The 72,089-nt window shown below is 33.5% G+C and overlaps 4 protein-coding genes and 1 pseudogene across 4 annotated transcripts; 3 read left to right on the forward strand and 2 right to left on the reverse strand.

Moving 5' to 3' along the window:
* Nucleotides 1-6,277: 6,277 nt before the first annotated feature.
* On the reverse strand, nucleotides 6,278-7,489 carry LOC145958026 (uncharacterized; annotated as a pseudogene).
* Nucleotides 7,490-27,051: 19,562 nt separating this feature from the next.
* LOC145958027 (uncharacterized) lies at nucleotides 27,052-29,049 on the reverse strand. Its single transcript, XM_083074479.1, has 3 exons — nucleotides 28,582-29,049; nucleotides 27,337-28,437; nucleotides 27,052-27,282 (listed from the first exon to the last, which is right to left on the reverse strand). Exons 1-3 carry the CDS (start codon nucleotides 29,047-29,049, stop codon nucleotides 27,052-27,054), a joined length of 1,800 nt encoding a protein of 599 aa, XP_082930605.1.
* Nucleotides 29,050-32,249: 3,200 nt separating this feature from the next.
* LOC109807025 (putative serine/threonine-protein kinase PIX13) lies at nucleotides 32,250-37,126 on the forward strand. Its single transcript, XM_083075273.1, has 5 exons — nucleotides 32,250-32,852; nucleotides 34,821-34,956; nucleotides 35,048-35,190; nucleotides 35,888-36,011; nucleotides 36,468-37,126. The coding sequence occupies exons 1-5, from the start codon at nucleotides 32,445-32,447 to the stop codon at nucleotides 36,854-36,856; spliced, it is 1,200 nt and encodes a 399-aa protein (XP_082931399.1). The 5' UTR covers nucleotides 32,250-32,444; the 3' UTR covers nucleotides 36,857-37,126.
* Nucleotides 37,127-50,989: 13,863 nt separating this feature from the next.
* LOC145958028 (uncharacterized) lies at nucleotides 50,990-52,057 on the forward strand. The gene is made up of 2 exons (XM_083074480.1): nucleotides 50,990-51,578; nucleotides 51,660-52,057. Exons 1-2 carry the CDS (start codon nucleotides 50,990-50,992, stop codon nucleotides 52,055-52,057), a joined length of 987 nt encoding a protein of 328 aa, XP_082930606.1.
* Nucleotides 52,058-54,284: 2,227 nt separating this feature from the next.
* Nucleotides 54,285-65,000, forward strand: LOC109808372 (serine/threonine-protein kinase PBL35). Its single transcript, XM_083075272.1, has 10 exons — nucleotides 54,285-54,466; nucleotides 54,583-54,833; nucleotides 55,169-55,304; nucleotides 55,395-55,537; nucleotides 55,927-56,050; nucleotides 62,287-62,804; nucleotides 63,123-63,261; nucleotides 63,352-63,494; nucleotides 63,848-63,971; nucleotides 64,405-65,000. Exons 1-10 carry the CDS (start codon nucleotides 54,400-54,402, stop codon nucleotides 64,716-64,718), a joined length of 1,959 nt encoding a protein of 652 aa, XP_082931398.1. The 5' UTR covers nucleotides 54,285-54,399; the 3' UTR covers nucleotides 64,719-65,000.
* Nucleotides 65,001-72,089: the final 7,089 nt, after the last annotated feature.

Below are 72,089 nucleotides of genomic sequence, written 5' to 3' on the forward strand. Positions count from 1 at the left end.
TAAGGAATCCAAAGACTTTGTGCAGAGTGTCATTGCCTTGGTCCTTGAGCGTTAGAAATTTAATGCTTTGTGCAGTGTCATCATTTGCTTTGTCCCAGAGCATCAGGAATCCAATGACTTTGTGCAGTGTCATCAATTGCTTTGTCCCAGAGCGACAGGAATCCAATGACTTTGTGCAGCGTCATCAATTGCTTTATCTTAGAGCGTCAGAAAAATTAATGCTTTGTGCAGAGTGTTATTGCCTTGGTCCTAGAGCGTTAGAAAAATTATTTATTTTGTGTAGAGTGTTATTGCCTTGGTTCCAGAGCGTCAAAAAAATCAATGCTTTGTGCATAGTGTCATTGCTTTGTCCCAGAGCGTCAGAAAAATTAATGACTTTGTGCAGTGTCATCAATTGTCTTGGTCCCAGAGCGTCAGAAATCCAATGACTTTGTGTAGTGTCATCAATTGTTTTGTCCTAGAGCGTTAGTTTAATTATTTTATTAATTAAAAATATTAAATTTTTTTTATGTTAATTAAATATAATTTAAATATTTAAATTAATAAAAACATTAATATTTGTATATTTGACCAAAATTAAAATTATTAAATTCATAGAAAATATTAACTTATCTATATTTATTGAATAAGTTTAAAATATTTAAATTATAAAATATATTAAACAACCTAATGAGAAAAAGAAAATAAAAATATAAACATATTTAAAAAAATAAAAACAAAAAAAAATATTTTTTTATAAAATATATTAATGTATAAAATTTAATTTTCCAATTTGAAATAAATTAGTTTATTAATCTATAAAGTTTAATTTTTTACTTTTAACTAAATTAATTATTAATATATATAACTAAAATAGTTTAATTATTTTATTAATTAAAAATATTAAAAATTTTATGTTGATTAAATATAATTTAAATATTTAAATTAATAAAAACATTAATATTTAATTTTTCAATTTTAAATCAATTAGTTTATTAATCTATATATATATATAACCAAAAAAAATTAATTAATTTATTAAATTTTAATTATAAATTTATTAAAATAATTTTTAAAATCAAAAAATTTAACAAAAATTAAAAAACAAAAAAACAAAATAAAATAAAAAAGCCTGTTAAGAAATCGATTTCTTAACGACCGATTTCTCATATAGGTTGTATATATAAAATAAGAAGAGAGGGGAGAAATCGGTTTCCCCCTAACCGATTCTTCACCTTAAATAGTAAGTGAATTAGTTTGATAAATAAAATGGGGGTGAAGTTATTTAGGAAAATAAAATAAAAAAATGATATATTAAAAAATAAAGTCGGCATATACACAATTCACTTTCTTTTTAGAAGAATAAAATACACTTAAATGTGACTTCTTAACTTACTCTATCTATAAAAAATAAAAAAATAAGTGAGTGTAAATTAGCAAATTCATATATATACATATAGGAGTGTGAAAAAAATCAAAATGAACCGATTTGATCAGTGTACTAAATTTTTTTGGTAAAAAAAAAAAAAACAACTTCTATTTAACACTGAACCCATAATTGTCAAGTTAGCCCTTTTAAATTTACTACACATTGTAGACTTCGTTAGTACCTAACATGACAATCTAAAGTACCTTTCATGTCTTTCTCTTTCAGTTTCATTCACTTTTAGTATGCGTCATTTTTAGAAATTGGAATTAAGGCTTGACTTGGAGACCATTAAAATATAGCAGCCAACTTGGAACATATCTAATTAGAAAATATGGTAATAGCAGCAACTAATTGGTGTTGTACTTTATGAAAGCATTTCCTAATAGAGGACCCTCATCCCCTCCTCTCTTGGTATTAGGCCATGTGCAAAATTGACATTTAAAATTTGAATTTAATCGCAATATATTGGTAGTGGAAAATTTAATCATAGATTATCATATAATTGAAAAATTGTTAACTTTCCTAATAGTTACTATTAAAGAGTTATTAAAAATAATTTTTAATTGATTAAAAGTGTAAATATCAAAATTTAACTCTTACAATCTTCCATTCCATTAGAGTCCTCTCAATCATCTATTTTGAATAATCCAATTCCTTGTGTCCCTTGATCTTAGATGACAGGTATCTATAAGTGCGATTGTATCCCTTTTTGTACTTTTCATTAAAGTCAAAAAAGGCTTACCGTTTCATAATAATTTCATAGTTGAAGATCAAGTAATATAATGTTAGTGCTGCATTTGATGTCTTACTCCACACTAGCTTTGTCAATTAAAATTCCTCGGTCCTCACTATTGAGGTCAAATTTTAGTCTAACACTGCCTTGGTTTCGCCACTTCAAACATAAAAATAGATAAAAGGACAAAATACGGTATTTCTCTTCCACAAGTTGACAATCATGTAGCTCTTGAACAATCCTAGAAAGTTCCTCCTATAAACTTTTGCTAAATTGTGTCTCGTGTATTAACATCGTTGCTTCTTGTTTTGGTTTGAAGTTGTACTGCATGTCTTATGAGAATGCTACTCTATCTATTAATTTATATATACAGTTGGAATATAATGATAGGAGCATATTTGTTAGTTTTTGTACAATGTCTTTTTCATTATATATATATATATATATTATATAAAACTTTTTTGCTGTGGAAAGATTCCTGTTTGAGCTAGTCTTGAGTGGATGATGCTTTTGGAATTACTTGGGTATCTCCTCTTGTGGTGATTACTATCGGGAAATATGTGATAATGTAAAATGTTATAAGTATTAAATTAACGACTTATTATTGATCAACTAAAATTCATGAATCATGGGTGGTTCATGAGTGCACCAATAAAATAAAATGTAATTTTCATGTTGTTCATCAATGAAAAAGTAAAATATATCTTTAGATATATGAATAATTAAATTGAATTACGTACTCATATTTATTTAGTAATAAAAATTTTATTAATATTTTAAATTTATTTTCTAATGATAAATGATTATTTTGTCCAAATTTTTTTTGATCGTATCCTCCCTGTCACTTATTTTGTTCTATAATACCCTATTTTCTAAAATAATAATATTATTATATTTTTATATTTTAGTCAGAATTATTTTTATTTTTATAGGCGGGAAGATATTTATATTATTATTTATTTATATATTTTAATGGGAAGAAGGAAAATGGGTTGAGTTAACTTGGGCCAATGGAATTTTAAGAAAGGGGTTAGACATAGTTAACCCTATCTGTCTCATTTTGCGTTCTGAAGAGTTAGAAGAGAAAAGAAAGAGAAGAAGGATGCTCTAAAGAGAAATGTTAAGAACCATCTCAAATTGTGTCAGATTATTCTTATTGACACAACAAGGTACGAGGAGGGAAATGAGTGATTCATATGTGGGATTACAAGAGAGTATGGGTAGTTGGAGAAATCCCTCTAAAAATTTTCTATTTCTTTTCTGAAGTTGAAATTGACAATTTAATTAAGTTTTATATTGATTTATAAATGTGGTTGCATACACTGTTTGGTAAAATTGATGATATAGATAATAATTGAGTTCATTGGGATATGCTCTATAAGTTAGGGTTTTTGTAGATTGATGAACACCTTTAATTATATGAATTAATGAGTAATTAGGAGATTTTACTTATGGATGTACCTAAGTATTTTTGTAATATCTTTCTATGTGATTCATCAAATCAATTTCTATTTGTTGGGTTAGAAAGTAGACACTTGGGGCTATAATTTAGACTCTAGAATCATGTAAAAATGTTAAGAATTGATTGAGTTATGCAAGTTATAAGTTCAGTCTCCATTTTAGTGCGTGAAATATTAAGTTTTGTGTTGTCAACCATGCGAGGTGACCTTAACGACATTTTTAGGCTTCTTGTTTTCACAAAAATTGTCACCTTGGATGTTATCTTTCCACTGGCATTGGAATCTCTCAAAAAGAATGTGTATAACTCAAGTTATGGTCAAAATAGTGATTAGAGGTCAAGTTGTCAAGATTTACGGTGTTCGACATGAGTATTCTATTTTAATTTGCGTTTTTGACGTTTTGGGACCCTTTTTTGGCATGTTTGTGATACTTTATGATTTCTTAGTGATGCTTTATAATACTTATGATATGATTGAATGATTTGGATGTGGGATTGTGAAATATAGTATTCTATTATTGAATTTTGATGATGGTTGTGAATTGTAAGATGACCAGTAATGACTATTATATGAATATATATAAATGATGTGTATTTGGCTAAGTATATTTGAGTATGAATGGTTTATATTTGGATGAGTGATGTGTAAATGTAATTATATGTAAAAATTACTTAATAATTCTGCCTTAACATGAATGAAGATGAGGAATGAGTTTGGTGGCATTAACATGAGCATTGAGGCATGTGCATATGCATTACCCTGACATTGTGTGGTGATTAATAATGTAGTCATGTGTGGCAGTGCTTGAGAAGATTGATAAAGTTCGCCCACTGTGTGGCGCTTTGAGTCAATGTTTCTTAGGAGGTTGCATTACATAAGCATTGGTGTGAACTTGAGCATGGTGCATAGTTGTATTGCAATGTGGTGATGAGGATAATAGTGGATGGATTTGAAAATTGATAATAAAGTTGTGATTGGATATTATTATTGATTATATGTGGGTTGACTTTGTATTGGGTAGGAATTCTTTCTTGTATCTTACATATGAACACTTGCTTTTCTCACCTGTATGTTTTGTTGTTATTTTAGGTAATGATGATCTTGATGTGGGTGGTACTCAAGGTGCCGAGAGTTGAAGTTATGAGTTGGTCTGATAGTTTGACATTCGGGCAATGGAATTAGATTAAGACTTTATATATTATTTGAATATACCTTTTCTTTTTGATTTATCAACTATTGTAAAGTCTATACTTTATAACTTCATATCAAATTGGTTGAATGTTAGAGATAGTTTTCATGTGAGCTTATTTTAGCTACAGTTTTAATTGAAATTTTCGCAAATATTTATTGTTTGTTAGGGGTAGAATGAGTGTCACATGTTCGATTCGTCGCGCCGTGTAGCAATAGTGAGGTTTCCAAATTTTAACATTGACAAGGTCTTCACATGCCTCAGGTTGGTTCTACTATGAAGCTTAAAGTTCGATGATGACAACAATGACAATAATAAAGGCGCCTCAGAGGGTTCTAAGAAGCTAGCGTTGTTCACGAAGATGCGGACATAGTCGAACGCGAATAATGGCCGTGATTTCTCTGTGCCTTAGTATTGCGCGTCAATCTAGAGCTCAAAGCTCGACAACGAAGACACCTCAGATGGTTTAAAGAAGCTCGCATTGTTTGAAAAGATGACGTTGGTACAATGAGATGTGTACAATGGTAATGGGTTCTCTGTGTTGCAATACTACGCAAAGATGATATTCCTATAATGGACTACTTGAACCCTGAACCTTTAGCCGCAAACTCCTAACACTTCTTCCTAATGACGCTGACTCTGACAATGACAATAGACCTTGACTCTAACAATGACTGCAATACTGATGTTGACGATCGCATAACATTCCTCCTCATCGTTGGTCTCGACTTGGAGCACTATGTGAAGCTACTAGAAAAGGTCGGTGCGAATTCGCACCACCATGATTAGAGCGATGACCTCATGACATTGCACATGATCATGGGTATGTGTGGCAAATGTGCTTTTAGATCTTGACTCAAATTTATTATATGACCTCAAATCGGAGCACTCTATGCATAGACTGATACAAATCTGCACCACCACGATCGGAGCGACAACCTTTCATTCATTATGACTAATGCGAGGAAGATTTCAAGTTACAAAAAATGGTTTTTTTAGTAATTTTAAATAATTTAAATAAAATAAAAAATAAAAAATATTATTGTTCACTTGTATATCGGTGGACAATATGTTAAAATTTTTCACTATTGTCAACGCCTTTTAAAGTATATATGACCCTTTAATAACCCACATTATTGTAGTTAACATAATTTTCCTTTGCAAAAGCAATCTCTCCTTTCTATATTTATCCGAAAAAGGAAGAAAAGAAAAACTTTTTTTGGATGAGTACAACTATTGTGATTTATCTATATGGGTGGTTTATGGTGGACCAAAATATGTTACCATTAGATTAATCTAATCTTCACAAGGCTTAAATATGTTCAAATCACCTCCAATTAGGTCGGTTTTCAGATTACTAACTATTAATTTTTTTCTTTTAAATACCTGATTAATTTCTTTTTTCAATTTAGTACCTGACATTAGTCTCCCTCTGTTAAGTGAGGACGTGGCTGACAGACTGCTATGTCATTATCCAACAGTGTCTGCCATATCATCTAAATGTCCACCTCACTCTCCATGTCATTAGATAAAATTGTTATACAAGTTCCAACTCTCGTATAAAAATCTACCACCAAAATATATTGCACCAAGAGCTAATATCACTGAAATGCCAATCACAAAACCAATAATGATGTATATGATATGTGAGCTCTTTCAATGACTTGTCGCAACCAAACTTGGAGAACATGGAGGGAGAATGCCCCCCACAAAGACCTGCATTGCCGATAAGATCACTAGGATTTATAGTCATCAACATCCCATTTGAGGGTACTACACCCTCAAGTTTGTTATAAGATAGGTTCAACATTTCTGAAGCTGGGGAGCTGCCAAAGTTTTTAGGTATCTTACTAGTCAAGTAATTGTTGGATAGATCAACAACAAACAAAATGGGCATGTGTGTGATTGATATTAGGATTCCACCCGTCAAGTGGTTATTTTGAAGGTTAAGGTTAACTAATTTTTCACAAGAAGCAATACTTTCAGGAATTGTGCCATATACAAGGGTGTTCGAAAGATCTAGCATAGAGAGAGATGGATAGTCTTGGAACTCATATGGGATATTTCCTTTCAGGGTTCTTCTTCTTCACTCACGAGAGCCCTCTTCTTCTTCTTTTAGGGTTGTTTTAATTTGTTCTTATCCAAAGATGTTTCCTAAACCTTTAACCATGAAACAAAATTTATTTTAACAAATTAAAATCTGACATGGATAGTGAGGTGGACATTTAGATGATATATCAAACACTGTTGGGTGATGATGTGGCAGTTCGTTAGCGACATCATCACTTAATAGAGGAAGACTAACGTCAGATATTAAATTGAAAAAAAAAGATTAGTCAGGTATTTAAAATAAAAAAAAATTTAATCGGTAGTAATCTAAAAACTGACCTAATTAGAGGTAGTTTGAACATATTTAAGCTTTTTCACAATTATACCATGCACCTTCCACATTGGATTATATCTTCTTAACTCCTTCCACAACCACCTTCCACAATTGACCACCACCATGACAACCATGTAGACCATTGTGATAGTGAAAAATAGCCCAACATGCTTTCGTATTTGATCACTTCACACCTTAGCCAGTTTAATCTTCCACCATGATGGACTGTCCACCACACAATGGCACCAGAATTGCCTCCAACTATGGTGCCATTTTCCCTTTTCAGCTTTTGTTGCTCTTCTTCATCTATTCTCATTCTTTGTGTTTTTCTTATTTGTATGGGTTGACTAATTTTATGGTTACTACTGACATCGACGAGATTGTATGGGATATTTCCTTTCAGGGTTCTTTTTCTTCACTCACGAGAGCCCTCTTCTTCTTCTTTTAGGGTTGTTTCAATTTTTTCTTATCCAAAGATGTTTCCTAAACCTTTAATCGTGAAACAAAATTTATTTTAAAAAATTAAAATCTGACATGGATAGTGAGGTGGACATTTAGATGATATAACAAACACTGTTGGGTGATGATGTGACAGTTCGTTAGCGACGTCATCACTTAATAGAGGATGACTAACTTCAGATATTAAATTAAAAAAAAAGATTAGTCAGGTATTTAAAAAAAAAAATTAATCTGTAGTAATCTAAAAACTGACCTAATTGGAGGTAGTTTGAACATATTTAAGCCTTTTCACAATTATACCATGCACTTTCCACATTGGATTATATATTCTTAACTCCTTCCACAACCACCTTCCACAGTCGACCACCACCATGGCAACCATGTAGACCATCGTGATAGTGACAAATAGCCCAACATGCTTTCGCATTTGATCACTTCACACCTTAGCTAGTTTAATCTTCCACCATGATGGACTATCCACCACACAATGGCACCAGAATTGCCTCCAACTATGGCATCATTTTCCCTTTTCAGCTTTTGTTGCTCTTCTTCATCTATTCTCCTTCTTTGTGTTTTTCTTATTTGTATGGGTTGACTAATTTTATGGTTGCTATTGACATCGATGAGATTGTATGGGATATTTCCTTTCAGGGTTCTTCTTCTTCACTCACGAGAGCCTTCTTCTTCTTCTTTTAGGGTTGTTTCAATTTGTTCTTATCCAAAGATGTTTCCTAAACCTTTAACCGTGAAACAAAATTTATTTTAAAAAATTAAAATCTGACATGGATAGTGAGGTGGACATTTACATGATATAACAAACATTGTTGGGTGATGATGTGCCAGTTCGTTAGCGACGTCATCACTTAATAGAGGAGGACTAACGTCAGATATTAAATTGAAAAAAAAAGATTAGTCAGGTATTTAAAACAAAAAAAAATTTATCGGTAGTAATCTAAAAACTGACCTAATTGGAGGTAGTTTGAACATATTTAAGCCTTTTCACAATTATACCATGCACTTTCCACATTGGATTATATATTCTTAACTCCTTCCACAACCACCTTCCACAGTCGACCACCACCATGGCAACCATGTAGACCATCATGATAGTGACAAATAGCCCAGCATGCTTTCGCATTTGATCAATTCACACCTTTGCTAGTTTAATCTTCCACCATGATGGACTATCCACCACACAATGGCACCAGAATTGCCTCCAACTATGGCGCCATTTTCCCTTTTTAGCTTTTGTTGCTCTTCTTCATCTATTATCATTCTTTGTGTTTTTCTTATTTGTATGGGTTGACTAATTTTATGGTTGCTATTGACATCGACGAGATTGTTAAAGGAGAAGTTGCACAATTGTAGAATTGGGTGTGCAAGAACATGTGAATGTGGATTTGGGCTTCTCCATGCATCGCGTGTTGAAGAACATAATTGTCGTAGAGAATAGTGACAATGATGAGGAGGCAGAGGCAATTCTAATTGACCTGTTCTTGATCGTTAATTGTAGTTGTTATGGTTTTCAATTGGGTCGCTTGAAACAAATGTTAGAGGGTGTTGTGATAGTAGTGGTGGCTATGGGAGGCATTATGAAGACATCACTCAAAACTATTGAATGTTGTGATGGTTGTGGGAAGAACTGTGGTTGTCGCCACTATCATGGCAGTTGTCAACTCTGGGAGGTCGTGGCTACGGGAGGAATTGAGAAGATATAATTCAGTGCATAGAGTGCATGATATAATTGTGAGGATTAGATTAATTCAATGGTAAAAATATTTGGTCACCATAGACCACCTTTGATGTTTTATTAAGGGTACATTTTAAGTGCACCTTTATACTTACAAGTTATAAATACAATAATTATATTCATATATTTACTTTTTTTTCACCTCGTGTTTTTCCCATTTTTATTCATTACTTATTATTCATCTTTTTTCATTTCACTTGAATTTGTCCAAAATGAGGTGTACATTTGTAACTTTGCTTACAAATAATCATATATTGGTGAGTAGGGGTGGCCAAGCATGACCCATTTAAGATCCAACCCATGAAGTCCTACTTTTAACGGATCAGATAAGTCAAACTTGCGAAATAAATGTTTTTTTTATTTATAATCCATATCTACCCTACGAATTCAAGGGCCCAATAACAACATTGAAAAAATATTTTTTATTTTTTGTGCTAAGAAAATATGAGAAAGTAATACATAGAAAAATTATATAAAAATATAAACATCAAAGATGTTGTTGATTCCTTCCTAGATCCTTCTTTAGGCAATCTATTGCTTTTGAAAGCTCTTCAAGAGTTCCAATACTGTTTATGTCATCTACATAAACAACAATTATGGCAAATCGACTTTTAGATCTTTTTATAAAACACAGACAAATTAGATCATTTTTGTGTCCTTCTTTTAGCAAATATTCACTTAACACATACATCCTGGTGGCTTTAATCCATGTAGACATTTATTCAATTTGATCAAGTAATCTGCTCTAGAAATTGCACCATTGGGAAAATTAAATCCTTCAAGGAGTTTCATGTAAATGGTAGTGTCAAGAAATCCATATAAATATGTTGTAACTACATCCATTAGATGTAAATTAAGTTTTTCATGTACAACCAAACTAGTTAACACTACAAAAAAATAACCTATGCCTACAGACACTGTTACTTATAGACCTGAATTAGTGTAGGTAAAACTAAAAAAAAAAATTTACCTACCAATGTTTAATGTAGGTATAACTCAAAAATTTATACCTACTTCTGTTTGGTGTAGGCAAAACCCAATACAACTCAAAGTTCTTCTACCAACAAATTGTCAATGTAGGTAAAAGCCTTCGAAGACTTATGCCAATTACTATTTCAGGTAGGTAAAAAGTTTACAAGATTTATACCTACAGTTGTTTAATATAGATAAAAATCCATTTAAAACAAGTGAATAATTATATATAAGATTAATTAATTTCATAGAAAATCAATATCAATACAAAATATGTAATTAAAATAAGAATTAAATAATCAATATTTAAAAATCAATTAATTAATAAATTAAATAAAAATGTATCAATTAACAAATCAATAATTAAAACATTGAAAAGTTCATATATACGGTTTGTTTCTATATTGTAGTGTGAGTCCGACACTGCTGTGACTATGCCTACACTAATTCAGGTATATATGTGCTTTATTTGACTGCAAAGTTTGTGGTAAAAATGTATAAAAAAAGGAAGAGAAAATAATGATAGAATAGAAGTGTGATTTAAAAATAATTATAAATATAAAATGACTTTAGAAAAAATTGTGTACGGAAAATAGTTATCCTCGTGCCATGTCATAGAAGTGAATAAAATGACTTATTCACTTTACACCATTCTTTCTTTGAGTACCCATTCCATAGAAGGGAAAATAGTTGATGTAGCACACATTCCTCGCTCAATGTCTTCGTTCTAAGTCTTAGTTTGACGCACAATGTCTCCGTTCTGAGTCATAGTTTGACGCACGACCTTCAAATTCTTCTTCCAGGTTTATCTTGATATTGTTTCTTCTAATCTAGGTTTTTGGTTCATATAATCTCAAGTCCTCTACTTCATTGCGCTTTACTTTCAGATTTTATCTCGTACTCTTTTTCTTCTTGAGTCTAATGTAGGATTTATTTATTGGTACTGAGTTTGCTCACAAATGTCGAAGATGCACTCACAGATCCCGTATTCGAACGTACATCCATTTGTCAATAAGTATTTTATATCTTCTCACTCTTGGATTCTTCATCTGTAGATTACATTTTAAGGATCATATTTATACTCTTAGATTCTTCTTTTATAGATTTTCAATTTTGTCCATGTCTTGAAAACTGAATCTTAATAGTATTTTGTTTAATATATTTGTCTGGATCTTAATACTAATAATATTTTGTTAATCTGTGTTTTATCTCTGCTTTATTTTAAGCTTCCTAATTAGTAATTACAGATTGCATTGTTTATGCACATGAAATTGGATTCTCTTTTTATGTTAAATAACCTTTTGTAGTTCTATCTTTTTCTGTTTTTATCTCATTTACCAAAAAATTAAAATAAATAACTTTTTTGTATTTCTGGATGATGAGTTGTTGATTGTAGAGGAATTATAACTTTAGAAATGGATAATCTGTTTAATTTTTATAGTTATTCATAGCATTGGTTGCCTCTATTAGTTTGTGTTGCCATGTTGCTAAATTATTCTCATTAATTACAATCTCATTTTATTTGTTGAGCTGTGAATATGTCCTTGTAGATGGCTATTTTGATGGGGAGGCTTTTCTACTTCCGTGGGTTAAATTTCATCTAATTTACCAATTACCTGTTATAGGGTTGATATTAATGATTTAGTTGATTTCTTAGGAGTACTAGCTTGGTCCATGTGGATGACCTGTGGAGTTGATTTTTGTTTTCTCTATTTTTCAGTATCAATATTACTGCAGGTTTATCATTCCAATTCTGGTGCCTATCAACAAGACATATGCATGTCATCTAACATAGGAATAGATATGCTCCAGATACCATATCAAAAATAGATTGGGCATACATAACCTCAAAAGTTAACTAAAGAGGGAGAATTTTCCAAGTCTTATGAAACCTATTTTGGCCATATTCCTGGTGCACAAGTCAATGTGGATGATCTAAAGATGCCCTTGCCTCATGCCCAAGGATAGACATCTAGATTCTTAAGTGAAATTTGCTAGTGTTAACATCTACGGCTGACCCAACATTAGGACTAGATGCACGTTAATATCATATTAGAAATAGATTGAGCCTAATTAGATCTCAAAAGTTAGCTAGGGGATGATTGTCTTTCCATGTCTTCAGATTATTTTTTACCATATTCCTAGGCATTGTGAGATATCTTAATAGATACCGAATTACTAACATATTTTAGAAATTTACTCGATTATTTCTAATAATTAGGGAAATAACTAGTCTAAAATAGTGCTAAATCAAAGGCACATAATATCTAACCTCTCCAAATAATAGAATTTGTCCTAATAATCCTATAATATACAATAATTAGAAATAGGTTGGATTATTGAAAAAGAACAGTTTAAAACATTATTCCGTATTATAATTTGGAAAATTTGTTATACATTCCTTCTAAGTAACTATTTTAAAATAGTTTTAAAAAAAATAATTTGGTTAGCTTCGGTAATTGCCTCCTTGAAACGGTTGCTTGGAAAGGAAAAGAAAAAGGAATGACATAATGTTATACTACTACAAATAGAGAATACTCAATATCTGCATCTTCAACAGTATCACTCAATTTCAGCTCAAGAGGGAAAACAACTCGGTAAGACAACTTCTTGTATCGACCTAGCTGTTTGATGTATCTAAACCGCTTAAGGTGAATGACCAAGATGTGAGGTGGTTTCTTTATCTTCATTCTCTTCCGAGCTTCTTGCAAACTGATAACAAAAGGTTCACATCTTGTTTATCAGACTGGTAGATGGACAAGAAAAATAAGATAGAAGAGACTACATAGGTATTTTTACACACTACACTGACAACAATCAAAACTCATTCAAATAATAGGATAGTTCAACTATCGCACATAATTCAAAATGGTTGAGCTGACCATTTACTTTCACAATAGATCTCAAAAAGCCAGGTAATAGCTGATGCCACAAAAGCATTAAGGTAATTATAAAATCAAAGTTAGGAGTAAACTCTATATACCTGCAACACTTGTCACAAAAAAATTTGTCTTCAGCATTCAATGTCTCAGTCGAACTGAAGTTTTTCAAACATACTTATAAATCATTTCCCAAAACTGTTCTCATTTACTTCCGAAGTCTTATTTATAGGCTTGTCTTTAAATGCCTAAAACTACTTTTAAACTAACTTCTAACCACTACTTAGTTACAATGATTGTTCTCTTTTGATTTGTTTCAAATCTTAAGTAAACACATAAGGCTTTTTTATTCTCTGCTGGCTGCTCACTTGATATTCTAATAGATAGTCAAATTAGCATTTCAACAAGAAACAACAAAAACCTACAAGTTAACTTGTTTGAAGTTGTCCTAAAATCAAGACTAATATTTGTTGGGGGTAAAAAGATTATGTAGGAAATCAAAGAAGCGCATGAAACAAAGAAAATAGTGTTTCAAAACATTTATTTTCATATAAAATTCCTTCCAGAATTTAGTTCAATGAATTTAATGTGCATGTTAATAGCAGGAACAAATTACAAAGTGTTCAAATACATTAGGATTGTTATACTCTATATAACTTTTATTATATATTCCAATAAATTAGGACAAAAAATCTTATAATTTTTTTATTGTATTCTTATGTAGGATGAGTTGAAGAAGCATATGATTGAGGCAGAAATTTCACAAACCACTCAAGATGCTACCAATTGGAAAATGATATATACTCAAAAGTTAAAGGACCTGAAAAAAGAGGACGAGTGTGTTGTCTTGGAAAGCTTCCACGACTTGCAAGTTCATACCAAAGCTCTACCATAGATAATAGAATTCAAAAATTAGAGAATTTGCTTGGAAATCTTGTTGTTGACCTCCAATCACGATTTGTACATGATCCATAGATTAATCAAGTTTTACAAGCTGTAGCTGAAAAGGTATGAATTTTTATAATGCAATTTATTTAATAACTCAAATGATATAATTTTTTATAAATTAAAAAATATTTTTTTTCTCATTTAGTTGCCTACAAATGTTTCAAATGATTCTATTAGTGAAAATCATCAAACTGCAAGAGACCCCATATGAGAAAAGTTGATATAGGTGAGTTAATTGAAATTCAAATAATTAAAATTTTTGATACTTCATGATGGTGATAATTATCATAGCGTTGTAAAATTTACATCTTCCATATTCTTTTTTTAGGATTGGTGAAGGATTTACATGTAGTAGATCACCATAGATGGCAATACTTACACGATGACATTTATCAATGCAATACGTTTTCCTTTATTTATTTCTAATTAGCAACTTTAACATCATGAATTTGCCATTTTTATAACATAGTTTGGATACTTATATTCCTAGCTCTATGAACAATGATACCTGAAAAATAATACAAACATGATGTTTAGAGTAGTATGATAACAATTACTGGTTGTTGACAATGACATGGAATCTTCTTATCTTTTCCTCTTTTTTTTTTCTTCCAAAAAACATGACTAATACCTCCTTTAAATAATGGGGAGCTTATAAAATGATTCATATATTAAACGTATGACAAAAAAATAATGGGAAGAAGATTAATGTATTTCGTTGATTATGATGAATAATTTATGATATGATGTTGTTGCATTAGTTTTGGCCCACCCTGAAATCTCAGTTTTTATGTGGATTGGGATGTGGTGGTGGCCCCTCTCTCTAGCTGGGGCACTTGTATTCTTGTGTGGAAATAGAATATGTCGTTTTCAATGGTCTGGTTGAGCTTAAGGAAGGGTGAATGTTATAATATATTTTATATATATAGTTTTATTATTTAATGAAATTTAGCAAGAACAAAATATTAAATTAGATATATCAATATATCAATTAATGAAATTTGAACTACACTTCGTATAAAGTACACATATTCTCTATAAGAGATATTATATATATATATATACATATATTTATTTATTTATAGGTACAATAATAATAATAATAATAAATACTTTTACCTATAGTTAGAGCATGTAAGAATAAGTTAATGACTTTTACCTACGGTCATAACATGTAAGTACAACTTAATGGTGTTTACCTATAGTAGGGGGTGTAAATATAAGTCAATGACTTTTACCCATGCATATTGCAAATTTTAGGTATCTCCTATAGTGACAGTCAAATGTAATTGTTGGTAAAATTATGTCTGTAGGTAAAACTTAAAGTGATAGGCTATTAGTTGTCCCTATATGCCCCCTCAAAGTTGACAACTTCAATGTCTGTAGGTCAAAGTCCATGATACCTTTACCTATGGAATTTATATTTTTAGTGACATTTTTTGTGTGTAGGCATAAGTCATTTTTCTTGTAGTGTAAGTATCGAAAAGTACTTGCATCCACTACAGGTTAACATGTCTCTTCAATATCAGGTTTTTGGATAATCCTTGAGCAACTAGTCTTGCTTTATATCTCACAATTTTACTATTTTTATTTCATTTTTGCACAAAAATCCATTTGCATCCAGTTGGTTTTACACCTTTAGGTATACATATTATTGGTCCAAAAACATTTTGCTTAACAAGCAAGTCTAATTCTGCCTCAATTACATCTTTACACTTTGGCCAATCATTTCTTTATTGACAATCCTTGATGAACTTTGGTTCTTAATCCTCAATATCATTTATTACATTTAACACTATATTATATGCAAATACATGATCAACATTGATTTCATTTTGGTTCCATTATATTTCCATTCATGACAATCATTTCTTTATTGACAATCCTTGATGAACTTTGGTTCTTAATCCTCAGTATCATTTATTACATTTAACACTATATTATATGCAAATACATGATCAACATTGATTTCATTTTGGTTCCATTATATTTCCATTCATGACATAATTTGAGATCTTTGTTTCACAAATTTTAGGTACCTAAGTTCTTCTGGAACTTATTAATTATGTTAGCAAAATATTTTAGACTATTTATATTCTTAATTTGACCATCTTGGTTTTTAGCTCTTTTTCCAAATCAATAATTTTTGATATTTGGAACCAATAAGTCTACCACATTTCATGCGTATTCGAGACTTTTTACAATATTGTCCAATAGGTACATCAATTTTATTAGAGCCTTAACAATTTGTATATATATGATTTAACCACTCTTTTGGTTAAAATTTTGTAAACGAACTATCTTTTAAAGTTCCAATTAACATTGTTTTGTTTGCGGATCTAGATGAGATAAAGATAACTCATTTCAACTAATATCCTTTTTTCAACTATTTATTTTCTCCCCTTATGTTGGAAAAATTAACTCATTAAAATGGCAATTGAAAAATTGAGCCATAAATTATCTTCAGTTAATGGTTCAAGATATTTTATTATAGATGGAGATTCATACCCAACATATATTCTCAACCTTCCTTGAGGACCCATTTTAATTCTTTTAGGTGGGGTAATTGGAACATATACATCACACCTAAAGATTCTTAAATGAGAAATATTGGGTTACTCACCAAAAACTAATTATAAATGAGAGAATTTTGGATAACTTGTTAGCCTGATGCAAATTAATACTACAACATGTAAGATTGCATGCCCTCAAGTTGACATTGGAAGTTTTGATCTTATGAATAATGGTCTTGCAATCATTTTTAAACGTTTGATGAAGGATTCTGCAAGTCTATTTCATATATGAACATGTGTTATTGGATGTTCAATATCACTTCTAATGAACATGCAATACTCATTAAAACCATGAGATGTGAATTCACCAACATAATCCAAGAGAATTTTTTTAATTGGATAGTCAGGAAAATGAGCTCTTAATCTAATTAGTTGAGTTAATAATCTCATAATTGTCTAGTTGTGAGTTGATAATAAACAAACATGTGAGCATCTTGTTGATGCATCAATTAAAACCATAAAATATCTAAATGGTCCACATGAGGGGTGTATTGGTCCACAAATATCATTTTGTATCTGTTCTAAACAAGATAGATTCATTCCTAATTTTTACTAGTGATCTAATTATTAACTTCCCTTGAAAATAAGCAGTACATGAGAAAATATTTGATTGAAGAATCTTTTGGCCCTTTAATAAGTGTGCACATGAATTTTCAATTACTTTTTGCATCATGATATATCTAGGATGACCCAACCAGTCATGTCAAACCTCAAATTTATTTTGATTTATAAATTTCTGGTTAATAATAGTATGTGTTTTAACTGTATTAACATACATGTAACACTGTCCATAGGAGAAAGCATGTAATTTTTTCAATACTTTTTTTTACCCAAATAAATTTTTGTGATATAAAGATATTCTATATTTCCTTCATTGTTTCTTTCAATATGTTATCCATTTAAATAAATATCCTTAAAACTTAATAAGTTTCTGTAAGACTTAGAATAATATAATACATTTTTAATATGCAACTTTGTTCCTCTCAATAATAATAAATTAACTCTTCCAGAGCCTTCAATTATATTTGTAGTACCATATAACATTAACTTATCACATTATTGAATATGAGAAGGCAAAAGTTAATACATTTGAACATTCACTTCAGAGAGTGAAATAATACTAGTTAAAATGGTCTCGTGAATAAAAAAATCTCATTATTTTGTTTATTCTTCAAGAGATACTAAATCAACTTCAAATATTTCGTAATCTCTCTTTTTTTTCTTTGATATTGTTACTTCAGGAGCATGATAAATGTATGAAAAATGTAGCATATTTTTCAAATTGAGAAATCATTTTAAAAATGACATTTCTCTTGATGCATCTTTAGCCATCAATTTAATCTCAAATCTATATTAATTTTTATACCATAATGATGCATATAATCTAAAAATAAATGTTTCTCACAAAAAATATATATATTTAATAGACATATCTTAGTAATACTTTATTTTATCATTTTAGGAAATGAATGCCATAATAAAAATAAAAAATATTAAAATTAATTACTAATAATTATGCAACACAATCATATATTCTTTTGAAAAAATCATAACTTTTTTAGTTCTTTCTTTTATTTAAAAAAAAAACTAAGTGAATCTTATTATAATAATTAATAACAAAATGATAAAATATTTTCTTAAAAACATCATGTAATAAAAATATGTTTATGTCATTGCTAGACTAACTTTAAAGGGAAAAAATAACATTGAAAATTAGGAAAATTATTCTCCCCATAAATGTTGTATCGAAAAAATTAAGGAAATAAAAGTTGATCATATTTTTATTAAATTCTATCATTTCTATCAAATCATAATCAAATTATAATTGAATGATTTTGAGTGATGATTTCCATCAATTAAAATAATAGATGTATAACATTATGAAAATAAATAATATTAATTCTATCAATTGGATTTGAAACCAAACTCTTTAAGATTCAATAACGTAACACATGACTTTAATTATATGACAAGTTGATTATTTCAATCATTTTAATCATGAACAATATCAAATTACAAATGTAGCGATACTTATAACCCTTTCAAAAAATCACACAGAAACCTAAATAGGCTTAAGGACATTCTTCACTACTCATAATTTTTAAAAGTGTTTCAAATATCATTTAACATTATAAGTATGATATTGGCAAAATTATTCCACTTCTGCTGGCGCCTTTATTTATATCAAAGGATCAACACATAATATAATATATTTATATCATATTTATTACTTTATCTATCCTTTACTTTTCCACTTTTCAAACAAAATTTTCACTTATGGTAAAAATTACTTTTTGTATTATTTTCTCATTTCTAGCAAGAAAATTCATTCTTTCATTTTCATTTTTTTCTTGCACCATTTTTCCACTTCTGGTGAGAAAAGGAATATGCTAAAAATTTCTCTTTTTGACAATGTCTTTTAGACCATTGCAAAAATATTTTTATAATTTATTTTCTTAATTTTGTCTTTAAAACCAATTTCATTTAAATAAATTCCATAATCATATAAAAAATACAAAATATTCTATCAAATATATAATGTAAAAAATATGATTATATAATAATAATAGAATATATTATGTCAATGAAACGTTGATATTTCACATTTCTGGTGAGAGGAAGAATTTTTTTTTTTAAAAAAAAGATTGAATATTAACCTTCGATAATGTCTTCTAAACACATTTTAAGAATGTATGGAGAGTTTCTTTATTTAATAGTGTCTTAAAGACTACTATATTGTTTTAAGACTACTTTGAATGATGATAATGTAAATAATATAAATATTTGATAAATACGACTTTCTTCAAGAAAATTCTTTACAACTTTGTCTTGGAGATTGCAATACCAATAGAGAAAAGACTATCATGCTGATAACGTGTTATGAAAAGAAAGATAAAGTAGAGTAAACAAAAAAAAAATAATATGAGATGGGGAAATGAATTAATTGATGTATTATCTTTAGGAGATGACTAGTCTATTTATTAGTACATGTAATACTGAACAATTATACAAAAAAATAATACTAATAAAAATATAAATGATAATAATTGACATTAAATATTAATATCCATGAGTCACCAATTAGTATTCATAATAATAATATTTAGTTTTAAAAAATAAATATGATAATATCAATTATTATTGATGATAATAACTTAACAATAATAACATAATTGTCGTTATTTTATTATATAATTAAAATTATTTGTGACTATTAATACTTATCACTTAAAGTTTTATAACTTTATTTGTCATAGGAGTTTTTATTACCATTCAAATTAATTGCCGGTAAAATTTTTATAAAAATTATATATAATAGCTAATAATTCATTTTTTATAAAACATTTTCCAACCATTTATATTATCTCTTACTGTTTTGACTTTTGATGTAGTACACATAACAATTTCTTACGTGACAAAAGGTTTTTTTAATAATAATAATTATATTATTATTATTATTATGGATAAAAGATAAATATTAGAAAATGGTTGAATAATGTGTATTATAAATTCACACATTTTTTTGTAATAAGTAGTAACGTTAGTTAGATGAAATAAGAAGAGTAGTTAAATAAAGCATTGAGAATTTTTATATTGGTTTGTCTTAACCACATCGAGACTATGTCCGATTCTCAATCCAACCATATTAACCCCTATACTATGGTTGTCATACACATGCGCTTCGACTTTGCTTACACAATACTAACAAAGTCCTAGAGGAGAAACAACACAATATTCTCTTCAAGGATCAACTTTCCAAGAAGGGTTTTCAACAAATATGGCTCTTGGAGCACCTCAACACAATATCTACACAATGAACAATGGGATATGCAACTTTTGAAAACTTCTCCTCTAGTTGTATGTGGTCAACATAACTCAACAACACGACAACTCTATATATTCAACATAACAATGAATTCAACATACAAATTTACATTTCACAACTCAATTATTACTACTCATATTCAACTCTTTAATCAACATACATCTCAACAACACATTGTACATTCAATATAACTTCATAGTCAACATACAACTTGGTCAACACACATCTTACAACTCATATCTACTCTTCATCTTACAACTCACAACAAAATCATCCCATACTACTTCATCACTGCAACTCATTTATCATATTTTCATTATTTAACTAAAGTCATCAAGTATTCAACACTTCATCAATTATAACATCATATCTTCTTTAACAACTAACTCTTAATGCTACACACCCTATGCTTGATGCCATCATTCAGGCAAGGAGCTCTCTGCCTCGCCCATGTCCGATGCTACACAACCCATGCTTAAAGGCCCCTAAGACCTCACGACTGTCGTGGTAAACTACCATGCCCGACCCCACCTCAGGTAGAGAATCTTTACCTAAGTCTCACCCGATGACACCACCTCGACAATCGATGAAATCCAGTCAAAGAGCATTGGCATAGCCACATTGAACACCACTCAAATTTGAGTCTAGCGTCATCAAATCAAAGAGCTTAAGGGTTCTCACACGCAATGTCATTCAACCATGCCTGACGCCGTTCCAACCTAAGACTAGTCTCTCTCCTCATGCCCAATGCCACTTATCCTACGTCTGACGTGATTGAGACATAGAACTTTAAGCTAGAAAAACACCCGATGCCTTAAAGGTGCGCTCAACACGACATTACAATTTTTCATGTGGAACTTAATAATTTTAATCCACAACCTGAAATTTAGAAGAAATCCAACACACGCAACCATGAATAATGTCTCTACTCAACACAAATAACCCATTTTCTGCACATAAAGTGACATACAACAACATAAGTCAAATCATCATATTCTTCCTCATGCACTTCAATCCCAACCTTCACACATCTATTCACCAAATTCAATCAACTTAGCCATAAAAATTAAAAATCCAACTGGTGTTTAGTACCAACATCACCCAACAACTCCATCACACAACAAGGAAAAACCCAAATCTATCTTCCCTTACATCGGGTAGCTCAAGTTTGAGGTAAAAGAGAAGAACGATCAGGGATTTGCAATGAAATCAACTACTTGATTCAATGTTTTCACCACTTGAATTACAATAAAACTTAGAAAAAGATACGAAGAAGAAAAGAATGAGATTGAGAGGAGCTTGTTTCTGTTGTATTGGACGCGTGCCCCTCGGCCATACCATGAAGTGCCAGATGAGCTTCTCACAGCCGAAGAGCTACGAGATGTACAATTTTTGCTTCAACTGCCTTGGCGCTTGCCGACGAGGTCACTAATTAACGTAGTTGAATCTCCCCAATGGGAGAACAATTTGATAGGTACGTGATTTTCCCATTTCGGCCTTAAGCTAAATTCATATTGATGTTCACTTGACTACTTGTGCAGGAATCATGGTGGCGAGTGGAGCCGATGAGTTCAACATCCGCAACCTTCTGGCCAGCCGGGTGCAACAAGCTAAAGCTTCCAGGGTTGTGGGTAGTTCGACTATTGCCCAATCTCCTCGGCCAGTGCAGGATAACCGAAACCCTCCCTCCCCAAGCCGCAAGCAACGAAGAGGGAAGAAAGGAAAAGAGGTTGCTCAAGAGGGGCCGAAACGAAAAAGCAACGAGGAGAGGCCGGAGAAGCCCAAGAAAGCAAAACACATTGTGTCCTCTCCAAGTGGGACAATGATTTGTGTGCCCCCCATGCTGATGTCGAGGGCCTTCTTAAGTGGGGATGTCTCTGCCGACTCGCTGGTTCGGCCAGATGCTATCTCGGAACATGGTCGCGAGTTTTTGGGCAGGTTGGATACCGTGTCCAAGTGGAAGTATTTTTGTGAGGTGCAGTCTCGGTCGTTGGCACTCGCGCACCACCTTGCCATGGAGCCAATCGGCGAGTTGGTTCACTTAAGACAAAAAGTCGAGGAGGCTGATAAGGCGATGGCCGAGGCTATGGCAACGGCCGAGGAAGCTTTGGTGAAGAATCGACAACTTGCGGCCGAGTTGGATGTGCAGCGGCGTAATAGTGATACGCTTCGGCTAGATCTTCAGAAGGCGTCGAACGAAGAGAAGCGCCAATTTGAAGAGGCAAAGGCCGAGCTAGAGCGGGTTAAGGAGCAGGCTAAAGATCGTATCGTCGCTCAGCATGAAGCCGGATTTTGCCATGCCCTTCGGCAAGCGCGGCACTTTGGCCGTTTTAGGGAAGACTTCGAGTTTGACATGACAAAAGACTTCTATCAAGGGTCTTTCATGTCATTCGGGGATATGCCCGAGGGGGCCATCCCTGACAGTGATGAGCCGAACGAGGCCCCCGAAAAGGAAGAGACTCAGGGTGGTTCGGACGGTGAGGCTGAAACCGAGCCGGAAGTGCCGAATTGCGATCAAGAGGCCGAGCCTGAAATGCAAGAGGATGCCGCCACCAACCCCAATGAATGATTGTCTTAGCATTTCCCTTTTGTACTAAAGGCCGATAGAGCCTTGTTACCTTTTATCAATGAAAAGTAACTTTTGCTGAAAAACCCTTGACTGAATTGAATTAAATAATGTACATTGACTAAGTTAACGATCAATAGATGCGTTTCAGTAAGGGCCGAGTAGGGTCGTTTCGAGGACATTTTCGTTGAGTAAAACTGAGTTGGGTCACTTGGGTTGCTTGTCTTTTTGAGCAATGCCAAGTTGATTTACTCGGATTGTTTGCATTTTCGAGCAATGCCGAGTTGGTCACTCGGACTGCTTGCATTTTCCAGCAATGTTGAATTGGTCACTCGGATTGCTTGCGTTTTTGAACTTCGAAGGCACATCCTTGGCCGAATGGTCTCATTCGGGAGGGAAGCCTGTTTGTACGAATTCTGAAGGCGCATCCTTAGCCGAGTGGGGTCACTCGGGAGGGAAGTCTGTGTACGAATTTCGAAGGCACATCCTTGGCCGAGTGGGGTCACTCGGGAGGGAAGCTTATTTGTACGAATTCCGAAGGCGCATCCTTGGCCGAGTGGGGTCACTCGGGAGGGAAGCCTGTGTACGAATTCCGAAGGCACATCCTTGGCCGAGTGGGGTCACTCGGGAGGGAAGCCTGTTTGTACAAATTCCGAAGGCACATCCTTGGCCGAGTGGGGTCACTCGGGAAGGAAGCCTGTTTACGAATTTCAAAGGCACATCCTTGGCCGAGTGGGGTCACTCGGGAGGGAAGCCTGTTTGTACGAATTCCGAAGGCACATCCTTGGCCGAGTGGGGTCACTCGGGAGGGAAGCCTGTTTGTACGAATTTTGAAGGCACATCCTTGGCCGAGTGGGGTCACTCGGGAGGGAAGCCTGTGTACGAATTCCGAAGGCACATCCTTGGCCAAGTGGGGTCACTCAGGAGGGAAGCCTGTTTGTACGAATTCCGAAGGCACATCCTTGGCCGAGTGGGGTTACTCGGGAGGGAAGCCTGTTTGATTTCATTTTATGCAGTTGATAAAAGATGAAGAGCAGAATAGAAGAACTAAACTGATATATCATTTATGGGTGCCTCGTTAAAAACCTTGTCGGCCAAAACCCCTTTTCATTTTTTATAAGGGGAGAAAAGACCGATCAAGGAAAAGAGTGCACCGTGTGTGTACATCGACTATTTTATCATTACACAAATCAACTCTAATAGGTCTTTAAGTGAGTTGAATTCCAGGTTCTTGGGATGATTTTTCCTGAAAGCTCTTCTAGCTTGTATGCTTCATTCCGGAGGTTGTGCCAGATTCTGAATGGGTCGTCCCAGTTGGCAGCTAACTTGCCTTCTCTAGGGTTGCGTCTTGCTGATCCTTGTACCCTCCAGACAAGGTCTCCCTCATGAAATTCCCTTTTGGAGAGTGTAGAGTTGAATCGCCTGGCCATTCGCTGCTTGCAAGCTTCGGCCATGATCTGGGCCTTGGTGCGAACTTCATCAACCATGTCTACTTCATTGCGTCAGTACCATATGTGAGTCGGAAAGGGGTCTCCTTTGTTGTGGACTGAGGAGTGCAACGATAGGCCCATAGGACTTCCAACAATTCTTCCAACAATTCTTCGTGGCTAAGGTTCGTCCTCTCGAGTGAAACCCGCATATTCCCTCATGAATTTCTCTCAGAACATAGTCCGCTTGTGCCGAATCAATACACTTCAATAGTGGGACTGAGAAACCTCTGCGGTATAATTCTCCTCCCATGACCGAATACCTGGCTGCTTTTATTCAGAGTTTCTTGGTAGTGGATGGGTCGGACGACTCTCTACCATGTTCAAGGTAATCCATTATTTTGGTGATCCACGTTCGGGTAGGTTCTTCAACCGTCATACATTCGGTAGGTTTCACGCTCGGCGTTGCAAGGTCAAGGTGAAGTGTAGTTCACAGCTATCCGGGTTTTCGGGTACTGCTGGCCAACCGAGCCAGTTGATCGGCTCTCTCGTTGTGTTCCCTCGGAGTGTGCTTTACTTGCACTTCATCGAAAATGTCACGCATTCTTTGAAATAAATGATAATATTTCAGCAAGTTGGGCTCTTTTACCTGAAAATTATCGTTTACTTGTTCCGATACAACTTTTGAATCTGTCTAGCACATTAATCGTCGAGCTCCAATTTCTTGTGCAAGTCTTAACCCAGCCAGCAATGCTTCATATTCGGCCTGGTTATTTGAGGCTTTGAATGCAAATCGCAAAGATTGTTCGAGTACCAACCCAGTTGGTGCTTCAAGAATTATTCCGGCTCCACTGCCTTGGTTGTTAGAAGAGCCGTCCACATGCATCGTCCAACAGTCACTTATGAAATGTCCTTTCGGTTGCAACTCATTAACAAAATCCACTAAACACTGAGACTTAATCGGACCTCATGGTTCAAATATAATGTCAAATTCTGATAGCTCGATTGACCAAGCCATCATTCGTCCAGCTAACTTCGATTTACGCAAGACCTTGGCGACCGGGTAGTCAGTTCGGACTACGACGCGATGACTCTGGAAATACTGCCTGAGGTGCTGAGCCGTGTGAACAAGTCCAAGCGCCACCTTCTCTAGGAGCTGATACCTTGTCTCGGCCTCCTGTAGCATGTGACTAATAAAGTACACAGGCCGTTACACCTCTTTTTCTTGAATTAAAACGACATTGATTGCTTCGTTTGATACACATAGGTATACCACCATATCGGCCTCAGGATCAGGTCTTGACAGAATTGGGGGAGAGCCGAGGCGTCGCTTCAACGCCTGAAAAGCTTATTCACATCTGGCAGACCATTCAAATTTTTTCACCTTCCTTAACAATCCAACGATGGGTTTTGCTATTTCGGCCAAACATGGGAGGAACCTTGACAGAGCCGTGAGTCGTCCTGCTAACTTTTGAACTTCTCTGAGATTTTGTGGGCTCACCATGTTGATGACCGCCATGCATTTGTCAGGATTAGCTTCGATGCCCCTGGCCGATAGCATGAAGCCGAGGAATTTTCCGCCTGACACCCCAAACACGCACTTTTCCGGGTTTAGCTGCATATCATATTTGCGTAGCTGTTGGAATACTTCTGAAAGGTCAGCTACGTGTTGGGAAAGGTCTTCGGATTTGACAACCATATCATCGACGTACACCTCCATATTCCTGCCGAGTTGGTGTCGAAAAACTTTATCCATCAACCTCTGATAAGTTGCGCCTGCATTCTTTAACCCAAAGGGCATTACCCGATAACAATAATTGGCCGAGTCAGTTATGAAGGCTGTGTTTTCCTCATCACGAGGGTGCATGCGGATTTGATTATACCCAGAATAGGCGTCAAGAAAGGTGAGAACTTTATGCCCTGATGCACCGTCAACTAACCAATCAATGTTTGGGAGTGGGTAAGCATCTTTCGAGCATGCCCTGTTGAGATTAGTGTAGTCTAATACACATTCTCCATTTGCCGTTCAGCTTTTTCACCATTACCACATTTGCCAACCACGTAGTGTATTGGACTTCCCGAATGAACCTGGCATCAAGTAATTTGGCGACTTCCGTTTCCATTGCGAGTTTCTGATCAGTTCCCATTTTCCTTTTACGCTGAGCAACCGGCCGTGCTTCGGCGCATATTGATAATTTGTGACACATGAAACTTGGGTCTATGCCGGGCATGTCAGACGGTGTCCATGCAAAAAGATCCTTGTTCTCCATGATCACATGGCACAGGGCGGAACGATCTTTTTCGGACACATCGGCGCCGATGTACGTGACTTGAGTTGAATGTGAACCGATCTGTAGCTGGATCTTTTCTTCAATTGGTTCTACGTGCTCTTCGTCATTCATTCTCGGATCAAGATCCCAAACTGGTGCCTCGTCCAATGCCGAAAGGGTTGACAACGTGAACCCTCTTGGACTTTGACTATCTCTCTTCCATGGGGGATATTCGCAAACTAGCGAAATAGCATTCTCGAGCGGCCTTCTGATCGACGTGAATTGTGAGGATCTTCCCCTTGTTGGATGGAAATTTCATTGCTAGGTGCGGCGTCGAGACAATTGCTCCTAGCATATTCATTGACGGTCGACCGAGAAGGATGTTATAGGATGTGTTGCCATGTACGACGATATAGTTCACCTGAATTTCCCTGCTTTCCTATTCGTCAAAACAAAAGCGAGTGAAGAGCTTGATATATCCCTTAGTGCTTACCCGTTCTCCTGAAAAACCGACCAAGGGATCGTCATAAGGGATTAGTTCCTTTTCAGAGATACCTAACTGCTTGAAGGTATTCCAATATAAAATATCCGCCGAACTACCCTGATCGACTAGTGTTTTCTTGACTATGCAATTGTGAATTTCCACACTAATCACCATTGGATCATCCTGCACAGGGTCAATGCCTTGAAAGTTAGCATCGGTAAAGGTTATGGTTGGTAACTTTCGGGTAGGTTGCCTATCCACGGTGTGAACCGACCGGATGGCTCGTAAGTGTCTCTTTTGGGCTGATGAAGTGGAGCCTCCACCCGCAAATCCACCCGCGATTGTATTAATGACCCTCCTATGCGAAGCTGTGGGGTCGTCCTTCCTGTCTCGCGACCGGCTTCGTTCACGCCGAGGCCTCTCAACACGGTCTTGCCTATGCCGATCATGGTGTCGAGGTTGATACGAGGAGCGAGGCCGAGATGAGCCTGACCGATCAACGAAATCATGAAGCTGTCCCTGCTTGATTAAATCTTCGATTTTGTCTTTGAGAGCCGCACATTCCTCGGTAGAGTGTCCACGATTGCGGTGATACCGGCAAGATTTACTAGTATCGGCGCGTGGCGGAATGGAAGCTCTCTTCGGGACTGCCAGCACTTCCGATGTGAGAGCTTGCTCAAGCACCGCGGCTCGACTTGCATTGAGGGGAGTATAATGAGTGTACTTCGGACCCCGTGTAGGTCTGTCCCGAAGAGTTAGCTCCTTGCCTCGCCCCCTGTATGGTTGTTCTGCTTGTTTGTCAGGTTTGCCTACTGGTTCAGCTCGAGCTTGATTGTGGTATTCAACCAACTCCTCCATTTGCATATATTTATCAGCTCTCCTCCGTAGGTCGTTCATGTACGAAGGAGGTTTTTTGCAAATGCTATTGACAAATGGTCTAGGTTTTAAGGCCGTTGTGAGGTGATGGAGTGCAACGGCGGGATTAAGGTCTCGGATTTCCAAGACTGCCTTGTTAAACCGATCCATGAATGTCTGAAGTGATTCCTTCTTGTCCTGTCGAAGGCCGACCAGCGATAGAGACGTCAAGCTATGAGGACGACTCGTTGCAAACTGGATGGTAAATTGAGATGACAACGTGTTGAACGAGTCGATCGAATTGGGCGGTAGCCGAGTGAACCAACTCAAAGCCCTGCCTTTGAGGGATGTTGGGAAGATTCAGCACAAAGCAGCGTCATCGGTGGTATTCAACGTTACCTGTGTCAGAAAAACATCAAGATGTTCATCAAGATCAGTTGTACCGTCATACTTATCAATAGGCAAAGATTTCCAGTTGTCCATAAGAGGGAGTTGCATAATGGAAGCGGTGAAGGGGTGTCGGTGCGATCCAACAGTTGCCAAGTCTGTATTACGACCAACTGTGGGTAGGGCCGAGGGGAACTTTTCGGGTGCTACCGCCAACGCATGAGGGGCCGAGGTGTGGATCTCGTGGGATTGATAGGACCCTTGAGTTTGAGTGTTGGTGGTGTGAGTAGGTTTCCATGATGGATCTTGATTTTTCAATGCTTCATTTTCGGCTTTCAAGGCAGAAAGCTCCTTTGCATCCTTCTCCCATTGTTGCTTCATTATTGCCATCTCTTGCTTCAACAGATGAACGGTCTCGGAGAGATCGGTTTCATCTACGACCTCGACACGTTCTTCCTCTTCGGTCTGGTGATCTTCCATGTTCGTTCTCCTTGTTATCACCATTGCTCAGTTAATCTTCACAAATGTCTCAGTTCGGCCCCACGGTGGGCGTCAAAATGTACATGTCTGAAGGACACACTGGTAATCTTCTCGTATTCTAAGGACTGAACGAGAGCTCCAATCGAATATTTCGATGAGGGGGAGGTACCTGCAAAAGGCACTTCGACGCTCAAGTCAGGACAAAACACAAATATCGATAGCAATTAATAAACACCGACGTTACCTCATGACACGAGCTATTTATACTGACATTTATGGGCCCGGACTTCCATGGGCCCTGCAACAAGATTACCATTTTAGGTAATACGTCTCTAATCGGCTTACTGGTGTAATTAGCCCTTAACTGTTAATTAGAGGTAATCTCTAATTGTTAATTAGGGAGATCTGGGCTTACGGATTATCTGGTGGCCGATCAGCTATCGACTACCTAGTTCGGCCGTTTGGGTGCCAATTGGGTATCGGTCACCTGGTGGCCGAATGGTCTTACTAGTACAATTACAAATCATTTTTTGTTACATGTTATTAGCTTAAACGATAACTATCTTAAATGTTACATGAATAATAATTTTTATCAGTAAAAAATGTAAATTTTTTAAATAGACAATGCATCATCATTAAATCTTATTAATATCATCAATTAATTTGATTAAGATTATATAATTGTATTATTAATTTGAATGTTCACATTAATTACAAAGAATCATATTACTCAAAATTTCTTTATTTGTTATTTGTATTTATTAGAAAGAGTTACAATAGATAATAAATAGATCAACTAACTAATTTTTATTATAAAATTGATATAATCAGTCTATTTATGATTAAATAATTATATAGTATTTTTTTCACATGAAAGATTAATTACAATATATAGTTATACATCTGCTATAGTTTTTTCTTCTTCTTTACTGTTGAAAAGTGTAATTAATACTTTCTTAATATTTAATATTTTAAAATAAATATCTGTAACACTTTCAAACACATATTTATAAATATATTCTCTATGTTATTAATGCAATTTAGCAAAACACACACACATATATCTATATCTATATATATATATATATATATATATATATATATATTTTTTTTTTTTTTTTGTAAAGTTGGATTTCTTATTCAAGATTTTATTTATGGTTTTGTAATTTATGATGAAAGTTAATCAACAATAAGCAATGTGTTTTAAAATGAGAAATGTTGTGAAATAATAAACATACGGGAGTTCCTATTATACTGTTAAAGATGGAAGGGTTGGTGTACCTCCTACGTGGACTAATAAGCTTAAAGCTTAATAAAGACAAAAGAAATCCAATAATGGAAACTTTAAATCATGTAATCCACGTCCACCCACATATGTTAAATACACATCTCTAATCTTATAAAGTGTTTTTGAAAAATTTTCTTCAATCAGAGGATATTGTAAGATTTTTTTTAAATTTTTATTTAATTCAATTTTATTTATCATAATTATTTATAAAGTAAATATTAAAAATAAATAAAAATATTTTTTATAATATAAATTATTTATCATAAATATAAAATATAATTTACATGTTTAAAATATTTATATATACTAATTTTAAATAATTTATATATTCAAACCTAATTTTATTTTTATATATAATTTATTATAAATTTTAATTATATATAATAAACATATTTATACATTTGCATATACTAAAATACTAATATAAGTTAATGACAATTACAAAACAATTGACAATATGAATAAAATATTAGAATCAATGATGAAAAAATTGATAAAAAATATAATATCAATATTAAAAAATATTGTAAATAAAATTACAGATTTTACCAGTAATAAAATAGAAAAATAACTAAATGAAATTAATAAAAAAATATATGGCAAGAAAAAAGTATAAATAAAAAAATAATAAAATCAATGTAATGCATGGAGTATTACAACATATAGAAAAATAGAAAATCTTTTAGAAATGCAAGAAAATAACTAATGTATAATTAGAAAAGAACTAGAGGAAATAGTTATATCAAAATCAAAAGAAATCATAAAATAAGATCCGAAGAATCTACAAGTTTAATAAAACCTTATTCAATATGGAGAAGTTATAAGAAAAATATGTAATTTTTTTTAAACATTCTACCGATATAGAAGATATTCAATAACTACTTGAGAAATTAAAAATAATCGAGTAAGAAAATAAAAAAAAAATTCATGAAATAAATACTATAAAATAAATATAAACAGGAAAAAAAATTATAAATTAGAATTTTTTTTTTAAATTTAGATAAAATAGATAATGCTCTCGGGAGGAAATTCTTTTAGATTTTCCTAGCTTCTAATATCTAGTATCACATCAATTAATCGAAAAAGGTTAATTTACAAAATAAATAATATATTTATTTTTCACACAATAAAAGTAAAACATCATTACAGAGATAAAAATAGAAAAAAATGTACTATTTCTATAAAAACATTAAAAATGATGAAAAAGAACAAAAATAATAGAAAAGAAAAACTAATTTATAGTATAAAAATTAAGATAATAAGACTAAAATATGTTAAAAAGTATGAAACTATATAATAGAAGGATGATCCATTTACTCTAGGCGTAAGTCTATCTAGATTTACTCCGTTCAATATCTCATGTTTTACATTAAATTTCAATGATCCAATAGTTGAATTTAAAGTTCTTAATGCACAAATCAAATCTAATAATTTTTAAAAAAATTAAAAAATTATTTGATACTTCATTTCATTAATTCAAATTAATAGATAATCATAAAATTATTTTATACATTAATTTGAATTAATAAAACAAAGTATCAAATAATTTTTAATTTATTTTAAAAATTTACAGATATAATCTATGCATTAAGAACTTTAAATTTAACGGTTAAATCGTTAAAATTTGATATAGAACACGAGTTATTGAATAAAGTAAATCTAGATATATTTACTCATAGAATAAACAGATATCTCTTTATATAATAAAAATATAAAAAAAAAATATAAATAGATTGATTAAATAATCTACAAATAAAATTCAAAGATAAAACATGTGAAGAAATAATAACAATGTATATAATAAAATATTACGTAAATAAATCATTGAATAAAAATTGGTAAGCGTTGACTATCGAATACTAATACTCCCGGGACACAGTAGAATTTGAGATGTGAGAGCGATAAAACCGGGAAGGAACATTGAAGTTTCTACAAACGCAGGTAAACGAAAGAAAGATATGGTGAAGAGAGAAGACAGAAGGAAATAGAAAAAGACAGTTCTGTTCTGTTATCTCTCTCTCTCTCTCTTTCTCTCTGTGTCTCTATTCAACCAACCCACAAACACGAAGACGAAAAGCAGTATCTGAGAAGTGAGAAGTGACATCACATGGGTCTGTGCTTCTCCTCTGCGACGGCGGAGTCCTCTTCCCTGAGCCGCCCCCAAGCGCAGTACTCAGGGTCAGCGACGACGAGCAGCGCCGGGAAGAGCCAATTCTCGGAGATAGCGAGCGGAAGCATCGACAGTCAAGGCTCTCTCCCTCTCCCTCTGCCGCTTCCTTCTCCCGATGGCCAGATTCTGGAGAGGCCCAATCTGAAGGTGTTCACCTTCGGGGACCTGAGATCGGCCACCAAGAGTTTCAAGTCCGACACATTGCTCGGCGAAGGCGGCTTCGGCAGAGTCTACAAGGGCTGGCTCGATGAGAAGACCCTCTCCCCTGCCAAAGCTGGCTCCGGCATGATCGTCGCCATCAAAAAGTTGAACCCCCAAAGCACGCAAGGCTTTCAAGAGTGGCAGGTCACCTTCTCTTTTGAATTTTTCTCCTTAAAATCATCTTTTTGACTCTCATCAATTTCATCCCATTCACTTCTGCATATTAACCAATTTTACTCAAAAACTAAATAAAGTCTAATCAATTCTGCATGGTAACCCCAAGCGTGTGGTTCAGCGGTAGGGGTTGATCCACGCTTAAGCAAGGTCAGGGGTTCGAATCCTGTCTTGTGTATGCAGCCACGTTAAATCTTGGGTCCAGCTATCCTACCCTCTGAGGTGCCTCCCTCGTAGCGAGGAGATTAGTCACTGCTGTCGGCGGTGAATACACGAACAAAAAAAAAAAAAAATCAATTCTGCATGTTAACCACTTTTACTCAAAAAAAAAATAAGGAAAGTTTGAACAATGATTGTTTTTGATAAGGATTGAGTGTAGGATATTAATCACTTTTAATCTTCTCCTCTTTTTTTTTTTTTTTGAATTTTCTTTAAAAATACAAAAATAAATATATCACTTTTTATATAATTTTATTAAATTAGTTTTACTTTTTAATTATAGTAGGTAAGTAATTTATAAAGATGTAAATTAGAAAAAAAAAATAATTAAAATTACATTGAGAATCGAGAATGCTAAAATCGTGAGCGATATGAGATGAATGGCAACGGAGGGAGTATTAGTCTTATGCTTTCTCTGACTCTGTTTTCTCACATGATTGTTAAGTTTGTATAGATATCATTTCCTGTAATTTGGGGGTGAGATGATGACATTATACTGGTAAATTCTGATTGGGTATTTATTTTTTTTACTAATTGACTGTGCTTATTTTATCATTTTATGGGTCGTGGTTGAAAAAGAATTTCCTATTAGTTACAGTGACAACTAACGGGGTTAACACTATTCACTGATTAATATTGCGGAATTGGTAATGTTGGGTCCTTACATCATTTACCTGCAGCCACCAGTCTTTATTTTTTTTGGCTAATTGGTAGCACTAAATTTATTTTGGTTGACAAAGAATTTTCAATGAAGTTTTCCTAGTTCGAAATTAATGCGGGTGTCATTGATTATCAATTTTGTACAGGTTGTTACGCTATGTCGTTACATCATTATCTGCTGGTCTTTTTTTTTTTTTTTGGTGATTGAAGACTTGGTTTTGAATGGGTGTTTAGAATTGAAGACTTGGTTTTGAATGGGTGTTTAGAATTGAAGTGTTAATTAATATGGTGGTGGTGGTGATGCTTGGTTGTGCAATATGGAGTCACAGCTGTGCCGGGGTGTGTTATTCCACAGAATTGTAGTATTAAAAAATCGGAGTCCGCAAGGTGGTCGCGGAATGTGGTTGGAAATTGAGTTGTGGGCCCCACTTACATGACCTGTTTTTCTGCCATTCATTCGATATTAAAATACGGTGCCTTAAATTCCACATTATCGAACGCTTGACTCATGATATGTTCAAAATAGGCGTTTTCATTTCACTCTTAAAATTTGGATCGTTTTGTCTGTTTGTGCTATCTTCCCTTGACTTTGTCCTTCAAGTAAGGGCAAAAATTAATACATGTTCTCTGCATCATGTTTGAAAAGTATGATGCCATCTCATTACCATTTCGCAAAGGGAACTGCTTTTTAAATTGTACACGTGGGATTCCAGCCTAACACAATTTCTTAAGAAAAGTAGTTAGTAACGGTATGTTTGCTTTGAGTTCGCATGTGAATCGGGATTTGTGTTGAAGATGCATCGTAGAAATACTCGTTAAAAACTTATCTTGACAATGTTGGTATAATTAGATGAACTTCTTAAAGGACATACAAAATCATAACAATTAACAAGGCATTCTTGGACTGAATGTTTGTCATTCTATCATGTGATTTCAGTTGTCATATTGCATTTAATCTTATAAGTAGCCATGAACACAACTCATAGTACTTTACATGTGATAAATTCAGTCTAGCTATTCGATTATCTAACATGTTTTTCTGTTGATTGGAAAATGCAGTCAGAAGTGAACTTTTTAGGGAGGCTTTCTCACCCGAACCTGGTCAAGCTATTGGGTTATTGTTGGGATGATGATGAGCTTCTTCTTGTGTACGAGTTCATGTCAAAGGGAAGCTTGGAGAATCATCTATTCAGAAGTATGACTTGAATACTATTAAAATGGGTAAAAGAAAACTCTTCCTCATGAATTTGAGTTTAATTCATTTTCTTTGTAATGTTTCCAAGCAGGAAATCCCAACATAGAACCTCTTTCTTGGAGCACACGGTTTAAAATAGCCATTGGTGCAGCTCGGGGATTAGCTTTCTTGCACGCCTCCGAAAAACAAGTCATATACAGAGATTTTAAGGCCTCAAATATACTACTTGATGGGGTCAGTTATTTTCTGTTGGTTGATTTCTTTTGTATTGTAGTCTACCTTTTCCCTTATATCAGGAGATGGAAGCTATGCTAAGTAAATGTAGCATCAACAAGTTGGGATGAATAGACAGTTTAAGAATTTGTACCCCTATTGTTTATTTTACTAACCAAATTCGTATTTAAAAGGTATGAAAACTTAAAAGCGTGTTTGGGTTCACGTTTGATCATCTAAAATCATGTTGAAATACTAACTAACATGAATTTAGGTAAATTCTAACATGTTTGGTTCCATGTTGAGGAATTGATTCTAGGTGTAGAACTGATTTTGAGTTAAAGCAACTTCACATAGCTTTTGTGCTGGTTCACAAATTTTGTATCGAGCTTTTCTATTAAATGGCTTTTAGCAATTAGAATATAAACACCGAATATAAATCACAGTACTTCAAAACCAATCTCACAATCAATTTCATTTAAAAATCAAATTTTCAAATGCCCACCCAAACAGGTCGTTCGTCTCTGTTAATAGAATATCAACTAAAAAGTGCAATGTCTTTGTTCCTATTGTCTCTTTTCTAAGTGTTGTCAATACCAGACCCGTTGACTAGTTGGAGAATATCCATGATGTCTCTTTTCTAAGTAACAAAATTGATATTTATTTTATGCCAAATTTCTTGGATGATTTTGATGACAGATTGTTTTGTATCTTCCAGAATTACAATGCAAAAATCTCAGATTTTGGCTTGGCTAAATTGGGACCTTCTGGAGGACAGTCACATGTAACTACCAGGGTCATGGGCACATATGGTTATGCTGCTCCAGAATACATTGCAACAGGTAAATAATATATCTGCTCATAATTGACGATTAAATCAGCTGTAAATGTATGTTTTGACTTTATTGATTACTCACAAGGCATAATACAGCTAAGTTTAGGTGCTATGCCAAGTAACAAGGAAATGAAAGTAAAATGTAGCGAAAAATGAATTGTCTGGTTTGGCAAAATGTTTTTTGTTTTCATTACTATTTTCACATATAATTACTAAAATGTCACTTGACTTGACTTCTTGATTTTGACTGTTTCTGAAAGTAAGAAATAAATTAAGTGAAAACAAGGGGCATTGACATTTTTTGTAGTTAATTAAGATTGAACCAAATGTAATACTAAAGCAATCAATGCTTTGTGGAAGAATGAAGTTGGAGAAGGTAGATTAAAGATAAGCAATAGTGTAGTCTAATGGTTTGACCCACCACAAACTAACATGCCTTTGAATTGTATGAATATTTCAACAGGGCACTTGTATGTGAAGAGTGATGTGTATGGGTTTGGTGTAGTGCTTCTTGAAATACTGACAGGCATGAGAGCACTTGACACAAAACGCCCAACAGGGCAGCAAAATCTAGTTGAATGGACCAAGCCTCTTCTTTCTTCCAAGAAAAAGTTGAAAACAATTATGGATGCTAAAATAGAGGGTCAATATTCACCCAAGGCAGCATGGCAAGCAGCACAACTTACTCTAAAATGCTTAGAAAATGACCCTAGACAACGTCCTTCTATGAAAGATGTTGTTGAGGAATTGGAAGCCATTGAAGCTATCCATGAAAAATCTAAAGAATCCAAAATCCGCAATTCTCACTGCACTTCTCATCAACCTCCTCGGCAGAGAGTTGCAAGAGTATAAATAAATTTGTACACAAAAAAAAAAAAAACTAGAAACTGAGATCGAAAGTAATACGGTCCACCGAGTAGGTTGTTGGATTGGTCACTTAATAGATGTGATTTTTTTTCCCCTTCTTGTGCTGATTGGAGGGGGGGGGGGGGGAGAATTTCATTAGCCTTTCTAAGTATATGATTTTTTTTTTGTTGATTATTCATATTTTTATAAAGTGGGAAAATATTTTGTATGTGCAAGGGAACATAGTTTTGATGCTAATATGCCATTTTTTTTCAAGAGTTCTTTTTCTTTCAACAATGGGAAGTTGATTGGCTCATGGAAATCTTGTAGTGGACACTATCATATTATTGTTATTGACGTCCATCTTTATAATCGATAACAAATCACAATCGATCTATCTTGAAATCTCGAGTTTGTATAACTACGAACAAAAGTAATTAATGCGAAATATGTGATAGTAATGTAGCATGAGATATGTGATAGTATTGTAACATAAAATCACGAAATATGTGATAGTATTGTAACATAAAATTATTTGTGTGATGCAAATTTTTTTTGGAATTTAACGGGTATTTTATTTTTTTGACAATACTTAAGGAGGTTTTCTAGGATATAACGTTTTTTTTTCTTCTGATAATAGTTAAGACATTAGAGCTAACAAGATTTCCTATCAGTTAAATATCAAGAACTGACAAAGAAAATTAGATAATAAGGAAAAAAACATAAAAGAATTGGGATGTGTTTGAGAAAGGTATGAATAATATTTTATTTTAATAAATGATTATATGTATAATCAATTATAATTAGAATAATTTTTTTATTTTGGTAAATTTGTTGAATATAAAATATTTAATTTTGTTTGAATATAAAAAAGTCATCTTTTATGATGTAAATTAGCTTGAGAAGAAAAAATCCTAATGAAAACTAATCATAAGTTTCAAAATTTCAGATTTAAGAAAACAACTTATTTTTTTTAGAAGAAAAAGGCTATTTGCAAATTTAAATTGTTGTCTTGAATAACTAGCCTATTTAACAAACCATTTTTTTTCATTAAAACAATTGAAATGAATGAGAATAATCTTTTTCAAACACACTATTAGTTCACTCCAAAGATAGAAAATCAAAAAGAAAAGAAATGGAGAGATAGCTATACCAAAAAATTATTTGAAATGATATATTTATAAGATTTAAATGTGTTTTTAATCTTTTAAATTTGGAAAAAAAATATTTTTGATTTTTTATATTCAAAATTGATCTTTTTGATCATTGTAATTTCAAGAAAAAAAATGTTCTAGTATTCCAAGATCACTAATGACATCATTGACAATGACATATTGAGTTAGTTATATAGCATTAGTTGGGTTCAACATGAAATTTTCACTAACAAAAGTACTAAAAAAAACGTGGATTTTGTGTGTCAAATTAAGTAACAAGTGAGTTTTGTCTGATAGATTCATTAAACAACAAAATAAATTCTTCTTATGAGGTTATAATCTCGAAATATGCAAATTCATATACATGATCAACTACACAAAACATAAATTGAATCTATACAAGCCATGAGATCATCCATCTCTAGTTCCAACCATCCACTAATGGCCCACAATAGCTCCAAGCCACTCTCCTCAAGCTATACATGGTCTGCTCCCATGCCAAAGACATGACTATTATAGTCAACACAAACAACAAAAGAGTAAGTTTGATAAACAACAAAAAGTGAAGCGAATCATTTCATATCATTTTCACAATATCGTTTAAAGGAGAAAACATTATTTTTCAAGAAAACACATCCCTATTTGGGACTACGAAACACTAGGCCCTTGAAGATCAAATCAACTAATATTATATTACTGAACAACCCAACAAAAAAACACAACTCAACATTTTCCTTTAAATCACCACAATGTTTTTTTTCAAAAACATTATCAATGAAAGGGGTTAGGATTTTCCAACATCCACTCACAACACCTTGAATTAGGGGCTCATGCCTTCCTTAAATTCACTCTTAATAGCATGCAATAAGCACAAATATTGCTTTTGATATTAGGAGGCCTTAGATAATGACTATTATCATGATGTTCACTATATATTCCTCACTATTGGATCTCTCATGACTTTTGGGCCTCTCTACACTTTTTCCTTTCTTGGACTTACTAGACTCACCTTCCTTCTTGACAATACTTATCATAGGCTTTGCCAACATGTCCTCGATGACCTTATTATTCTTTTTATTTTCTTCTTCTCTCCTTATATTTTCCTCTTCATTTTTCCTAATATATTATTTTAATTTTCTAAGTTTTTCTTTAGTAGAGCTTCTATTAATATGAGAGTTATAACCATGCACACTACCATGCCTAGAATGATCACTCATCCTTACTTGAAAAGGTTTTCACAAGGTTTGCAAATAGAAACAAAGATTGAAGTGGCAAAGATTTTTACAAAAACAACTTTTAGTGTGTGTGCACGAACCTCTAATAGGCAAGGGAGCCTTTTAAACAAACTTGGAAACGTTCCTAAACGTATTAGAAATTAAACTAATGAATAAAGCAATAAAAGAAAATAAGTAAAAACATATATTAGTCAAAGTCTCTAGGGTGAAAGTCTAAGTGATACTTAGAGCCCCTTATAATACTTCTACAAGTACTAATGAATATTAAGTTCCACTAATAATATGTAGGAGAGGTGAGAGAACTCTAAAGGATTCCCAAAACACTCCTAAAGGTCAAGTACAAGCTTAAGAAAATAAAGAAATGAAAATAAATTAATCCACAATGAAACTAAATGAAATACAATTCAAACAATTAAAAACAAATTTAGTGATAGATTTGGAGACAGATGTTGTGACGGATTTGCTTGTAATGGAACTAATTCCGTTGCTAGTTTCCTTTCTTCAAATTTTTCCCATAAGATGAACACACAAGTTAGCCTCACCAAAGTGTTTCACTCAAGATTTTAGGTACCTCAATCTTCCAAAAGTTGCAGTCACCTTTGAAGTGGTTCCAATATGTCTCCATTATTAACTTCTTTCCAAGTGCGATAACTTGAAAGTGAATCTATCACCACCAAGAGTTAACAACCAACAAGAGAGAGTGGAAGCCAATAAAATCAAGACTAAAAGGCACAATTATAAAAATACTAAAATCAAATAAGAATATATTGACGAACTTAAAGAATGCAAAAAGACACAAAACAAGAAAATAAAATAAAATTTCAATACTAGCTTTCAAAGGAAAAGTCCTAGAAATGACTATAAAGTTAATTACAAAATGAAACAAAAATTTGTACAATTAATTTGAATAATTATAATGTATGTCCAGCCACCAAAAACATATAGTAAATCCAAGAAATAAATTCAAAAAATATAATGCCAAGTGCTCTAAAAATTGTTTTTTTTTTCCTCACTTTTTCACAAACTTTTGTATACCTTTGTTCTTTTTCTTCGGTTGCCTTCTTGGCTCTTTCTTCCTTTTTTTATTTTAAAAAAACTGAATGTGAGAACTAAAAACAAAGGATAAAATTGGGAACAAATGGCTTAGTAGTGGTGGAGAAAATTCTATAGAAAGTGTGAAGGTACTAGAGAAGTTTTAAAGACATTTAAGACTAGTTTTTGGTTCTAATTTTGTCTAGGTTTTGTGCACTTATATTTATTATTTCTTTCCCACTTTCAATTTAGGTTTTAATGTTCAATTAAAGCAGAAAAGACTCAAGAAATTGCTAATCTTAAATTACTAAGTAAGAATTATCAAATAAAGTTCACAAAATATGACACTAGAACATGCTAGATCTAATAACATGCATATAATTCATATAATGAACACTTCTAAGATTTGTATTAGGTTCAACAAACAATGTTTATGACACAAAACAGAGAGTAATGTTCAAAGATTAAAAAAAGGCACACAATGGAAGTAATTGCATATAAGGACTAAACAAGACACCTACACAAAACTACATGGAATAAAAATTGAAAAAACACTTAATCATACACTTTTGTTTTAGGATTTTTGTTTTGACTGAATTTTAATGGATTGAATCAAGATATAAGCAAGACCTAAAAAGAAAATAACGGTTTATACCTAAAGCACACAATGAAGATTCATATGAATAGATGCATGAATCAAAAACTACAAGACAAAGTCAATTGTTCTATAGATTTATATATGTGACACAAGAACAATTCTAATCCATACAAACATAATACAATCAAGAACAAACACATGGATCAAATCAAAAGACTCAAAGAAGCTATGGAAATATTTTACCAAGAAAACCTTGCTCTTGATACCAAATGATGGAAACCTTGGGAGGAACTAGATTGTTGTAGCTTCTCCTTCTAGTTTCTTCCTAGATCTTTTCTTTCTTGACACTCCTCAAGATTCTTCAAGGTTTCCAATGGAGGAAGAGATCTTTGAAATCACCTTCAATGGTGAAGAACTTTCTTCAAGTGGTGCCACTTCAAGGAAGAAGATAAATCAATCTCACCACACTCTTAGTAAAATGATAAAAGAATTAGAAGTAAATCAAAGAGAGATTTAAGCTTTTGAGAGAGAGAATTCTAATGGAGAATTTCAGCCAATCATAATAAATGCTCAAAATTTATGTACAAATGGTTCCAAACGCCTATATATAGAGTAGAGGTAGCTTGAAGAAGAAGTTAGACATCTAGGAGACAAGGATACACTTAGATCTAGATCCACTAAACACAAACAAGCTCTAGGATACATGTTTGAGACATGTAAGAAACATTAAGATCTAGAAAAGCCAATGAGTAAGTGCCAAGTGTCCTCTTGTCTTTAGGTGGTTAGAGAAGTAGTTCTAAGGTGAGAAGTAGCCAAAATAGACAACCAAGGGGGCTTTGCCTTGTCTTGGCCGAACCAAAAACAAGGAATTGGTTTACTTTGGTTAACCAAATGAAGGTTAAACCAAGACAAATTAATTCCTTGGGCCAACAAAAGAAAAACAAGCCCAATATCACTTTTGGCTATTTTCACACCTTTATTACTTCTACACCATCTAGAATGGCTATTATTACACCACTAGAATGATTATTTCCACTCCAACTTCTAAAACTCAAGAAAACTAAAAATGGTGACCATGAATACAAGGTCAAAAGGAATACATTTCAATAAGGAACATGCCTCTAAATCCTAAAGGTATATCTACAAACAAGAAAACGTACACCTCTAAATACAAAAGTAGAAACAACCTATATATTTAACTACTACATACAAAGGAATGGAAAAAAAAACTATATAAGGTATATATAATAGAAGACTAGGCAACTAGGAAGAAAACACATACTTTATGCTCATGATAAGCACATGTCTAAGAAGCACATCCTCTTTAGTAACTTCTTCTAGCCTCTTAATCATAGACCTTGTCAAAGGTCCTATGGTCTTCAACAATGGTCCTCCAAGCAGAAGCCTCTTGTTCCTAGCCCTTAAGGCTACCTATAACTCATTACTCATCCCAAACTAGAACAAGCACAACATAGTCCACACTTGGACCTCACAACACTCCCATTTCCTAGCCTCCAAGGTCATAGGAAACATAAAACACAACACCAAAATCACCATCCGGCAAATAAAGGCTTCACTAAATGAGAAACCTCACATTAAGGGATTTTCACTAAATAAGCCCTACTCATTGAGGGACCCTCTTCACCATACTAAGTCAGAGGAAAATGCTTGCTTAACCACTAACATGGGTTGAGATAACACCACATCATGCCCAACCCAGGGGAACAATTTCATTTAGTGACATTCGTGTTGTTGAGCAAGAGTTATTGGCCTCAAAGTTAGAGGCCATTCATTGCTTTACAAGTTACACTCATTGAGTGACCTACGACATGTCCCAAATCCAAGGACAACTATCACTTAACAAGACTCCCTTGCTAAGTGACTCACAATGTGATCCACTTTTAGGGATCACTTGTCATTGAGCGAGACCACCTTGCTAAGTGATGGAGTCAAGTAGGTGAGATGGAGAAGATAATCTTCCTTGCTTGAATCCGCAATGGATCTTGCCTTTGAGACTTTGATTCCAGCAAAATGAAGAGATGAAGAAGACAAGATTTGGAGTTCCAAATCTTAGAAGGAAGCACTCAAGCTAGGAGTGCAAAGGATGGCTCACGGTTTGGCTTTAGAAAGTGAAGGATTCCTAAAGCTAAACTAAGAACCTAGGTGACTTTGGGGAGAGAAATCTGAAATGTATTCAGAAGAATTCTCAATTATGCTCAAAGTGTTTACAAAGAGTGAAGGAACAAGCACTTATAGATCCTAGAAGCAAGCTAGGTGGCGACAACTTCACTAGCCAATATTGGAGCCAAAAATTCAAATTTCAAATGGAAATTTGAATTCAAATTCAAGGCTCCATGTGCTTAGTCCGTGAATATGGGGCTGCCATGCATCTAAATGTCATTTAGGGGACATTTAAAGTGTATTTGGAGCTGCACATGTTCAGCCATGCTTGGCAAGAAACATGTGATCCAAATGCATCTCAAATGACTACTAAATGAAACCTAGATTTTAGCTTCTTGGTTTATTTTAGTATTTCTTCAATATTCCTATGCTAATGGCCTAAATACAATGGCCAAACATATACAAACATTAGGAAGTAATAAAAGAAACAAAATAAGCCCAATATTGGGTACCAAAAGCCCAAAGGCCCATAAAGCCCAAAACTAGGCCCAATAAGCCTATGGCCAAAAAATGCTAATCTATGTGGTCCAAAATACAAGACCAAAATATGTGAAACCTATACTAATATAATATGTACAAAATATAAGAAAAATGGATTTATCAAGAGATGACCCATGTGAAGCTCAAATTGGGCCTTCCAGGCCCATCGGGCCCATTGGGCCTTGACTGGCCCAAAACTTCATGTCTAGCCCATTCCTCTTGGTTCCTTCAAGATGTCACCTCTTGCCTTCCTAGGCATGATTCCATCATTCCCTCCCTCTTGAAAAGGATTTGTCCTCAAATCATGAGGGTTTCTATGATAAACATCATCACCTATAATAATAAAATACCATGCATGAGAGGTGACATGTTCATTTGGGTGGAAATGAAGGATATACCTTTATATGAATCATTTTAGCAAAGAAATTTACACTAAAAACACTAGACTCTCTAAAGGTAGAGATAGGATCCTTACTTAAGCAAAGTCTATGTGTGTAGCTAAAACCTAGAAATGTAATGAAACTAAGACTATAACAATTGAAAGAGTTATTTCTAACAACTAAAACATCTTACCTACAGTTCCCTAAATGGTGACCTAGGCATGCCTTAGAGAATAAAGAAAATACTACATGAAAACTTCCTAAACAATTATGGATTATATTGTTTGTTAGATAGTGATGAAAAGATAATGTTTCGTGGAATCTTGAAAAGTCATATAAACTATTTTTGTCTTGTAGGGAAGGAGGCAAATTAAGTTCAAATAAAGATGAACTTCCCATAAGATCAAAAATAGAATATAAAACATAACAAGATGTATCTATCAAACAATATATTCCAAAATTTGGGTGCTTTATTAGAACAACTAAGGTAGAAGGAGTCCTAAAGAGAGGGAAGCTATCTTCCTTGGGCACCTCCAAGGAAGTAGCACAAGAAGTAGAACTAAGTGTAGTCCACTCCCTCTTCACTACATCTTGAAGTCAAGATTCATTTTTCTTAAAATATTTTTTTCTAGAATCTCTACTTTATGACTAGTGGTAGCATAAGGGTAAGAGTTAAGATCTTTATGTAGGAAGAGAGTATTTTGCAAATGGTTTTTAGTGATAGAAAAACTCTCTTCACTCACACTTCCTTTAGAGGAGATATTTTCCTCCTTACTCTTTCCTAAGAGAAATGCCTTTTTCCTTTCTTTTTCTCTTGTTTTTCTCAATTTTATTTTTGCCAAAAGTTTTTCTTCCTTTTGTTTAATAATGCGAATTTCTTCCTCCAAAATTGCAAGTTGTGTTTTTCTTTTATGTTTTTCTTTTTCTCTTGTTAACACTTCTTGCTTTGTCCAAAGTGTTAGTGATTTAAGCTTTTGAGTAGGATGTGAAAAACTTTTTGGAGAGCTTGAATCATTACCACTTGAGGAATGTTTTCTCATGATTAAACAAAAAGAATTTTATATGCTATGCAAAAAGAAAATATTTTTGGTCTTTTCTAGGAATAAGACTAACACTTGGAAGTCTAAGTGTACAAATTGCACTATCAAGGGAGGTGAGCTACTAAGAGCCACTTAATAACCAAGCATTTTCAAGTGGAAATCACTAAACTTCCTTATGGTTAGAGCTGTCAAAACGGGCTACCCGGCCCGGCCCACCACCCGGCCCACCACGGGATGGTCATTTGGTGGGCCAACCCAACCTGGCTCATTTATCAGTGAGCTCAAAAAAATTGAGCCCGGCCCGGCCCACCACGGGTTGGTGGGTTAAACGGGTTGGCTCACCTTAAAAAAATATAATTTTTTTCATTTTTTTTTCTTAATATACAACTAAAGTCCAAAAATTTAAACTTATTTTAAAAATCTGAGATTCTTAATTAAGACATTCTTAAATGAATTATTCATCCCAAACATTAAATGATAATTTTAAATACAATCAAATCAAATCTAAATAATCTCAAATAGATAAATATAATCTAAAATTATCTTAAACTTCAAATACAATCCAAAATCACAAAAATTACAAATCACAATCCAACATTAAATTATTATTGTCTCATGTTGGACTGCACCATGACCCAATAATTATTGTATTTTTTCAAAAAAAAAAATTTAATCACAGGTTGGTGAGCCAGCCCGGCTCACCACGGGTTCAACCCGGGTGAGCCGGGTTGGTGGTGAGCCGGGTTCAAATTTGACCCGTATTAAAATTTTCAAATTTTTTTTAACCCAACCCGACTCGAACCCGTGGTGAGCCGGGTTGGCTCGCTGGGCCAAGCCCATTTTGACAGCTCTACTTATGGTAATCTCAATCCCCCAAACTTTTCACAATTGTTTAATGATTGATGATTTTCACAAATGTTTTTGATTACAACTAAACGTGAGCAATTTAAATTCTACACATGCTAGTCGAATTAATAAAGCAAAGTAAACAAACTGAGAGCAAACAAATCAAAGGAAACAATATTAAGCAACTAGTCGGATTTTCCCTAAGTGGAAGCTTGAAACATATGAAATTTCCAAGCCACTTCCACTAGGTCTACACGTGAGTGATCTATGGGGATTTAGATATACCTGACCAGCTTCTCAATACTCCCTCCAAGCTATTACAAATTGATTGGAATCAATGAAAATGCAAGAAAATTAAACTAGCCTAAAAAAAACAAAAATTTAGAGACGGAAATGGCAACAGTTTTAGTGACGGATTTTTCCAACAACAATTTTGTACTCTAATCCGTCACTCCTCTTGAAGTCCTTTCTCCTCCTTGAAACCTGCACATTATTAAACGCAGCAAAATACAAAAAATTGGCTGCTTACATTGATGGAAATGTGTGATCACTCTTGTGAAGGAATATTTGAGAAGGCTAGGACAAATTTTGGTCAAATCTCAAGTCCTTTGGTTTAGTATTAGCAATCCTCTTTCCTTCTAGCTTTTGTGAACAATGTTTGAACTCCTTGCAAGAGTTTAGCACAACTTCCAGCACTGGATTTTTTTGAATTGAAAACTTGACAAGCACAAGAAAAGAATTAGGAAGCTTATGCCAACAAAGAATATGCAAAAGTTGACAAAACTCAAAGAAATCCAATAAAGACACAAAGCTAAAAATTAAAACTCTCAATTGAAAGCTAGCACTCAAGATGGAAGGTCTTAGAATGGCTCTAGAGTGGATTAAGAAAACCAAAAAAAAATTGTGAAGAAGAATCAAAGATGATTACAAGTTGTTAGATCCATTTTCAAGAACTTTGATGTTTGTTTTCTTTTGGAATCTTTCTCGGCTTTTCAATTTCTTTTGATTTTTTTTTTCAATTCTTCTTTTCTTCTAATTTTGATACATAAATTCAGAGAAGATATATGCCTTTTACACAAAATTCACGCAGAAATTTGGAAATGTAAACCGGATCTATCAAGATAAGCAACTTGAGTGAAATTTCAAAGTCTAGTGCACTATTTTTGGTTCTTGGTTTTGATTCTTTTTGTACTATTTCTTTTCATGCTCTTAAATCCTTTTATTTCTTTTTCTTTTATCTGTTTTTCCTCTGTTTTCCAGCAATCAAAAGGTCCAGATTCAAAACCAATTAAGAAAGATGCACTAGGACTAGAAATTACACATGTTCACTACACTAGAATTGATGAAATTTTGGAAGCAATTTTTGATCATGAAAACTTATGAAGACATAATAGAAACCTAACTCTAAGAATCCATTAATGATCTAATAATGGACATGAACTCAAGTATGAAAAATTGAAAAGCACCAAAGCACCAAAGTTAAACAAGTCTCGGCCAAACTTGAAAAACTAAGCAAATCAAATTCAAACAAGTTCAACCAAGCATATCTTGAATTTTATAGACAATTTAAGGACTACACATGACTCTAGACAACTTCCAAGATTCAAAAATTTAAAAACACATGCAAATTGACTCAAATGACCGAATCAAAGAAGATAAAATGAATCAAGACTCAATCAAAACAAAAATTGGCACAAGTAGATTCCTAAACTCTAGTATAGTTACGGATTGAATCAAAATGCAACTACACCACTTGGATCCATCAAAAGAATTTTCAAAACTTAGGTCCAATCAAAGAAAACTTCAAATGACAATTTAGACACTCAAATTTCCAGAAATCAATCGGTGAAAAGGATCACCTAACCTCAAAGACTTCAACCTTGCTCTTGATACCAAAAATAATGGAGTCAAGTAGGTGAGATGGAGAAGATAATCTTCCTTGCTTGAATCCGCAATGGATCTTGCCTTTGAGACTTTGATTCCAGCAAAATGAAGAGATGAAGAAGACAAGATTTGGAGTTCCAAATCTTAGAAGGAAGCACTCAAGCTAGGAGTGCAAAGGATGGCTCACGGTTTGGCTTTAGAAAGTGAAGGATTCCTAAAGCTAAAAAACTAAGAACCTAGGTGACTTTGGGGAGAGAAATCTGAAATGTATTCAGAAGAATTCTCAATTATGCTCAAAGTGTTTACAAAGAGTGAAGGAACAAACACTTATAGATCCTAGAAGCAAGCTAGGTGGCGCCAACTTCATTAGCCAATATTGGAGCCAAAAATTCAAATTTCAAATGGAAATTTGAATTCAAATTCAAGGCTCCATGTGCTTAGCCCGTGAATATGGGGCTGCCATGCATCTCAATGCCATTTAGGGGACATTTAAAGTGTATTTGGAGCTGCACATGTTCAGCCATGCTTGGCAAGAAACATGTGATCCAAATACATCTCAAATGACTACTAAATGAAACCTAGATTTTAGCTTCTTGGTTTATTTTAGTATTCCTTCAATATTCCTATGCTAATGGCCTAAATACAATGGCCAAACATATACAAACATTAGGAAGTAATAAAAGAAACAAAATGAGCCCAATATTGGGTACCAAAAGCCCAAAGGCCCATGAAGCCCAAAACTAGGCCTAATAAGCCTATGGCCAAAAAACGTAATCTATGTGGTCCAAAATACAAGACCAAAATATGTGAAACCTATACTAATATAATATGTACAAAATATAAGAAAAATGGATTTATCAAGAGATGACCCATGTGAAGCTCAAATTAGGCCTTCTAGGCCCATTATGCCTTGACTGGCCCAAAACTTCATGTCTAGCCCATTCCTCTTGGTTCCATCAAGATGTCACCTCTTGCCTTCCTAGGCATGATTCCATCACTTAACAAGACTCCCTTGCTAAGTGACTCACAATGTGATCCACTTTTAGGGATCACTTGTCATTGAGCGAGACCACCTTGCTAAGTAACTTTCACTCGTCCCTTTTACGAACCTATGCTTGTTAGAGTAAGCCCATCTCTCTTAGTAGAGCTTTATCATGTTCATTAGGTTTTGCTAAGCGAGACCTTGTCCTTGAGTGAAAATTAAGGACCTAAGAAGTCTTGCTCAATGACAACTAACTCAATACGAGAAAATGCTCTACAACTTTAATGTGTAGGGCATTTTTAGGCATCACTTTCAACATTCAATCCCTCACAATACATCTAAACAACCTCAATTCAACATTAAGTAGGAAACAACACATACTATGAGTTTTGAGGCACCAACTCAAGCAACAAGGATTTACCCCCCAAACTACAACATCTATATGATATGTATAAACAACAATGAAGCTTATTCCCTTACCTCAATCGAGCTCCCTACCAAGAAAATCCATGGTTTCAAAGATGATAAGAAGCTTGAGCAATATTCTAAAGACCTTTTCTCTAACTTCTTTCTAGAATTTTGAAATTTGAAGCCTTTGAAGTTTCTTTGAATATCTCAATCCTCTCTAGACCAACTCTTACACATTCAAGTTATATCACTTATAACTCAAGCCGAGGGTTATCTCAACTCTAATCCACACTCTACAATAAACAAAACATCAGAAAACAACATAAACAATACACATAAATACATATATTACAATAATACATATTTATGAAAAATACCGTGTTACACCAATCACATTACATCCTCACAATCTTTGTTGTTATAATTGTTGTGTGCAAATAAGCTATTTGAGTGCTTATATTATGAGTGTTTTAGAGATTTTGCCAAAATCTCATACAAGTGATCTTACATGACACTCATATAAGTGATTTCATTAAGTATATTCTCACAACTACATAATACTTAACATGACATTAATGTGGAATCTAACACTTTCTCATATCATATGAAGGTAGTAAAAAAAGATTAAAATTGATTTAAATCAATTTATGTCAGTAGAAAAAACAAATAACTTATTTATTCTTAACCTTCCTAGATCAATCTTATAAAAAAAATATGATTTATATTAGCATATATAAATGCATAACATATAATATATGAATATTTACTAATATATTATAATGATGTGCACCAAATGTTGGGTAAAATTAAAGTTTATCCTACATATAATTTATCGTACTTTTATGTCGTATCCTAATTATTAAACAGGTCCCGAGAGTTTTCTTATTTTCTTAAAACTATTTTCATATAAAAAAAAATAATTTTTAAAACATAATTATTTTTCTAATTCAATTATTCAAATTAAAATTTATAAAATATTATTTATTTAAAAAATTAAGGTGCCACAAATATCATCTATTAAATACATGTTTTTTTTAATCTTTAATAGAATACTCGTCTTTATCTTCACATATATATATTTTTTTCTTTTTTACTGCATATTTCCATGTTAAACTCTTGTAAACTTTTTCTATGCTACTTTATAAGATACATTAAACGTCCATTTAATGCTTCATTCCTTTTCACATGTAAAAGAAGTCACATGGCACGGAAAAGTCTCAGTAATTTTTGTGATGACTTTGAACTAAACAATCACACTTTTACATATGTAATTTTTGGAATTTTTTACATAAATATTATTTTTTTAAAAAAAATTACTCAATTAACCACTGTGCAGCTTTATTTACAGGGATAGAACCATTTACTGTTTCAGCTCAGAATTCGGTTCCCGGGGAACTGAATTCTGAGTTGCTTTTATATTTTTTTTTCTCGCGTTTGCAGGGGAAACGTGGGCAGATGTTGGAAGCGGAACGGTCCGTTCCGAAATCAGAACGGGCCGTTCTGCTTAAAGGAACAGAGTGGCATTTGTTAAGAATTAACGTTAAAATAGATGTTGGAAGCGGCCCGTTTTAAACAAATTTTTTAGTAATTTTTTTTAACGTGGAACGGGCCGTTCTTGTTTTAGAACAGCCCGTTCCAAAATAGAAATTTACACATTTTTTTACTCTTGGAACGGCCTCGGAACGGCCCGTTCCAGGAGCTATTTTTACAAAGTTTTTGTGATTTAGAACGGGCCGTTCCAAACCAGAACGGCCCGTTCTGGGTAAACAGTAAAAACTTGCGTTTTTCTATAAATAGACCCTTTCCCCTTCATTTTTTTCACACGATTTCAGATTAGCTTCTCTCCTTTATTCCTTTCGTGTACCCCTTTTGAATCAGTTTCTTAGAATCACGTTCATTTCCTTTAAACCTTTCATAAAATGGCTTCTTCAATCTACGTTATTGTTCATTCTGATGGTTCCATTAACCAATGTCCGAATGAAGGAATCACCTTCTCTTCTCCATCTGCAAAATTAGTTCGTATCAACAGAGGAATTACTCTAGAAAGGCTTCAAAGAGTCATCCATAGAAAGCTACATCGACAAGATTCTGAGAGGGTGGCTAGCATACATTTTCGGTACCCTATTAGACTTGGCCCAGGGGTTAGTAACTATACCTGTGTTGAGTTGACGGATGATGAAGACGTTGAGGCACTTTTCAATGTTCACGATTCTAATCAACTTCAATCAGGTATTGAATTATATGCTACATTTACTACAGTTGAATCACATGCACCACAAGTTTCACCTTCACGTTCACCTTACGAAGTTTATCAAAGTTACCAGTACACTAACCCATCTGGCCCTTCTTATGATATCCCCTCCAACTACAACATTGAGTCATACACACAGCTTTTAAGTGGTCCAATCATGGACCTTAATCAAATACCTTCTCAGCCATTTGAGCAAGCTAGACCTTCTGCTTCTCAACCCAATGTTGAAACCAACATTGAAGATGATGTTGTTGTTGGTCTCCCAACATAAAATGTCTTTGATCCTTTTAGCGAGGACGAAGACGAAATTCTCTCTGCACATGAACATGATGATGAAGAAACCCTCCCAATTCCAAATAATCCACCACTACAACCACAACCAGTAGCCATATACAACCCACCTCCACACTTTTTAGAGTTTCCCAATGAAATCAAACAAGACAGTGAGTATAGCCATTTGTTGGAGCGTGATATGGTTGTGTATCCACCTGGAACACTATTTATTGGCCAACGCTTCCAAACAAAAGAACAAATGCAGGATGCCATAAATAGATTTCACATTGTCAACCATTGCACTTACAAGGTTAAAAACTCAAGCAGTAGTAGGCTTGTTACGGAATGCGTTCACCACGATTGTGCTTGGAGATGTCGTGGTATATTGCGCACCAGGGAACAACATTGGGAAATCATGATCCTTGAGGTCCCCCACACATGTGTTTCCCCACTTATCTCCTAAGATCATAATAAATTGGGATCACAAATGATTGCTCAAAGCATTGGTGAAATTATTGAGGTTGATCCATCGGCATCCATTTCAACCATCATAGCCCACATCAAGTCCACCATGGGTCATACAATTAGTTACAGAAAGGGATGGTTGGCCAAGCAACATGCCATTGAGAATATCTTTGGAAACTGGGAGGAGTTGTACAACAAATTACCAGGTATGTTGCAAGCAATGCAAATGTATGTTCCAGGTTTTATTTGGAAATTAAATACGCAACCGGCTTACCAAGGTGAATTATTGGACGAGGGGAGTGTTATCTTCAAAAGGTTATTTTGGACCTTTAAACCATGCATTGATGGTTTTGCCTTCTGCAAACCAATTGTACAAGTGGATGGTACCTTTTTATACGGGAGATACAAAGGTACACTATTGGTCGCAGTTGCGCAAGATGGTCGCAACAACATAATTCCTATTGCATTTGCTGTTGTTAAAGGTGAAACTAGCGATGCATGGTTTTTTTTTCTGAAGAACTTGAGGCGGTATGTAACACCGCAAGATGGGTTGTGCCTTATTTCTGATCGTCATGAAGCTATTCGAAGTGCATACTCAAGAAATGGAAGTGGCTGGACGGAAAACAATTCTGTCCATGTCTATTGTATTCGACATATTGCACAAAATTTCATGCGACGATTCAAAAATGCAGCACTAAAGAAGGATGTCGTCAATATGGGTAAGTTTATCATTACTTTTTTTAAAGCATTTGATTATTACTTTTAATTATTTAATAATATTTTTTTTGCAGCCTACGGGATGACTGAACCTAGATTCTTTTACTATTACAACATAGTAAGAGATACTAATGTTGAAGCAGCTCAATGGTTAGACAACATTCATAGGGAAAAATGGACACTAGCATGGGACAATGGACGACGTTGGGGACACATGACAACAAACCTAGCTGAGTCAATTAATTCCGTATTGAAGAAAACACGAAATTTGCCAATTTGTTCCATGGTAATGGCCACATACACTCGTTGCAACAAGTTTTTCGTTCAAAGAGGTACGTAAGTGGGCGCAATGATTAATGCAGGACATGTCTACTCGAAAATTGCAAATAAAACTATTCAAGATGCACAGTCTAAGGCAAATACTCATAGAGTTATCAGCTTTGACAGATCAAGCAGTAGATTTCTAGTGGAAGAAACGCAACATTCGAGAGAAGTTTGACCAGCTGGGAGATTTGCGGTAAGGCTTGATGAATTGTGGTGTGATTGTGGCAAGTTCCAAAAAGTTCATATCCCTTGCTCACATGTACTTGCTTCATACTTACATGCACATCATGACTATGAAAGGTACATATCTCCCATATATACCTTACAACAAGTTGCAAAGGTATACGAAGGATAGTTTGGAGAGCTTCGACATGAAGATTATTGACCTACTTACACTGGTCTAACTTTGTGGCCAAATCCAGAACTGAAGAGAACTTCGAAGGGTCGACCAAAGTCCACCAGGATTAGAACAGAGATGGATATTAGAGAACAACATCATTATGAGGTACATTTTGAAAGTTTAAAACTCTGTCCCCGCTCCATTTACAGACTAGAGGGAATGATGCTGATAACCTGGAAATAGGCGCAATATATGGCATGCGATGCCATGCCCAAGACTGTAACAGAGATGCACAACCACCCATTGTTTTGCTACTAACATTTGTAGCTCTACACATTTCCCTATATAACATAGTTAAACAAGCCGACCCCCAACTATATCGTCTTGTTCTTCTAAGATTTATTAATAAAGATAAATACATAAGATATACTTTATTGCCTGTTTTGTCAGGCATCAAAACACCTCCTATTAAACCTAATATATATGATCTACAATGTGCATCAAGTTGTTCTTGAGATGACTCCTCTGGTAATTCTAACATATTATCTCTTAACCACTTTAACTTAATCATAGAGCCAATTAGTGACTCACCTGTAAATAAAGCTGCACAGTAGTTAATTGAGTAATTTTTTAAAAAAAAATAATATTTATGTAAAAAATTCTAATTTTTGTGATGGCTCTTAACTAAACAATCACACTTTCACAATATATTTTAAAATAGCATTATTTTAATACTTGGTTCATAGTCTTTTTTTTTAAATTATTTTTTTACCAATTTAATTAATCGCCCTTCCTCAATACTAAAATCAATTTAAAATATTAAAATGTGAACGATCTATATTCATCTGTGAATTGACGAATCCATTTCCCATCAATTCCACCGGCCATCTTCTGTGGGTCAATTTGGTCAGTCAAGTCATCTGAGAAGCAAAAGAGAGCTTCGTCACAGTAACAGTTGCATGGGTCTCAGCTTCTCCTCTGCCTCGGCACCTCACTCCTCTTCCCCCAACCTCTCTCAATGTTCAGGCAAGTCTTCAACTTTTCTCCACCCTTTCTAAATTCACCCCAACACGCAACATGGGTCGTTCCCGTTTCCTCGAATTCGATTTCTTCCATGATGGTTTCGATTCCTCTGTTTTCAGGTTCACCAAGCACTGAAGACCGAATTCTGAAATGGCCGAACATGAAGGTGTTCAGTTACGAGGAGCTCAAATCTGCAACAAACAATTTTAGCCCTGACACAGTGGTCGGTAAGGGTGGTCTTGGCCAAGTTTTCAAGGGATGGTTAAATGAGAAGACCCTCTCCCCTGCCAGACCCAACTCTGGTTTTGGAATGGCCGTTGCCATCAAAAAGTTGAACCCCGAAAGCACGCAAGGCTTTGAAGAATGGCAGGTCATGTATAACAGACCTTAGCTTAACATTGTTAGTGAAAACGTGCATATATTTTCACAATTAAACAATAATGTTAATGATTTTAACAAGAGAAAGACTAAGTTGAACAAATTTAAAAAAATAGAAAAACTAAAGAGTAATGCCAAAGCATAATTAAGCATTCTTTGGCTAAATGTTTATCATTCTGTCTTGTGGTTTTGCTTGTCAATTGCCTATTATAGTGTAACCTTCAACACAATTAGAGTACCTTTCATGTGATAAATTCTACTGTTTGCACAAATTCAGTCTGGCTATTTGATTGTTTAAAATGATTTTCTGTTGATTGGAAGATGCAGTCAGAAGTAAACTTTTTAGGAAATCTTACTCACCCCAACCTGATCAAGCTATTGGGTTACTGTTGGGATGATGATGAGCTTCTTCTTGTGTACGAGTTCATGCCTAAGGGAAGCTTAAACAATCATCTGTTCAGAAGTATGAATTGAAGACAATAAAAATAGTCAAGGAAAACTCCTTGTCAAGAATTTAAGTTTAATTCATTTTCTTTGTCGTGTTTCTGAGCAGGAAATCTTAACTTAGAAACACTTTCTTGGAACACCAGGCTTAAAATAGCTATTGGTGCAGCTCGGGCGCTAGCTTTCTTGCATGCCTCCGAAAAACAAGTCATATTTAGAGATTTCAAGTCCTCACATATACTCCTTGATAAGGTCAGTTACTTTTGTTGGTTGTTTTCTTTCGGTGGAACCAGTTACTTTTTGGTTAGTCTACCTTTTCCCTTGTTTCAATTCATGGGAGCTAAAGCAAATGTCATATCTAGTTGTGATGAAAAGACAGTTAATGGATTTTGATCCCATTAACCAAACTCATTGGAAGGGTATGAAAACTTAGTCTGTCAATAGAATATCAACTGAAAGGTTCAATGTCTTTGTTCTTTTTTTATATTCTGCCAATACTGGACCCATTGACTTGTTGAAGCATGTTACATGATGTTATGAATGAAAAATATTTTTGAAGTAACAAAAGTTGATATTTATTTAATGCTAAATTTCCTCATATCATTTTGATGACCGAGTCTTTTGTGACTTTTAACCTACAGAATTACATTGCAAAAATCACAGATTTTGGGTTGGCTAAATTGGGGCCTGCTGGGGGACAATCACATGTAACTACCAGGGTCATTGGCACGTATGGTTATGCTGCTCCAGAATTTGTGGCAACAGGTAAATAATATATCTGCACATATTTGGCAATTAAATCAACTTTAAATGTATGTTTTGACTTTATTATTATCTCACAAGGCAAAATGTTAGCCAATATTGTAAGTTTTATGATTTTCTAATACATCAATTATAGAAAATTAAAAGCATTTTTGAAATTCATGATCCTCACATAATAATAAAAAAGTAATATGTACCTTTCTCTGATGGAAGACCTCCTAGCATTGATGGAAGAAGGATGATCAATGAGAGGACTCCTACATGGATCATAGTTCTTCTGTTATGAAGAATTTTTAGAATAATAAATTGGGACTTGTATCCTTGCTGAGTCAGCAAGTCAGTTAGTTGTTAAAACTGTTTGGAGAGGAAGTTAGAGTTTAAATAGCTGCAGGACAGAGGGATTTCGCATGTATTCTTGTAACCTTTCTGTATTAAACTCATTCAATAATAGTACTCTCTTCGGATTCCTTTCTCATATAGGTATCCCTATTCACTCTTGTTCTTTGAATTGTTATGATTCCTAGTTCTAAGAATTTTTCTAACATCTTCAAAGGCCTAACCATGGATGGTGGTGGTGACCGAAAATAGAGGAAGGATAGAAGGTGTTTGATGGAATGCTTGAGAGGTACTCTAGGATTTGGCTCACTCCAAGGTAGATGAAGGCCACTCCTAGGGTTTTTACTCAAGGTGGAGATAGGTAAGATTCTTGGCCAAAAATGACCAAGAGAGACTAAGGAAAATATAAAGGCACAAAAGACTTACTCTATATTAATTTCCAAAGTATTTACAAGGAGGCTAGCCTAGGGTATTTATAGAAGGAAGGATGCATTTAGGGTTACATTTGAGAGTGCATGGCCAAGTAATGCAATCCAAATGCACTTCAAATGAAACCTAACTTAACCTTAGATGCTACTTGGTGGCCAAGGATGGAATCTTTGGATTTAGTTAAGCTACATTTAGGTGCATGATAAGACCATGCAACCTAGGTTCCCTCCACTTGGGCCTAAGCCTTGCCAAGTCCAAAAATAAATCCAATGTCACCAAAAAAACATGTCTAGGCCTAGTTTCCAACCTTAATAAAATACCTTAGCTATAAAATAAAATCCTATAATCTAAGACACCCCCATAATACAAGGGTAAAATGAGAAATACAAGTAAAAATAAATCATATGACTATGACACCCCAAAATACAAGGGTAAAATAGGAAATATAAGAAAAATAAATCCTATGTCTAAGGTACCCAAAATACAAGGGTAAAATAGGAAATTAAAGACAAGAGCAAAAATAAGAATAAATCCTATACTAATAAAAACTTAGGAGCTAAGGCCCAAAAGTAGTCCCACTCCTCTTATGGTTTTCAAAACTAACCCATTCCTCTTGCCTCCTTCAATATATCACCTCTTGGTCTTCTTGGCCTTAGTGTGATTCCATCATACTGAAGTCTAGGTGTATAATTAAAGCCTAAAAAGGTAAAAAGACTAAAATTATAGCACATTAAAGCGTTAGTCCTAAGAACTAAAATATCTTGTTGGAGGTACCCAATGTAGTGACCTAGGTATGTCTTTGAAAATAAAGAAAACTTAGCTAAAAATTTACCTAAACAACTTTGTATTGCATTATTTGTTAGATACATACGAGAAAATGGTGTTAAGAGGAGTCTAGAAGACTCATATAATTTAAGTTTGTCTTGTAGGGTAATAGTCAAGTTAAGTTCAAATAAGTTAGAACTTCCCTTAAGATCAAACATAGGAAATACGACACCAAGAGATGTATCCAACAAACCATACAAACCAACAGTTGGGTGCTTTATGAAGACAACTAAAGTAGAAAGAGTCTTAAAGAAAGAAGACTTATCTACCTTGGGCACTACCAAGGAAGTAGCACAAGAAGTAGGACTAAGTGAAGTCCACTACTTCACTAATTCTTGAAGTTGAGATTCTTTTTCTTTAAAAATGACTTGTTTTTGAACCTCCACTTCATGACTAGTGGCAACATGAGAGAAAAAGTTAAGGTCTTGATGAATGAAGAGAGTCTTTTTTAAATCATTTTCAATGGTAAAGTGACTCTCTTTAAACATAAGCCCTTTGGAAGAAATATTATCCTCCTTACTCTTTGTTAAGAGTGTTGGTTGTTTTTTTTTCTTTTTCTAACCACTCTTTAACCCTCTTTATACTTTTCTTTTTTTCTTTCTTTATCATTTGTATTTTCTTTTCTTCTAAGTTCTTCCTCATGCCTACTCTTAGGGGTTCTAACCCCTTTGGCTATTTGAGACCCAGTTGGAACAACCTTAAGTTTGGATCCACTAGTTTCTCTCCCCTCAACTAATTTTGCAAGTAATTGTCTTATTTCTTCATTATTCTTTGCATTTTCTTTTTCCCTCTTTCTAATTTCTTCCCCTCCTTTTATGTTTTCCTCTTCTTTTTTTATTAGGTACTTTTTTAAATCCCTAAGTTCATCTCTAACACTAGGTCTACTACTATGAGAGTTATGCATATACACACTAGAATGATATGAATGATCACTCATCTTTGTTCAAGAAAGGTTTTCTCAAAAGTGTTTGAAGATTTTCATAAAGAGTGAGTGATAAAGGATTTTCACAATTGTTTTAAGGTGCAAGATTAGTATAAAAAGGCCTAAGTGTACAAATTGAACTGTCAAGGGAGGTGGACTACAAGGAATCACTTAAAAACCAAGCCTTTTCAAGTAAAAATCACTAAGCCCTCTTACACTTTTCTTACAAAACAATTTTTGCACAAAAATTGAGTGTGTGTGTGTGTGCACGACTCCCTAGTAGGAAAAAATGAAGCCTTCTAAACAAAAATAAGCAAAGTAAAAGATCCTAAGCAATTATACTACCAAAGCAATAAAGCATGCAAGGAAAGCAATTAAAGCATGTGGTAGTCGGATTCCCTAGGTTGGGAGCTTGAAGTGACCTTGGTGGTATTCAAGTCACTCCCACAAGCACTACTCAAATTACTCTAAAACTACTTATTAGAAAGGCCAATTACAAACCAAAAAGAAAAGAAAACAAAGGCCAAAAATACAAGTGGCCGCAAATTGCACAATGAAGAAATTTAAAGAAACTTTGGTCTTCTAGTCTCCAATTTGATTCCTTCACAATGAACAAATCAAGTTAGTCTTCTCCTTTGGTGTTTGCTCTCTTAGGTTTTTGTGAATTCCAGCAAAGCACCTTGGAAAAAAATTTGGATAGCCCCTCCGCTCAATCCACCAAGAATGTGTGGTGTTTAGAAGTTTTCCTCACCTAGGCCAAGAAGAAACCAAACCAAGAGTACAAGAGGCCAAGGAATAAAAACTAAAAAGGCACAATTAAAAAGGCTAAACTCAAGTGGAGATTGATGTGACAAACTTAAGAATAGAAAGAAGACACAAAACTAAAATTAAGGCACATTAAAGAAAGGCAAGCACTCAAAAGATTAAGTCCTAGAATGACACTAGAATGAAATTTAATCAAATAGGTCTAAAATGAATAATGCACTTAATATGTTTGATTAAAAAGGTTTCATACAGCCATACAATTTTTTGTTCAAAGATCCAAGATTAACTCCATTGCTAAGGTAGGAAAATTTTGTCCCAAAGTTTACAAGTCTAGCAAAGGTTCCCTTTTTTACTTGTTTTTAATTTTTTTGTTCTTTTTATGCTTGACTAAGCCTCGGTTTTGATGTCAAGGTCCAACCACTTGTCTTTTTTTTTGTTTTGAATTTTATACTAAAATCCTTCCTTTGCTTGGGTTTTACACTTGTGTCCAAAAATGGTTTAGCAATAATTTTAGGAGTATCCTTTTAATATCTTATGATGGCTTAATGAGACAATAACTTCAGTGATTTTTAAAACTTTTAATGTGTAAATGTCCAGCAGTAAAATGTGCACATAAAATTCACTCTCTTGCTCAAATCATCAAACAATATATAGGCATATCAAGTGCATAAGGGAATACGCAAAATGAACGAAAATTTTAAGCAAGTATGTGCAAAGAAATTAATCACACATGATATTTAAGGGATGTAGAACATGCTAGAACTAATTAGCATGCATGATTGACTCTCTAAAGCACACTAGAGACTCACGACCATTTCATCAAACAAGTGGCATGCATGTCATTTTTTTTGATCATTTCAATGTTTAAGCATGAATACTTGGAATTCTTTCAAGATGGGTTCAAAAGAGACAAGTTAATGACATAACCAGATGGATTAAAAAGCAAAATATATCATTTCATCAATGTTTCACATGCAACCCAAAATTTTCAGCAACTCAAACTTGAAAAGAAAATGGTAGAAGTTTAAGCAAAGAAGCCTAAAACACCAAGATGATTCACAAGAACGAATGTAGCATGAATCAACACATGAAAGAAGAAATATGGATCATGAAGATATGGCAAGATGATGATCCTTTTTAGCATAACATTTTAGACAATCAAGAAGACACAAAGACATGACCGGAATTGAAAATAAACTAGAAATTACCCTTGAAGAACTTTTGGCTCTAGATACCACATGATAAAAGACCTCCTAGCATTGATGGAAGAAGGATGATCAATGAGAGGACTCCTAGACTACACGGATCATAGTTCTTCAAAGGCCTAGCCTTGGATGGTGGTGGTGACCGAAAATAGAGGAAGGATAGAAGGTGTTTGATGGAATGCTTGAGAGGTACTCTAGGATTTGGCTCACTCCAAGGTAGATGAAGGCCACTCCTAGGGTTTTTACTCAAGGTGGAGATAGGTAGGGTTCTTGGCCAAAAATGACCAAGAGAGACTAAGGAAAATATAAAGGCACAAAAGGCTCACTCTATATTAATTTCCAAAGTATTTACAAGGAGGCTAGTCTAGGGTATTTATAGAAGGGAGGATGCATTTAGGGTTACATTTGAGAGTGCATGGCCAAGTAATGCAATCCAAATGCACTTTAAATGAAACCTAAATTAACCTTAGATGCTACTTAGTGGTCAAGGATGAAATCTTTGGGTTTGGTTAAGCTACATTTAGGTGCATGATAAGACCATGCAACCTAGGTGCCCTCCACTTGGGCCTAAGCCTTGCCAAGTCCAAAAATAAATCCAATGTCACCGAAAAAATGTCTAGGCCTAGTTTCCAACCTTAATAAAATACCCTAGCTATAAAATAAAATTTTATAATCTAAGACACTCCCATAATACAAGGATAAAATGAGAAATACAAGTAAAAATAAATCGTATAACTAAGACACCCCAAAATACAAGGGTAAAATAGGAAATATAAGAAAAATAAATCTTATGTCTAAGGTACCCAAAATATAAGGGTAAAATAAGAAATTAAAGACAAAGGCAAAAATAAGAATAAATCCTATACTAATAAAAATTTAGGAGCTAAGACCCAAAAGTAGTCTCACTCCTCTTATGGTTTTCAAAATTAACCCATTTCTCTTGCCTCCTTCAATATATGACCTCTTGGTCTTCTTGGCCTAAGTGTGATTCCATCATTCTCTATTATGAAAATCTCCTTTGATTCCTAGAGTACTTTGATCTTCTTGAGAAGAGAATAAAGATTTTACTCCCTTTGACTCTTTTTTTTAGTCTCTCTATCTTCCGTGATAGCTAGGGTTTGAGAGAATACTTTCTGTGAGAGATGTGGACCTTGTTTCAGTGGATATTTATAACCCTTAAAAATTGTTATTCCTATCAAATAATAATTATTTTCAAAACTGTTTTATTAAGTCCATTTATGATTTAGTCCCTAATTATTTAATTATTTATTTATTAGTCCATTTATACATCACATGTTTCTCACATAAGACATAATTATCTTACAAATATTACATGCTTTGCAAGTAAGAAGGAAATGGAAGCAAAGTAAACAAAAAAACAAAAGGTTTGTTTGATTTGAGAAGATCTTTTTCATCTTCATTTCCTGTTTCCATACATGATTACTAAAATGCCATACAACATAAGGTTTCTTGATTTGAAATACTTGTACAAGAAACAGTTAAAACACGATTTGTGTTGTTTTCACTCTTTCTGAAAATAGGAAAGAGAGTTAAAACAAAGCAACATATAAACTTTTTTGTAATTATCAATAAAAACAGGAAATGAAATCAGACAGTTTTCTTAAACCAAGCTGGCCTTACTATAATACTGTAGTTTAATCATTTGACACTCCAAAAACTAACATGGCTTTGAACAAAAACTAACATGGCTTTGAACAAAAACTAACATGGCTTTGAAATGTATCAATATTCATCAGGGCACTTGTATGTGAAGAGTGATGTGTACGGATTTGGTGTAGTGCTACTAGAAATGCTGACAGGCATGCAGGCAATTGACACAGATCGGCCAGCAGGCCAGCACAACCTAGTTGAATGGGCAAAGCCTTTTCTTGTCTCCAAAAGAAAATTGAAAACCATCATGGATGCTAAGATAGAATATCAATATTCACCCAAGGCAGCATGGCAAGCAGCACAACTTACTCTAAAATGCCTAGAACCTCACCCTAACAAACGTCCTTCTATGAAAGATGTACTTGAGGAATTGGAAGTCATTGAAGCTATCCATGAAAAATTGAAGGTGTTTAGTTATGCGGAGCTGAAATCTGCAACAAAGAATTTTAGGCATGACACAGTGGTTGGTGAGGGTGGTTTTGGCGTTGTTTACAAGGGATGGCTGGATGAGAAGACCCTAGCCCCTGTCAGGGCAGGTTTTGGAAAGGTTGTTGCCATAAAAAAGTTGAGACCGGGCAGCATGCAAGGGATTTTAGAGTGGCAGGTCATGTACAACAGACCTTTGCCTAACATTTATGGTGAAAACATGCATATATTTTCACAATTAAAGAATCATATTAAAAAATTAATAATAAAAAGACTAAAAGAGTAATACCAAAACATAACTAGGCATTCTTTTGGCTAAATGTTTATCATTTTATCATGTTGTGCTGTTTACTTATCATATTGCATTTAATATTTTTGTGTAAGCTTCAAGACAATTAGAGTACCTTCCATGTGATAAATCCTACTTTTTGCACAAATTCAGTATACCTAGCTATCTGATTATTTAACATAATTTTCCTTTGATTGTAAAATGCAGTCAGAAGTATACTTTTTAGGAATGCTTTCTCACCCCAACCTGGTCAACCTCTTGGGTTACTGCAGGGATGATGATTATAAGCTTCTTCTTGTGTACGAGTTCATGCCTAAGGGAAGCTTAAACAATCATCTATTTAGAAGTATGAATTAATGACAATAAAAATAGTAAAGGAAAACTCCATGTCACAAATTTGAGTTTAATTCATTTTCTTTGTTGTGTTTCTGAGTAGGAAATCCTAACTCAGAACCACTTTCATGGAACACCAGGCTTAAAATAGCTATTGGTGCAGCTCGGGCTCTAGCTTTCTTGCACGCCTCTGAAAAACAAGTCATATACAGAGATTTCAAGGCTTCACATATACTACTCGATGCGGTCAGTTTCTTTTGTTGGTTGATTTCTTCCAATGGAAGCAGTTATTTTTTTGTTAGTCCTTTTTCCTTTGTTTCAAATTTCAATTGATGGAAGCTAAAGCAAATGTAATGAGTTTGCTTGCATATAAGCTTAGAAGAGCTCGAGAGTTTTTCTAATGAAAATATGTCTTTATTTTTGATAGAGAAACTTTCAAAATAGCTTGTATCTAAATAGGCTCATATCAATGCACAATATTTTTTAAGTAACAAAAATTGATATTATTAATGCACAATATTTTTTAAGTAACAAAAATTGATATTTATTTTAATGCTAAATTTCTCATCATTTTGAAGACCGATTATTTTGTCCTACAGAATTACAATGCAAGAATCTCAGATTTTGGCTTGGCTAAATTGGGGCCTTCTGAAGGACAATCACACGTAACTACCAGGGTCATGGGCACGTCTGGTTATGCTGCTCCAGAATATATGGCAACAGGTAAATAATATATCTGCACATAATGACAATTAAATCAGCTTTAAATGCATGGTTTGACTTTATTAATTACTCACCAGGCATAATACGAGCCAAGTTTAGATGCTATGTCAAGTAAGAAGAAAGTGAAAGTAAAATGTAGCGAAAAATGATTTGTTTGGTTTGAGAAAATGTTTTTTTGTTTTTATTTACTATTTTCACATATAATTACATAAATGTCACTTGAATTGACTTCTTGATCTCAAAGATTTGTACAGAAAAATTTTCATTATTACTGAAACTAAGAAATTAAGTGAAAAAGGACCTCAATGAAAACAAACCTTTATTAATTTTGAACCAAAACAGAAAATTTCCTTAAAGATAAGCAATAGTGTAGGCTAATACTTTGACCATGCACAAACTAAAACGTCTTTGAATTGTTTGAATATTTCAACAGGGTACTTGTATGTGAAAAGTGATGTTTATGGGTTTGGTGTAGTGCTGCTTGAAATGCTGACAGGCATGAGGGCAGTTGACGTAAATCGCCCAACAGGGCAGCGTAACCTAGTTGAATGGACCAAGCCTTTTCTTTCCTCCGAAACAAAGTTGAAAACCATTATGGATGCTAAGATAAAAGGTCAATATTCACCTATAGCAGCATTGCAAGCAGCACAACTTACTCTAAAATGCCTACAACCTCGTCCTAACCAACGTCCTTCTATGCAAAATGTACTCGAGGAATTGGAAGCCATTAATGCTATCCATCCATAAAAAGTCCAAGGAATCTGAAACCAACAATTCTCACCAACCTCCTCAGCACTGTGTTGTAATAGTAATCTGGTCTAAAGAATAAATTGTTTGATCGGTCGCTTAAAATATGTGATTTTGTTCCCCTTTTTACTAGTGCTGGTTGGAGGGGAGAGAATTTCACAAGGCTTTTACATGTATGCTTTTTTTGTTTTTTTGTTTTTTTTGTTTTTTGAATTATTTACATTTTTATGAAGTGGGAAAGTATTTTGCACGTTAGATAAGGGAACATTGTTTTGATGCTAATATGTCATTTTAATAAGACTGTACTAATAAGTGGACGTCAATGTGATATATATATATATATATATATATAAGGAGAGATGTATTTACTCCAATAATAAATTATTTAGATTTATTTCGTTCAATAACTCATATTTTACATTAAATTTTAATGATTAAATTGTTGTTGAATTTAAAAGTTCTTATTATATAGATTAGGTCTAAATTTGTTTTAAAAATTTAAAAATCTTTTAATACTTTATTTTATTAATTTAAATTAATGGATAATTATAAAATTATTTTATATATTGATTTGAATTAATGAAATGAAATATCAAATGGTCTTGAAAATTTTTAAAAATTTGAAGACTTGGTCTATGTATTAAGAACTTTAAATTCAACGGTTGAATATTTGAAATTTGATTTAGAGTATAAGACTATAAGTTATTGAATGAAGTAATTCTAAATAAACCTTCCTCTTGGAGTAAATAAATTTATCCTCTCTTTATATATTTTATTGTGTACACAACAAATATATAATTATAAATGTATTGTAGTTATAAATACTAGCATAAAAAGTATTTTGTGCTTGCATGCATTTTAAAACAAATAAATATAAAATTAATTAAAATTTAATAATAATTTATAGTTAGTAATCAAAAGTTTTGAATAATTTTTAGATAGTTATAACAAGTAAAATATTATATAATATAGAAGTTAGAAGGATAAAATTATCCAGAAGTTATATACACAAAAAACATGATATATCATTTATTATTAGTATAGATTTAAATTAAAAAAGAGACAAAATTTTATTAGTCTTGCATAATTATATTTAATATAATTAAAATATTTTTAGAACAATATAATTTTAGGGGTAGCCATTGGTTAAATTGAGTTGAATTTCAAATATATCTATATTCAAATTGATTAACTTTAATTAGTTAGAATTGATTTGATATTTTTATTATTTTCTCTTTAATCTCTTAATCAATTCAATTAAATTATATTTATATTGGTTTGGCTGAATAATATTTCCTACTCTCCCTTCTTTAAAAAAAGAAAAAGAAGAATGTTAATTTTTCTCATTAAGACATTCAATGATTTAAATATAACTACAAAATAAATACCATTCAAATGATAAATATATTAAAAAATTAACAAATTGAATTATTGAATTATGGGTGAATTGAAAGCGCTAATTCAACTCAACTCAATTTAAATCCATTTACTAGTTAAATAAGCTGATTTAGAATTGAACCAAGACCCATATAATTTCTTTTCCCTATCTCAGTCCAACCTAGAATCTGTGATAAGAGTGAATTATCTCATAAATTAAGTTGGGTTAGAATTGAACAAAGATCGATACACTTCTATTTTATTTTATTTTTTCTATCTCAACCTAATATGTGATAGGGGTGAATTGGCTCATCCAATTTTCACTCTTTATGACACCTCTAGTATAACCCAAAGTTAAACTTCGCACTCTAATACGACTTATTAATTACACCTCTAATATTTGATTCTCTTATTATATATATCCCAATCCATTGTTGTGCATGTTATATTTTTTACTTTTTAATTGTTTTATCGCAAGCATTTAATTTTTTATTTTTTATTTTTTATTTTCATCCGGCGAGATTTAGAGAAGGATTATTAAAAAAAATTGTATGGGGAGTCGTTTTGAAAGAAAAAAAAGTCTTTTCCTTTTTCTTTAATAAATAAACTAGAAAAAATGTTAATGAAATTATCGAAAGTAAATCCGAATTAGGAAAATGGTATCATATTATTTTTAGAAAAAAAAAATCATATTAGGATCTAAATTAAGAAATTGTAAAACAAATTTCTGAAAATATAAATTGACAGTTACATTAATCCAAAATTAAAAAAAAAGTGTAATTAAAATATTAATATGCAAGCACTAAAATAATAATAATAAATATTTAAACTTACAAACTTATTTAATATTTTATAAACTTGTCTAATAATATCTTATAAGATTAATGCTACAACTTTCAAATTCAGGTAGTGTTTAGTCGATTACTAATTGCATGAAGACGAACTCACCGATAGTGAAATTTATAAAGGATAAGTTGTGGTCCTTTTGTTTATCCGTAGCATTTGTCTTTTCATTTTAAAATTGATATATTTAATTATTTATTTTTAAAATTATAAATTTTTATCCTATTATTAACTAGACATTTATTAATCATTAAACTTTAATATTATTTGATAATATGTCACAATTTAAGTGATATAAAATTTAATGACATTACATGTAAGAATAAAAATTAAAAAATATTACAAAAAATCTTCGTTTATATTTATTTTAATGTGTAATTAAAATTTATTTTATTAATCAATTTTATTTGAATCTTTGTTTTACTAAGTAATATTGAAAAGGTATCAAAACATAGTTTGTTAATAGAAAGTTCAATGCCTTTGTTCTCCTTGTCTTTTTTGCAAGTGTTGTCAATACTAGACCTATTCTAGTTGAAATATTTACATGGTGTTATAATGCATAATATACTTAAAGTATTAAAATCGATGTTCATTTAATGCTAAATTTATTGGATCATTTGGACAACAGGTCTCCTATGTAATTACAATGGAAAAATATCAAATTTTGGCTCCATTATATTGGGGCCTTTTGAAGGACAATCACATGAAACTACTAGTAACATGGACATAAATCAATGTATATGATTATGTTGCTTCAAAATATGTAACAATAGGTAATATTTGCACATAATTAACCGTTAAAATAATTTTTTTTGGTCTTGTTATGAATATCTTCAACTCATTGGGTTAGAGACTATTACTCTTAAATAAGATTGTCTTTGACTTTAAGGGTCATAAATGACGAAAATCAAACATAAGATTATTCATTAAATAGATTATTCTCTTAACATGTGAGCATGATTAAAGTAGCTTTAAATGTATATGTTTTGGCTTTATATATTGATGACTCAGAAGACAAAATGTAAGCTAATGTTACATGTTATGCTAAGTAACAACATGAAAGCAAAATAAAGGAAGAAACAAAGCATTTGTTTGGTTTGAGAATATGTTTTTCATCTTTATTTCCTGTTTTAACAAATAATTACCAAAAGGCCATATTCAGTGGCGGATCTTCATAGGGACAGGGGGGAGCCACGGCTCCCCCAAACTTTTCTAAATTTCTTTTATATATATATATATATATATATATTAATATTATATTTATATATTATTATATCATTAATTATAATAAAACTAAAAAAATTAAGTTAAAAAAAGAGAAATTCTATTATTTTTTTAACTAATAAAAAAATTAATTTATAATTTTATATATATATGAAAATAATCTGGCACTTCTAAAAATAATCTGGCACCCCTAAATTTTTTTTTCAAGTTCCGCCACTGGCCATATTGTTTATTGATCACAAAGATTTGCAGAAGAAATAATTCAAACAAGATTTGTGTTGTTTTCATTGTTTTTAAAAGTAGGAAACAAAGTTAAAACAATGTGACATCGACATTTTTGTAATTATCAATAAAAATAGGAATAATAAACAATGTTCTCTTAAACCAAACAGACCTTAATAATGTAACTCTAAAGCAGTCAAAATTTGTGAAAGATGGTGTGACACCCTCTACCCCGCATACTATAACACATAATAATAAAATTTGAATAATATAACATTTTATAATTAAAATATCAAATGTGTTCAGACAGAGAGTACCACATCTATAACTTAACAAAATCAACGAAAATTACAAAAGAAATAAAAGTAAAGTTTCCAAAAATAATTTAATAAGTGAACATCTTAATCTAATCCTATCTACGCCCGATGTCACATGTCCTATCAGAGCAAAGCCCAACTCTGAAGCCTAAGCTTCATCACCTACATCCCCAGCCTCATGCTGATAATCACCTATATAACAGTCAAACAAAAAACATCAAAAAGAAAAAGGAGTGAGAAACATCTCACTCTGGCTCACAGTGTAGAAATACACACCGGATAGCCAAACACAAACAAGACAGGTATAACATAGATATATTAACAACAATATTATATCTCACTCATCCAAGACAAAAAAATATCAATTTATTATATAACATTGAAAATGCACATGTATGGACACAGACTACATATTATCATGCATGTGACGCTAGTAAAACATCATATGGCATATTGCCACTAGCAATACACGAAGAGTAGTCTAGGAGTACATGTCAGGTCACACCCTCTGCGCAACCTCACTAGAAGGACATACTACCAGAGTCTCGTTGGGATAGCTAAGCCGCACAAGATACATCCCATGCACACAATGGGCGAGACTGAGACTTCCAAACTGAGCTATCCCCAAGGACTAATCCCCAAAGCTTTTACACTAGGGGGCCTTCTCTGGCGGTGTATTCCATATCGTACCCTTAAAAACATTTATGCACATGATGCATGTCAATCAAGACTCTATTCATTCTCATATCACATTATTATCATCACATCACATCATCACATTTCATCATCATATTCCATCATCATATTCACATTACCATATTATCACATAATATTCACAATTCTCACAGAGCACTTTAATCCATATTAAAACTCATCTATTTGCGAAATAAAATACATATTTACACTCTGCAAACATTAAGGAACACAACAGAAAACTCAAAAGGTAAAACAAAAACATTTAAAATTTTCCTATTTTTCATAGGGTTCCTGTGGGAACCCATAAAGCACTCTAATTCATATCAGAACTTGTTTATTTTAAAAAAATAAACACATTTATATATCTCATTCAACAAGGAATAGATTAGAACAATCAGAAAGCAAAACAGAAAATATTCATATTTTGCCTGTTTCTCATAGGGTTTCCATAGGAACCCATAGAGATCTCAAATCATACAATTAATTGCATATAAGAAAAATAATAAGCAAAACAAATACAATTGGGAGAAACCCCTCATACATGAGCATACAAAAAAATACAACAAACACAGGATTGATGACCAATCCCACTACCCAACATATATTCCCACACCCAAAGCGAGGTTTCTCACTCCCCCCTTACCTCGATAAGCAGGAGCCGAATCTTGTTGGTCGCCCCCTTTAGGTTCCCATTCGTCTTCAGAGAGAAAGGGGGAAAAAGATTAGAAAATGAAAAAATGAGTTTTAGAGAGTGCAAAACGCTCTATTTATAGGCATCAGGCCGCGACCAGAACGACCTGTTTCAAAATCGGAACGGCCTGTTCTGGACACCTTCGTCATATCTAAAATATGCAACTAGAACGGCCCGTTCTGGACTCATTAGATATATGTAAAATCTGTAACTGGAACGGCCCGTTCTGGGTTCGAACTTTGCCTATAAAATCATGTCTTGGAACAACTCGTTTTTAAATCGGAACGGCCCTTTCTGGTTTCAAATTTTGCTCATAAAATCATGTCTTGGAACGGCCCGTTTCGATGTAGGATTTATATGCCATTCTAGTAGTTTGGAACGGCCCGTTCTAAGCTACTAAAATGTAAAATATTTTTTTCGTAAATAATTATTATTAAAATATTCATATTCATTAAAAACATCTAAAATATTTTATAAAACCTATTTAATTTGTTAAAATAATCATAAGAAATTAATCTCCATATATAAAAATAATAATAACAATTAATCATTATATTAGTAAAAATTTTCAAGATGTTACAGATGGAGTTGGGGGAGGCAAGACTAAAATAAGGAATAGTGTAGTCCTAGACTCCTAGTCTAATCCATTAACCCTCCAAAAAATAACATGGCTTTGAAACGTATCATGTCAACATCGTACTTGTAGGGATTTGATGTAGTGCTTCTTGAAATACTGATAGGCAACATAACATAGTTGAATGGACCAAGCCTCATCTTTCATCCAAAAGAAAGTTGAAAACCATTATGGATGCTAAGATGCAGGGTCAATATTCACCCAAGACAGCAATGCAAGCAATACAACTTACTCTGAAATGCTTAGAAACTGGCCCTAAATAGCTTCCTTCTATGAAAGATGTATTTAAGACATAGTATGGTGGAATCATGCCAAGGCTAAGAAGACCAAGGGGTTATACATTAAAGGAACCCAAGAGGAATAGGATGATTTTGAAGACCTTTCATATGATTTTGTACATAGAAGTTACTTGTATAGGTTTATTTTGCCTTTGTATTTGTAAGGCACTTTATTTTCTTTTTATAGAATATTCTATTGTGTATTTAGGGTAGGTTCTTTGAAGACTTTTGCTCCATTTGACCTTGTATTAAAGGTCACTCATTTTACATTTTTCAGTAGTAGAAGTGGGGTGACAATTAGCAAGGAGTGTTGGTGCAACTAGTAAATGGGCCAGAGTTGGGCCTAGGTCAAATTTTACATATTGGACTTATTTTGTTCCATATTTTCCAAGGAATTGATTTAGCTAGGCCTCACCATCATTTGGTGAACCTAAGTAAACTAATTCCAAGATTTTTGGATTGGATTAAGTATGGAAAATATGCCTTTGGCCGCTCACCTCATACTTGGCCAGATTTGCTTGTTCACTTGGCTTCATTGGGAAGCTTATGCTACAAGTTTCTAAGTTAGAAGCTTGCTCCACAAGCCTCCAAAACCATTGTGGATGGTCAAGTTAAGCCAACCATGGTTCTCTTGAACCATTAATTGTTAAGCTTAGCTTGCTCACAAGCTACCTTCTTCTATATATTCTTTTCCTTAACCATTGTAATCAATTTTGGAAATAAATGAACAGAATTTTCTCTCAAAATTATCTCTTCCAAGAGCCTTAGAATCCATCGAGAATCACTCTCCCCTGGGAATCTTCACAAAGGAGTTCCTCCTTTGTGCCTTGGTTTCATCATTCTTCCTTCTTCTCAAGGAAGAAACCGATAACACACTTTGTTGCTTCAACAAGCTTTGGAGCTTGTGTTTGCTTTGTCAAAACCTCCATTGAAGACCTCAAGAGAATGATTGGACTTCAAGATGGAGAATAGAAGAGGACAACAATCACTTCTTCTACTTTCTTCCATCAAGGTAGCCATTGAAGCTATTCATGAAAAATCCAAGGAATCCAAAAACCTGCAATTCTCACTACACTTCTTATCAACCTC

The sequence above is a fragment of the Cajanus cajan genome, chromosome 5 (assembly GCF_000230855.2).
Source record: "Cajanus cajan strain Asha chromosome 5, NIPB_CcT2T_4, whole genome shotgun sequence".
In the NCBI taxonomy this organism is placed as follows: domain Eukaryota; kingdom Viridiplantae; phylum Streptophyta; class Magnoliopsida; order Fabales; family Fabaceae; genus Cajanus; species Cajanus cajan.

Excerpts from the sequence above, each read along its gene's own strand:
- LOC145958027 (XM_083074479.1), bottom strand. The coding sequence starts at position 29,049 with ATGGAAGATCACCAGACCGAAGAGGAAGAACGTGTCGAGGTCGTAGAT. Across the intron at positions 28,438-28,581 it reads TTGATGTTTTTCTGACACAG|TTTGCAACGAGTCGTCCTCA; the intron begins GTAACGTTGAAT and ends TTTACCATCCAG. Across the intron at positions 27,283-27,336 it reads TCGGTTTTTCAGGAGAACGG|GAAAGCAGGGAAATTCAGGT; the intron begins GTAAGCACTAAG and ends TTTGACGAATAG.
- LOC109807025 (XM_083075273.1), top strand. The coding sequence starts at position 32,445 with ATGGGTCTGTGCTTCTCCTCTGCGACGGCGGAGTCCTCTTCCCTGAGC. Across the intron at positions 32,853-34,820 it reads AAGGCTTTCAAGAGTGGCAG|TCAGAAGTGAACTTTTTAGG; the intron begins GTCACCTTCTCT and ends TGGAAAATGCAG. Across the intron at positions 35,191-35,887 it reads CAAATATACTACTTGATGGG|AATTACAATGCAAAAATCTC; the intron begins GTCAGTTATTTT and ends TGTATCTTCCAG.
- LOC145958028 (XM_083074480.1), top strand. The coding sequence starts at position 50,990 with ATGGCTTCTTCAATCTACGTTATTGTTCATTCTGATGGTTCCATTAAC. Across the intron at positions 51,579-51,659 it reads TGAAGATGATGTTGTTGTTG|AAACCCTCCCAATTCCAAAT; the intron begins GTCTCCCAACAT and ends ATGATGATGAAG.
- LOC109808372 (XM_083075272.1), top strand. The coding sequence starts at position 54,400 with ATGGGTCTCAGCTTCTCCTCTGCCTCGGCACCTCACTCCTCTTCCCCC. Across the intron at positions 56,051-62,286 it reads TCCAGAATTTGTGGCAACAG|GGCACTTGTATGTGAAGAGT; the intron begins GTAAATAATATA and ends AATATTCATCAG. Across the intron at positions 63,972-64,404 it reads TCCAGAATATATGGCAACAG|GGTACTTGTATGTGAAAAGT; the intron begins GTAAATAATATA and ends ATATTTCAACAG.